Below are 72,089 nucleotides of genomic sequence, written 5' to 3' on the forward strand. Positions count from 1 at the left end.
GAGAATTCTATGTTAATTATAGTGGTGATTATGTTGTTAGATTGGAAATTGGTTGAGAAGTGGAATTAATTTGAAGATATGAGAGCTTGAGATCGATTTTGGAAGCTAGGTTCCTCGGTGAGGGGCTGTGTTGATAAGCTTGCGGTGCGAAAAATGCTTGAAGTGTTCCGAGTTTATCGGAAAATCGACCAAGGTATGGTTTAGGTTTCTCGTATTTAATATATAATGTTCTATGAAAACTTAGGTTAGATGACCATAAGTAGGTTGAAGCATGTATGTATGTTATGAGTTAGTAACCTTAATGAAAATATTGATTTGTCTTGAAATGGGTTGATGATTGGTGATTTAATGATGATACTTTAATGATTGAGTACGAGATTATGTTGATTATAAATTCTTGGGGTTGAAACTCATGAATTTGTGTATTGACGGGACATGGAGTAAATGAGAATTGGTTAGGTATGAGTATGAATTGGTTGAATGTTTATGAGTATTGACTTGAAGTGTATTAGTTTGAGAATCTTGATTGAGTTGAGGAATTGAGAATTGAATAGTTTAAAATGTTGAATCATTGATTAAAGGTTGATAAGCATTTGGCATTGATTATGGGTGTTTTGGAAGTGTTTTGTTTGATAGTGGTTTAGTTTGAAAATGAAAATTTGGTAAAAATAGAGCTTGGTATTTTTGAGGAAAAATCTGATTTTTAGCCAAATTTCGGTGGGCTATAACTTGGCTTCCGGACTCGCAAATTGTTTCAAACTTCTTTTATATAAAAATTGGGTCCGTGAAGTTTATGCCATTCAAAGAACGGATGAAAAATATTTTAAACGAAAAAGTTATGCACGTCGGAAGTTTAGAGTGCAAAGTTGACAATTCTGTAGCATTCAGCATTTTGCTGTTTTGCATAACTTGCGTACGCGACGCGACCAACTTATTCGGGTTGGGTATCTCGCGTACGTGAGCAGGGTGCTTGCGTACGCGAGCATAGAAAATTGTACGCCCACGAATACGCGCGACCTTTTAGTAATGCACTTCCACGCGTACGCGTGACCCCGGTTTTCAACAAAGTGGATTTTTATGTTTTAAAACTTAATTTTGAACCTCTAAATCTCTACTTTTACTGTCTTAGACCCTACACCTTAGTTGTAAGTATGGTGAAAAGGTTAAGCTATGGAGAAGTAGTTAACTTGGGTTTGAAAAAAGATTTAAGAAATATAACTTGTGGTTAGAAGAGCGCACTTGAGTTAATAAGATGATGAAAATAATGTGTGAGGCCGTTAAGAGAATCAGGCAATATTGAGAATAAGGAAATATGATTGATTATTAAATGATTACGATTTATTGACGAGATGCGATAATATTGCGAGTATGCCGAAGATGCATATATGAGTTAATGAAGGAATAAATGATGTAACCTAATTTATGATTGAATATGATTGAGATATTCATTGACCTAATCCCCGGGTTTCCCAATGGGCATGCATATATATTATTAAGCTTGGGGTGTTGTCTCCCCTATATCAACTTGGGTTCCGTCCCATGATTTATTTTTGAGCTTGGGGATTCGTGTACAGAGGGACTGTCCAATAGTTAGCTACCACTAGGACATGTCGGATTGGGTGTATAACCGACAGATGAGCTCATTAGCCACAGGACAGGCATACATCATGTGTATATTGTTTGAATTGCTTGCTTGTGCATTAATTGGGATTCATTAATTGGGATTGCCTAAATGATTTGATATGTTAATTGTTGTACTTGCTATCTATATTACTTGTATTCTATCCTTGTTTACCACTGTCTGTTTGTTTGTCTATGTAAATTCACCAGAGTTGGAAGAACGGAGGAAAGGCAGAGAAGTTAGGGATTTAGTTAGGCTTAAGACTTGGTTAAGTTAGGAATCCCTAGAAAACCACCTTGACTTATGGTTTTTACTTAGTTCTTTAAGTTTTATAATCTGAGTGTCAGCATTTTAGGATTGCCTCTGGTATTCCCAGGACCTTATATCTTATGTGTGTGGCACCTCTACCACGCTGAGAACTCCCGATTCTCATTCCATACAATATTGTTGTTTTTTAGATGCAGGTTGAGAGGCTCCTCGGTAGGCGTCTAGAGTTCTGCAGCGAAGTGGTTCCTGGGACTTTATTTTGGTGTATAATTGTATATAAACTTATGTATTTAACTCTCCGACAACTTACTTTATTTTGTACCTCTTAGAGGATTAAGGAGAACTAGGGTTTATGTACCTATTTCAGATTTCGGGTTATGTATATATGTATGTAAATATTCTCCGACCAGCCTTAGCTTCGCAGGCTGAGTTAGGGGCTTGTTATTTTGTATTTTTGACCCTCTATGCCTACTTTCTATTTAGTTATGCTTATGAAACTTAGATTTCTTCGCACGCAAGTAATCTTGATTCCTGAGCGTTGCGCTTTTTATTTTGCAATTTTGCTTTATCCGTTTTTCAAGGCTCCTTGTACACTGTATCCTTTTCAATATTATTATGTATATATTTTATTTTAGAGGTTGTAATACCACACCACCTCTGTTTTATGACTTAAAGTGTAAAGCTCTGTATGGTAGGGTGTTACAAAGAAGCAAGCACAAGTACTACAATAGTAGAAGCAACCATTGATTCTCCTCCAAGAAAAATTAGACCTCTACAAGATGTATACGAAACATGCAATTTTGCCAAGATCGAGCCGACAAGCTTTGAAGAAGCAGAAAAGCACGAAGAATGAAGAAATGCAATGGAAGAAGAAATCAAGATGATTGAGAAGAACAACACATGGGAGCTAGTAGATCGTCCTTCAAATAAAGGTGTCATTGGAGTTAAATGGGTATACAAGACTAAGCTCAATTCTGATGGATCCATTCAGAAGCATAAGGCAAGGCTCGTAGCTAAAGAATATGCACAAGTTCTTGGGATAGATTACACAGAGACATTTGCACCTGTAGTTCACCTGGATACAATAAGGGCACTCATTGCACTAGTCGCATAAAAGCAATGGAAGATATATCAACTGGACGTGAAATCTTCCTTTCTAAATGGAAAACTGGTGGAAGAAGTATACATTGATCAACCACAAGGGTTTGTTGTAGAAAGACATGAAGACAAGGTGCTAAGGCTAAAGAAAGTGCTCTATGGACTCAAGCAAGCTTCGTGAGCATGGTACAGTCGAATTGACAAATATTTTATTAATCATAAATTCAGGAGGAGTAAAAGTGAGCCTACACTATATATCAAGACATAAGGTAATTCAAACACTCTCATAGTTTTCTTGTACGTGGACGATCTTATCTACACAGAAAACAATGAGATCATGATCAGAGAATTCAAAGAAGAAATGAAGAAGACATTTGAGATGACTGACTTAGGATTGATGCATTATTTTTTGGCATTGAGGTAAGCCAAGATGAAGACGAAATTTTCATCTCGCAAAAGAAACACACTCAAAATTTGCTACAAAGGTTCAAGATAAATAATTGCAAAGCAGTATCTACTCCTCTAGTCCATAATGAGAAATTACAAAAAGAAGATGGACCTGGAAAGGCAGATGCTTCATAATATAGAAGTCTCATTGGAAGCCTCCTTTATCTGACCACCACAAGACCCGATATTATATATGCAACAAGTCTATTGTCAAGATTCGTGCAAAAGCCAAGTCAGGAGCACGATGGAGCTACAAGAAGGATCTTAAGATATCTACAAGGCACAAAGGATTATGACATTCACTATAAATCTATTGAAAATCCAAAACTACTTAGATACACTGATAGCAATTGGGTAGGATCCATTGACGACATAAAAAGCACTTCTGGATACGCATTTACACTAGGATTTAGAGTATTCTCTTGGGCATCAAAGAAACAAGAAACTATAGCTCAATCATCTGCTGAAGCCGAGTATGTTGCTGCTGCAAATGCTACTAGTCAAGCAATATGGTTAAGGAAAATATTTGAAGACATAGGTGAACAACAAGAAGAACCAACAACTATGTTGTATGATAGCAAGTCAGCAATAATAATGACAAACAATCCAATCCATCATAGTAGGACCTAGCATATAGCTATCAAGTATCATTTTATACAAGAATCTATATTGGAGAAAAAGATAAAGATCGAGTATTGTAATATAGATGAACAACTGGCAAACATATTCACTAAGACACTACCAAGATCAAAGTTCGAACTATTTCGAGAGATGCTTGGAGTTACACAAATGTACATCAAGGAGGAGTATTAATAATGCTACACATTTGTAGAACTCTCTAGATTTATCATGATCTTGTTTTTGTAAAATTAAATATCTAGATATTATAATGGAGAAGTTTAGAAAATAAATAAATATATCAAATACTATAAATATCTAAGATAAGTATATAGAATTATCTAAATTAATATCTAGAAATATTTAAGGTTTAAAATTATCTAGAATAACTTAAGGAGCCTATAAATAGGCCATTGTAGTGCTCATTGTAACTAACTAACAAACACATCAATACTCACTAGTATTTGTACTCTCTCTTTAACCCATCAATAATATAACTATCAAATTCCTCAAACCATTCTTCTAAACTACTACTTCATCAAAACTATCATTGCTATTCTTACTATAATATTTAAGTCCATAATACACTAAACCAATTTCAAACTACTTTCATAAAACTAACAGGTACAAATCGAAAATTTTTGAGACTAAATTGAAATAAAATAAAATTTACAAATATTTTTAAAATTTTTAACAAATTTTAAAGATAAAAAAATACTTTATCGTATTTTTATTTGAAATTCACAAAATAAGTGAAGCCCAAGCACTACTTCTTTATTCTGTGTTCTTTCTATATATAACTTAATGGCATATCAATTAACACATTAGATGAATCTGGCTTTGATTGAGCATAGCAGTTCATTTCATCTGATTAAAAGTCTCTTGGTAAACCCAATGCAAAAGATCCTCGAAGTGTAATTATCAATGGTCTTCACATCCACATGAGCTTCAATCAAAGTTTATCATTTCTTATTAAGCGACTTCAAGTATTTGTAAAGGCAAAATTTCAATCAAACTACAACCATACAAGATAATAAATAGGATAAAAAAGGAAAAAGTATAGCCTAATGCCTAATCATCCTGAACGACCTTTCAAGTTGCATAAACCCTAAACTAAAAATAACGACCTTTCAACCATACAATATAACTCTTTCATGAAAGAAATTTATTTTTTATTAAAAATAATATGCTTAATATGTTAATGATCAACATTAATTACTAATTTGAAAAAAAATGGTTGCCAAATACAGCCACATTCACGTCGTCCGTTTCAAGGAGGTTTCAACCCTAATCTCGCAATTGCATCCCGACCCGTCTTCACGTGTTGTCGCCGTCGTGGTTCTTGCGCCATCGCTGTGCCACTGCAGAGACCAATCAAACGCGCATCGCCACTCCCCGATTCCATTTATAATCCAACCCGTTTTGTCAAAAAGAAACTCAACCTTACTCAGCGCAATCGCATCCCAACCCCACGCTAGTTATCGTTGTCGTCTTGCATGCCCCGTCGTCGTGCCACCGAACATCCCCCCTAAATTCGCAACACCCTAAACAACCCCCTCTCGTGGAGCCATAGTGTTCCACCTCCATATATAGGAACAAGGTGTAGTTGTTGTCGCTGAATGCGGTTCGAGAGTGTTGCGTCAATGGAACCATCAACTTGTGAAGTATAACTAGTGAGTGGTGTTGATATTTTTCATGATAGTCTGATGGTATAACTTTGATATATGATGTGTTTTTTTTCTCTTTTTGTTATGCAAGTTGCATATTTTTTTGGAACTTTGTTTATATTTTTTTTGATGTACTAACATGGATACTCTTGTTTGTTATTTGATATTTCGTAATAATCTATTTGATTTTTGTATGTAAATTAGTTGATTTTTGCTTGTCTATACATTGGTGTTCTCAATGAATCATCCAATTTTGGAAGAGTGTTTTTGGGTGTTGAATAGTGGATACTTATATCTTTATGTGATACGTTTTTTGTTTAATTCGCTTAGCTCTATTAGGGTGTTTTTAATTTCAAGTGGAATAAGCTATTAACGTTATTGAGTTGGAGAATAATGGTATGGAGTTGAGTAATGAGGTGTGAATTGTATCTAATTGTTGTCATAATACTAACGAGTTATTGGAGACCAATTTTTAAGTATGTGCGACATTGAATGTTATTTTTTCTGAATGAATTTGTAGTTGCCGGATCACACTGGAATTCAACTAGAGAAAATCCCTTACATAAGATTGCGATTTGATTCCTTGCAGCTGGCACAAGAGATCCTTCAAAGGTTGGTCTAGACCACATTCGAGGTCCTTCAAAGGTGGCAACGAAGGGTTAGCCGAGATCGAAGAGGCTTGGAGCTAAACTGGACAGATCGATCAATAAATCTATACAAAGAAAGAAGAAAAATACACTCCCAGTATGTGTTTAGCATTAGTGAATTTCGGTTCCTTTTGTTGAGATGACTTTGGATACAATTTGATTTATTTACTTCTTGCGTGGTGATTTTTTCAGGAAAATGATGTAACAGCCATTTGGAATATAGCGGTTAATTCTGCTGTTTGGGAGAATGAATCGTAGGAACATGGCAGGTTCATGTCATTGTTAAACTCGGTTGGAAACAGTTAAAAGAGTTTTGTTTAGGGATTTATAAGAAGTCCTTTGGTTTTTGAATTTTTATTTTTCCTTTTTTTAACACAATTCTTGTGGTATATGATTTAATAAACATTTTTTAATTGAGAATATATCATTATTTTTTAAATTTAATTTTAGTATTATAAGTTTTCTATGATCAAACTTGGATCTAAATCAGCACAAGTTATATGATATATATTGTGGAAGATTTACCAAAAAAAATTGCACAAAAGTCTCATTAGAAACTCCCACAAGTATGGTAAATGAACTTCGATTTAAGGAAACAGAAGACACATTCACATAAGATACCTCCATTTATGGACACATCCATAGAGAGGCACATTTAAAGAAGACACAACTAAAAAAGACACCTTCATTAAAAGACACATCCACAGAAGACACAACTAAAAAAGACACCTCCATTAGAAGTTACATCCACATAAAACATATAATTTAGAAGATACCTTCGTTAAAAGACACATCCATATATAGAAACATCCATAGAAGACAGATCTAAAAATAGAAGCTTCCAACAAAGACACCTCTATTGGAAGACTCATCCATAAAAGCCACATCCAATCATTAACCTGTTAAAATAAACCATGTGTTTATCTTTTGCAAAAAGACAGTACAATGTCCAAACAGGGGATTCAAAGCCACAATAGACACAACATCCAGGAGTTAACTTCAAAAATTCCACAAAGGTCATAATAGAAATGCTCACTAATAAGGCATATGAATCCAAAAGACACAGTCCATTTATATAACACAAGGAAAATATCAAGATGCAACAAAATATAACTCAACAAGAATGTCTTAAAACTAGTTAAACAATAATGTTCTATCCAACTTTCTTCTTCACATCTTTATCTCATTGGTAGGTCTTTTTCTTGGGTAATACGCCAGCCCACCGAAGCATGCTCTTTGTGCTTGGTGTTGTGAACGCCTTATGTTTATTCCTTGGATTGTTGCGGCGCACATCAGGTTGAGGACATCTGTCGAGGGCATTCAATGCTTGGTCAATCGCTGAATTATAAAGATCCAGAATGATATCAAGCATTATGTCCCATCGATTCTACCTCATCTAGCTTTGTTTCGGCCAGATCTTTCATCATATCAGCGATGTAACAAGGTGAGAACATTGTCTCCAATAATTTCTGTCAATATAGGAAGCGATCGTAAGAAGGAAATAGAGTCACAAATTAAAAGAGAAGCACATAACAGTAGACGATGTAGTACTGGTTTTCCCATTTTTTGCAAGATAATTTTCAGCAACACACCAAAAGTGGGGGGCTTCTGACGCTAGTTGGGAATGCAAACTAGTTTAACTGGAAAATAAAATTCGATGCAAGCATCCAATTAATACTAAATTAAACACACATTCCAACTCAATCAACAATACCCCATAGTAAAAAGAGAGGAAAAAAAAACTCAACGGTTTATCAGTACCGAGAGAAACATCAAATACTTTTAGATAATTTAGACCATTGAAGCTATAAATCACTAAATTATAAATTAAACCAACACCAATTCAGAAAAAAATAATTCTAAGATTCAACTTTTCATTTTTTTTTTTCTAAGTTAACTAAATCAGAGGTGCAAGAATAACATCACATAAAGTAATTCAACAGCAACCTCTATTAATCAATTGGACATCAAAGAACACTGAACTAAACCAAATAAATTCAGTTAGTGATAACCATACATATAATTTGAACTATAGAGGCATGAAAATTAACTTTGATCAGAAGACACACCCATTTTTAGAAAATTTAAACCATTTCACCTATTAATTGCTAAATTATAAATCAAAAATCAATTTAGAAAAAAAAAAGTTTCAAGATTCAACTTTTGGTTTTTCTAAATCAAAGGCACAAGAATAACAAGAGATAAAGTAATTCAATAGCAACCTCTATTAATCAAATGAACATCAAGAAACACTGAACAAAACCAAATAAATTTAGTTAGTGACAACCATATATATAATCTGAACTATGGAGTGGTGCATGCAAATTAATTTTGTTCAGAAGACATACCAGTTTTTAGAGAATTTAAATAATTGCACATATTAATCGCTAAATTATAAACCAAAAATCAATTCATAAATTTTTTTTTCTAAGATTCAACTTTTGATTTTTCTAAATCAACTATCAAAGGTACAAGAATAATAAGACATAAAGTAATTCAATAGCAATCTCTATTAATCAAATGAACATCAAGGAACATTGAATGAAACCAAATAAATTTAGTTAGTGACAACCATACATATAATATGAACAATGGAATGGTGCATGCAAATTAATTTTGATCATAAGACACATTCGAAATAACAGTAAGTTAATGAGATTACAACTATTATTTCTTACTCAGCACTTCGAAACATCACTCCGTATTTACGGGGATAACAACTATCTATTTTCCAAATCTAATTTTAAGTTGATCACATTCAAACCCAATTTAAATCCAGAAAGAAAAATACAAACGAACTTATAATCCTATTTTTATCCCATAGTTTCGAATTCTCTTAACAACTATAATTACCAACGCATACCATATCTCTCCAGCAAAGCATAATAAATCAATGTCATATAAAAATTTAGTTCAGTTCATATAACAATCTCGCTAACATTACATAAAAGTAGTATCCACAAATTAAAAAATGCATCTTGTATGAATGCCTAACCCTATAATATGAACCAAAAATAGATCAGTAACATCCTCTATTTACTAAAACCGTGAATTACTACTAACCTGTTATCATAGTGACGCCGACGGAAGAGGAAGAGCCTGCGCGATACCCATCGGTACTCCTCGAAGCTGATTGCACAGTTGAGCAAGTTGATAGCCTTGGCATTGAGCTCCACCTTCTTTCTGTCTTCTTCGGTCCAGCTTGCTTCAGGTTTAAGAGAGACTACTCCTTCAGCACTTGTGGTGGTTGGAAATTGAGGACCCTCCAAGATAATCTTCCAGAGCCTGTAGTCTACTGCTTGTAGAAAGATCTTCATTCTCTCCTTCTAATAGGTATAGTTTTTTCCATTGAAGAGAGGAGGTCTGTTGCTTGACTGTCTTCTGTCAAGTTGTAAGACACCAGGTTTAAGCCACTACTTTCTGCCATCTAGATCTTTTCTCCAAGCTGCAAAGCTTGATCTCTTTGAGACCAAGCTCTGATACCAATTGATGGTTTTCAGTGGCTAAGAGAAGGGGGGTTGAATCTTAGTCACTTTTTTGCTTATTAAAACTTGCTGGTCCTTGAAACAACTTCTGGAGACTTTTTAATTTTTGTCTCGTACCCAGCCACGAGACTTTTTCTTTTTATCTCGTCACCCGGTACGAGATATTTTTCAGTTTTATCTCCTATGCAGCAGAAACAGAAATGGAGTAGAAGAAAGAGAGAGAGAATCACACCAAGATATATCCTGGTTTAGCTGCCAAGTGCAATGCAGCCTACATCCAGTCTCCATCACAACAATGATGGAATTTCACTATAATCATCCTTGATTACAAGCACCAATTCTCCCTAGGAACTACCCTTCCTATCCAGAATAAGTCCAGAATCTAAACCCCAATCCTGAACTTGACTTGGTCACTACCAAGCTTTCAACTGCTAAGTGCTAACCCAACTTGCAAGGGGATTCCCACAGAATCATGAAACACAACACAAATGTACAAAGAACCTCTAAGGACATCTATGGCTTTTTCTTTTAATTTTGCACTCTCTGCCTTTTTCCGCTCTATGGCTTTTTCTTACAAACCTTACTGTTTGCCTTTTTTCATGAGACTCAAGACAGACAAAATTAAATAGAAAATTACAAAATAAAGAACATTGAAGGAGAAGAACTTCTGTTAGCTTAGGTAGCTATGAGAACTTTGTGCCTTGCATTCTTACTCCTTGCTTCAAGCCCTGGCTGTTCTCCCTTATATAGAGGGGGAAGCCTCCATGGTTGAAACCAAATGAACCAAGCTAAACTTCTTCTTCTTCATGCAAAACCGGTTCGGCCAGAGAGAGAAGAGAGATAATCGAATGCTAAAACCAACATGCAATTACCTCTGAGTCTTCTCTTTACACCAAGCTTCCTCAATCCGAGCCATCCAACTTGACTTGCACTCCAAGAAGGACTCCTAGCCCTTGATGCTTCTTGATGTATGACAGCTCCTCCTGCTCCACTTTTGCTTCCTCCTTCACGTAGCCACCCTAGCTACCTTCTGTGATGAGTGAACACAAAAGCAGAGACGAGCCATCCCTCTGAGATCTTCTTCCTCTGACCGAAATCTTCTTCATCCATTTTTTGTATGGAGAGGCTGAGCCTACTTCACCAAATCTTACCTCCTTTGGTGAAAATCTCAGCCACAACATACTTTTTGTTTTCTTTTTCTTGCCATCATTGCAATGGTCTTGTTGCTTGCTTCTTCTTCTCTTCGGTAGCTTGCCATAGCTTCCATGCTTTCTCTGTGAAGTAACCGAATGAAGAAGAGAGATAAGAGAGAAGAGAGATTAGAAAGAAAAGCAATCAAATGAATTTGAACAAATTAATTAAAGATGAGTTGCTTTTGCTTCCCTTTTGTGGAGTAGCGTGCCTTCATTAAGGCCATCAATCTAATCAATTATAATTTCTCTCTCATGTTTTCAAGGTCTGCATTAACTCCACTTAATAAAATTTGAATTCCATCACATGATAAAAAAAAGGAGATCCGTTGGAAGCATGAAGCAAAACATTTGTTTTCTCTCAAAATTGGTTTCGGACCAAACCTTGGGTTTCCAACTAAACTTTAAATTGGGCTAATAATAATGTTAATAGAATCTGGCCCATTAACAACATATTGATTCAGCCAAACAATTTAACCAAGGCTGAAAGTAAAATTCATATTTGGGCTTGCAACAACTTTTCTTTTCTTTTCGGCCCAATCAAAACCTGCACAGCAAAATTATTTTAATCAACATATATGAATTGAAATCAAATTAATAATTTTGTAATTAATTATATTAATAGTGTTTGATCATCACTAATTTTATTTGAAGTTTTCCAAACTCATCACCCCTTAATTACCTAGCGGGATGTTCATAAAATCTACGAATCATTTAGTTGATCACATTATTTCCTTTTTATATTGTTCTTCTTGTTGTGCGATCGCCAATGCTAAAACAATTTTTTTTTTCTAGAAAGATATTGGTGTTGTCATCACATTATCATTTAATATTTTAGAAAATTAAACTTGCTTATATTTTAAGTGTTTTTACCTTTTAAAAATACAACCTATATTATCTATGTGACTATATCTATCAGCAGCAGTTTCAACTGTGGCAACAAAGAAAAATAAACATCAATAACAAATTTTACTTGTTTTGTATAAATATTAATAATCCGTATTGAATCAGCTAGAAACCCATGCATTTTCCCCGATTGTGCTTTCGTTTAATGAAGGGACATTTTGGGAATGGACCATGGAAGTAATTATTTGAACAATCGAAGTGCTTCAACTTAGGCAACATACAAATGCCGGTCGGAACCACACCTGAGAAATTGTTATGCTTTAAAACCAATTGTTCCAAGCTCTTCATTCCTTGCATGGTTCCTGGTAGTTCTCCCTCCAATCTGTTGAAGCTCACATCAAACACTGTCACTTTGTCTAAGTACCCTATTTCTTGGGGCAATGGACCCGTTAGCCCCGTATTCGATATTATAATCTCATTAAGGGTATCCTTCATTTTGGCCACACTTGATGGAATACTACCCTTTATATCATTGTTTGATAATATCATAACAGAAACGGGTGAGTTCCCAAAGTTTTGTGGTAAGGAGAACTGGAATTTGTTATTGTTGATGAAAAGAGCGTCGAGTTTGAGGTCGAAAAGGCTCGAAGGAACGTCGCCGGCAAAGTTGTTGAACCTAATATCCAAGTATCTCAGTGAAGGAATGGCAAGAACAACTTGTGGGAAGGGTCCTGAGAATTGGTTAAAACTGATATCAAGCTCATAAAGATAGGCAAGTTTGGTAAAATTCTTAGGGAGAGGACCGGTGAATCTATTGGAGTTTATATGGAAGAAGTCTAGGTCGGTTAAGAGGCCAAGATCTTCAGGTAATGAACCAGATATGTTTGCATTCTTAAGGTCAATTCCAGCCACTGTAAAAATGGTGGAGTCATCTGGTGCTGGTGCACAGTAGATGCCAGTGTAGTTGCACACATTGGGGCCAGACCATGTGGAAGTGATTTTGTTTGGGTCAGAGGTCATGCAATGTGTCCATGCTTCAAGTGCTGCATGAGCTTGCATCAGTCTTGGATTATTTAATTTCTGTGACTCTAATGGTTTAAGCTTAAGGGATATGAGAAGAATGACAACAACGAAAACCCAATGTATTAATACATCAAGGTAATAAGAAGCCATTAATGGTTTTAATTGGGTCATGGAAACTTCGTATCTATGCATGTGTGTATATATATAGTTATATACACATTACAGTGGGACTTGAGAAATTTCACAAGTTTAGGACGGCACCAAATTTGTCACATGTCATTAATCACATTAAATAATGTGTCACAAGAATTACTCTTATACTACTTCCACAATTACAATCGTACTATCGCAGTGACATTATACGAAGCAATAATGATATATATATATATATGAACAATGCTAGGAACCAAAAGGATATTAGCCAAAAATCAGTCAAATACTTTTGAGTGAATACAAAATTACTACGAATTAATACATATGGATGTTTCTTCTGCTAAGTATCATAATGTTTCTTTTTCATACTAAATGGATGTTCTTTTATATATTTTTCGAATTTTTTTATATTGCAAATAAGAATGTCTCTATTTCTTTAAGAATTTTATATTTTTTTTTAAATTTTATAGATATTTAATTATTTTTACTAAAATATAACTGGATATTTCTTTTGTTAAGTATTAGGATGTTTTTTTCCATATTAAATTAATGTTTTTTTTTATATTTCTGTAATTGTATAATTTTCAGTCTCTTTAATAATCAAAACGACACCTAATAACCACTTTAGTAATTGAAGAGCTTGCAAATCCCTTGTCATTGGCTTCCCAGCGACATTTCTCAAAATGGATTGATAAACCAGAATTTATATTTACGCTTGTATATAAGATCACAAGCGATTATGTTGATTCAATGGATGAAATGTTGCAGCCTTTGATTGATGAAGTAAAAGTAGTTGGCTATAGTTGCATAGAAGAATGGATTTCAGCAATGGTTACTTCCTTTGATTGTTGATATTAACAGTTCTTCCGTCGCCTCCTCCCTCCACGTCTGCCACCGCCTCCATGGCTTCTCCGGCTGTCCCCCCACCCTTGAAATCGTCGCCGCCTTAAGGATCGTGTGACGGTGAGAGAGAGGGGTCTGTGTGTGATTGTTGGAGGTGGGTAGGTTAATGTGAGAGAGAAGAGGAAGATTTTTATAGGTTTTAATTAGGTTTACTTAATCAATTTTAAATTTTTTAAATTTTGAATTTAAAAAATTTAAAATTAATTATTAATATAAATTAACGTGGTTTTGTTTAGTTTTCCGCTGATAACCTCTTGGTTCCATATACTTTTCCTATATATATTTATGTACATAATATGATATGTAACATTTTTACTTTACATATTAAAAATAATTTATAAAAAATAAAAAAATAAAAAATTATGGTATGTGTTCATACCCTGACCCAACGCTAAGGCCCAGGATCCAAGTAAAAAGGCCCGACCCAAAGGGTTGAGCCTCACCTTTTCCAAATCAACAGCTAAGACGTCGGTACTCACCACGACTTGCTCTAAGGAAGTCGGGAAAAAGGGTTAGCTAGCAGATGAGCACTCATTTAAATGAGTAACTGCCCCTAAAATCTCTCTAACCACTTCCACGAGTCATATCTTAACCTCCCTAAGATAAAGGGACGGTTAACACCCTAAAAAAGCGGCACTACTCCAGCGGTGGTTATTGGTTCACCACTATAAATACACTGACACTTCTCAGGTATCTCTAAGTCCCAATACTCTCTAGACCTGCTCACACCCTTGCTGACTTAGGCATCGGAGTGTCTTTGCAGGTACCACCCCCCATTCTTTCATGCGAACGAGCCGGACGGAGGACCCCGAGTTGCAGATCCACCTGCAAGCCTCCTCTTTCATACGTTTGGGCCAACCAATACCGTCCAGCCCATTAATCTCTGGTTACCCATCGTAACATTGGCGCCGTTGCCGGGGACCCGAGAGATCAACCAGTGATGGCGGACAGATCCCCTGAGGAAGGTCGTGTAGAAATAGATTCCGAACAATAGAATCTGGGTACCAGAAACCACGACGCAGACCTGACCCTTCATCAGGAAACCAACGACCAACACAGGGAAGGAACCTCTGGATTTAAAAATCCGAAGACAAATTCCTCGGAGGGGCGTGAGTCAGAAAAGGATGGACCACCCCACGCAACTGAACTAATAGGGCTAGTCCATGTCCACCAAAGTCGCTTGGAACAGCTGGAACAGGAACGGGAGCGACAAAGGGAGATAGAAAAGCACCTAAGAGAGGAGATGGATCGACGAAAAGAGTTAGAGAAAAAACTCTTAAAGTTAGAATCCTCCCTCAGAGGTCGGAACTCCCGTGAAGATCGAGAAGAGTCGCCCCCGGGAGGAGAGGACCCTTTTAGTGAGGACATAATGAGGGCAAAAGTTCCAAAAAACTTTAAAAGCCCCGATATGGACCTCTATGACGGAACCACCGATCCAAAGCATCATCTAAGCAACTTTAAAAGTCGGATGTATATGGCTGATGCTTCTGATGCAACGCGCTGCAAAGCTTTCCCGACCACCTTATCGAAAGCAGCGATGAAGTGGTTCGATAGTCTCCCTCCAAGGTCGGTAACCAGCTTCGAGGACCTCTCGAAGAAGTTTCTGATGAGGTTCTCTATTCAGAAAGATAAAGTAAAGCATGCACCGAGCCTCCTGGGAATAAAACAGGAGGTCGGAGAACCTCTACGAGATTATATGGAAAGGTTCAACAAAGTATGCTTAGAGATTCAAGACCTGCTCACCGAGGCAGTCATTATGGGGCTAGTAAATGGACTTAGGGAAGGTTCATTCTCACAGTCCATATCAAAAAGGCACCCCACCTCCCTGAGTGATGTACAAGAAAGGGCTGAAAAGTACATCAACATGGAGGAAAATGCCAGGCTGAGAGAGTCGAGCTGGCGACCTGGGCACCTTCCCTCAATAAAAGAGAGAGAAAGGGAGCCCAAGAAGAAAGAAGACCTCGGTCCTGACAGGCCCAGGAAATATCACTCTTATACTCCTCTAAAGATTTCTATAGTGGACGTATATAGAGAAATTTGCAATACTGAAAGGCTGCCACCTCCCAGGCCCATTAAAAAAAAAGGGGGGGGGGGAGCCGCAGCGACTACTGTGAGTACCATAAAATATATGGTCACTCCACAAACGACTGCTACGACCTTAAAAATGTGATAGAAAAGCTGGCTAGAGAAGGTCGGCTTGACAGATACCTCATAGAAAGGTCGGACAGTCATGGGAAGAGAAAGCGAGATGATATGGATAGAAGAGACCCACCACCGCAGACTCCGGAGAGACATATCCATATGATCTCAGGGGGGTTCGCGGGAGGGGGACTCACCAAATCCTCTCGCAAAAGGCATCTCAAGAAAGTCTACCTGGTCGGAGGAGAGTCATCCGACCTCCCTACCATTTCATTCACAAAAGAAGATGGGCAAGGAATAATCCCTGGATACGATGATCCAGTGGTAATAACTATGATCCTAGCAAATGCCCATCTCCATAGAACCTTAGTAGACCAAGGAAGCTCAGCGGACATTCTTTTCAAGCCCGCTTTCGACAAACTAGGGTTGGATGAAAAAGAGTTAAGAGCCTACCCCGACACCTTGTACGGATTAGGTGACACGCCAATAAAGCCACTGGGATTTTTGCCCCTCCACACCACTTTTGGAAAAGGGAAAAAATCAAAAACTCTTAGTATAGACTTCATAGTCATCGATGTAAGGTCAGCATATAATGCTTTAATCAGCAGAGCTACCCTTAATCAACTCGGAGCGGTGGTATCCACTCCCCACCTTTGTATGAAATTTCCGACCTCAGCGGGGATAGCAACGGTAAGGGGAGACCAGAAATTGGCAAGGAAATGCTACAATGAAAGCCTAAACCTGAGAAGGAGAGGCCGAGAAGTCCATACAATAGAGCTCGGAGGTGCAAGGGCTAGAGAAGAGCTGCGACCACAGCCGGGAGGAAAAACCGAGGAGATACAGGTAGGTGAAGAGGAAGGGAAAAATACTCATATAGGAGCCAACCTAGGGGAAACCCTGAAACAAGGGTTGACTAAGCTCCTAAGAGACAACTCCGATCTCTTCGCCTGGAAGGCCTCCGACATGCCTGGGATAGACCCCGAGCTCATGTCCCACAAGCTTTCGGTCTACCCGGGGTCCCGACCTGTATAACAAAGAAGACGCAAGCTCGGCCCAGAACGAGCCCTGGTAGTAGAAGAGCAAGTACAGGCGCTCCTAGAAGCCGGCTTCATCAGAGAAGTCAAGTACCCAACATGGCTAGCCAATGTAGTGCTAGTCAAAAAACAAAATGGCAAATGGAGAATGTGTGTCGACTATACCGACTTAAATAAGGCCTGTCCCAAGGACCCTTATCCACTGCCAAGTATTGACACCCTAGTAGACTCCAGCTCGGGGTATCAATACTTGTCGTTCATGGACGCCTACTCGGGGTATAACCAAATCCCGATGTATGAGCCAGACCAGGAGAAGACGTCATTCATCACACCCAGAGCTAACTTCTGCTACGTGGTCATGCCATTTGGATTGAAAAATACATGAGCCACATACCAGAGGTTGATGAATAAGGTGTTCGCCTCTCACCTTGGAAGCTTAATGGAAGTATACGTCGACGATATGCTGGTGAAAACCGAAAAAGAAGTCGACCTCTTATCAGATCTCTCACGAGTCTTTGACACCATAAGGTTACACGGGATGAGATTAAATCCTGCAAAGTGTGCCTTCGCGGTAGAGGCAGGGAAATTTCTAGGGTTTATACTGACACAAAGAGGGATCGAAGCAAATCCCGATAAGTATAGAGCTATCCTGGAGATGAAAAGCCCGACTTGTTTACGAGAGGTCCAACAACTGAATGGCCGACTTGCAGCCCTCTCCAAATTTTTGGCAGGATCAGCACTAAAATCCCTTCCACTGTTCTCCTTATTGAGAAAGGGATGTCAGTTCGAATGGACTCCTGAATGCGAGGAAGCGTTCCAGGAGTTCAAAAGATTCTTAAGCCAACCTCCTATTCTGACCCGACCTATAGCTGGAGAAGACCTCGTCCTATACTTATCTGTAGCAGACAAGGCCGTCTCATCGGCCCTGATAAGAGAAGACGAGGCCGGTCAGCACCCAGTATATTTCATCAGTAAAGTTCTACAAGGCCCTGAGCTAAGGTGCCACAAACTAGAGAAGTTTGCCTACTCCTTAGTAGTAGCCTCACGAAGGCTACGGCCTTACTTTCAAGCTCACACAATAAGAGTCCGCACGAACCAACCCATGAAGCAAATCCTCCAAAAGACGGATGTTGCAGGAAGAATGGTTCAATGGGCAATAGAGCTCTCCGAGTTCGACTTGAAGTATGAAACTCGGACGGCGATTAAAGCCCAGTGCCTCACCGACTTCATTGCAGAATACGCAGGAGACCAAGAGGAAAAACCAACTACATGGGAACTCTATGTAGACGGATCCTCAAACAGAACAGGAAGCGGTGCAGGCATAATATTGGTGGATGAAAGAGGAACCCAGATAGAGGTTTTCCTCAAATTCGAATTCCCAGCTTCAAATAATCAGGCAGAGTATGAAGCCTTGATTGCTGGATTGAAGCTGGCGGAAGAAGTCGGTGCTACAAAGGTGATGATATACAGCGACTCACAAGTGGTGACCTCCCAGATAAGTGGAGAGTATCAGGCAAAGGACCCAAATATGAAGAGGTACTTGGAAAAAACTCTGGAACACCTTGGGCGCTTTGCAGAAACCGAGGTCAAACACATAACTCGGGATCTAAATAGCAGAGCAGACGCCCTATCCAAGTTAGCAAGTACCAAGCCAGGAGGGAATAACAGAAGCCTGATCCAGGAAACTCTCCAGGAACCCTCCGTAGTAAAAGAAAAAGACAAACAAGAGGTCCTTGAGGTAGTCGGATTAAGCCTCGGATGGATGAACCCCTTGGTCGAATACATGAAATTCCACATCCTTCCGAAGGAGGAAAAAGAGGCTAAGAAAATCCGGAGGGAAGCCCAACACTACACCTTGGTGAAAAATATTCTCTACAGGAGGGGGATATCAACACCATTGTTAAAGTGCGTACTAACCTCAAAAACCACCGAGGTGTTAGAGGAAGTCCATAGTGGGATCTGCGAAAATCATCTCGGAGCAAGGTCATTAGCCAGGAAAGTGATCCGAGCTGGATTCTACTGGCCGACCTTGTAGAAAGATGCGACCGAATTTGTGAAAAAGTGTCAACCATTCCAGATGCATGCAAATTTCCACGTGGCTCCCCCGGAGGAGCTCATCAGCATCACTTCTCCATGGCCCTTTGCGAAATGGGGAATGGATTTGTTAGGTCCTTTCCCCCAGGCACCAGGACAAGTCAAATACCTGATTGTGGGAATAGATTACTTCACAAAATGGATAGAAGCAGAAGCATTGGCCACCATCACCGCACAGAGAAGTCGGAGGTTCCTCTACAAAAATATCATCACAAGATATGGGATACCCTATTCCATTACTACAGATAATGGAACCCAGTTCACCGACTCTACCTTTAGAAGCCTAGTAGCCAGTATGAAAATCAAACACCAGTTCACCTCGGTGAAACACCCGCAAGCCAATGGGCAAGCCGAGGCAGCCAACAAAGTCATACTGGCAGGGCTGAAGAAAAGATTACAAGATGCAAAAGGAGCCTGGGCCGAAGAGCTCCCACAAGTGCTATGGGCTTACAGGACAACCCCCCAGTCCGCCACTGGAGAAACGCCCTTCCGACTAGTCTATGGCGTAGAAGCCATGATACCAATAGAAGTCAACGAACAAAGCCCAAGAGTAATTCTCCATGACGAGATCGGAAACATACAGGGGCACAAAGAGGAGCTCGACTTGCTCCCCGAAGTCCGAGAAGAAGCCCAGATAAGAGAAGCGGCGTTGAAGCAAAGGATGACTACAAGGTACAACAAAAAAGTCATTCGAAGAACATTCGCCCCGAATGACTTGGTCTTGATCAGAAACGACATTGGAGTCAACAAGTCAGGAGAAAGAAAACTCGCTGCAAATTGGAAGGGACCATACAAAGTCAATGAGGTCTTAGGAAAAGGTTATTATAAAGTAACCGACCTGAACGGAACCGAGTTACCAAGGTTGTGGCATGCTTGTAATATGAAAAGGTACTACAGTTAAAAGCGAACTCTACTCCCTGATGTACTCTTTTCCTAACTTCATGATTTTTTCCCAAAAATCAAAGGGTTTTTTCTGGAGAAGGGTTTTTAACGAGGCATCATAGTAGAGGCTAAGGGAAATAGATTGTCAAAAACCCTTAGTAGCCATAAGGTACCTCCCCAATCAATAAAGATCTTTTTTACAAATATCTCTTATAAGTTCCTTTTTTGTTTTCTCTTTCTTTCGACAAAACGCGCCGACTTAAGCTCGACAAAACGTGAAAATCTCATGAACCGACCTAGATGGTCGTCAGTATAAAACGACGAGGTACAAGTCGGTGTAAAGAGGTTACAGAGATTGATCATGATAAACTCGGAAACATTCCGACTCATAAGTCGAGATGGGAAACCGAGTAAAACAAAAATGAATCACAAAAGTAGCCTAAGTGATAAAAACTCAATAAAACAAAATTGAGTACGAAGAATAAACAAAAGAGATCGAAAAAACCCAGGAAAAGATTAGAAAGCTGTCCTAAAAATCCTTAAAACAAAAAGGTTCAGAAAGACAGACAAGCCAAAGAAAAGGTTTTTCAGAAAAGATCAAGGGGAGTTTGAAAAATCACTATCAAAAAAGCATGCACGCATAAGGTAACTTAAACCCTTATCCAAAAAAGGGTATTTATTAACATTAAACCCTTATCCAAGAAGGGGTATTTATTTTTTAACTTAAACCCTTATTAAAAAAGGGTATTTTAAATGTTTTGTTTACGGCCTTATAAGGCCAGAAGCAAATTGTTCAAACACCACCAAACACAAATAAAAAGTTTTAAAAAGGGGGGGACCCACAGGCCGGGCCCTAAATAGCCAACAAAATTACTTTTTCGGAAGAGGAGTAGACGAATCACCACCATCAGAGTCAGGAAGAGCGCCACCAGGACCAAGGAGAGAGGCATCCATTGGAGACGAAGAGGAAGTCGGCGGAACTGCTGAAGAACTCGGAGCGTCCTTTGAGTGAGGAGGGGACTCAATGATCCTCTGCCCCCGAGTCTTCAATTTTGACTCAGAAACGATCATGGGAGCAGGGGGATCAACTATGGCACCATCAAGGACAACTTTGTCAGGATCCAAAGGAGAAAGATCTAAGTCAGGAGCAATGACTCCAACTTGCTCCTTAAAGATCCTCCAAGCCTCCTCGGCAGCCTCAGCAATAGAGTCCTCCAACTCGGTATATGCCTTCCGAGAATTCAGCAAATCATTCTTCACAGACACAAGATCTCCAAATAAACTTTGGTAGCTGTCCTGCGCTGTTTTCTTCAAGCCCACCTCCATGTTGCATTGGGCTTGCAACTTCCTCTCCCTCTCCCGAAAGCCATCTCTCTCCTCCCTCAGCTTGGCGACCTCCTCCTTCAACCCCCTCTCATGCTCTTGATATATAAGAAGCCTTCCTTCCAGCTCCTCAACCTTCGAGGTTGAACCCAAAGAGCTGAGAGGAGCCTTCTCAAAAATATCTAAGAGTTTACCACAAACACCCGCCGCCTGAGACTCTCCTCAACCAAAGTGGTAAGGTGATTCCGAACAGATACATCATCCATCCTCATGGGAGCATGGGGGTAGATGTACTTTCAGACGAATGCAAGGGCATCCGCCTTAGCCTCACCCTCAAAAGAAGAGCCAGACTCTAAAGTCTTGCGTTTCCTCCTCTCGGGCTCAGGAGAAGGTCGGGCGGAGGGGGGTGGCTGAGAGGAAGCTGAAGAAGAAATCACAATAGGCTGAGAAGGAGTCCCAACATTCCGAGGAGGATGAGGAGGAGGAGGAGGAGAGATAAGCGCCTTGGAGCCACCAGTCCTGGCTCGAGACCTTGCTTTGGCCTCCTGGACTCTCTGGTAAGATTTCTGAGCATTCTTCTTCGCCATCTCTACAAAAACAAGAAGTAACCAAAAGTCAAACAAGTCGGTACAAGAAATCACAAGTCGGAAGTAAATTAAAAAAACAAAAGCTACCTAGTTGCGCCTGGATAAAAGTCGGAGACCCCTGGAGGAATTTTTTAGTGTCCAGATATGGGGCCCTCCCCCACACTTCTCGGAGGAACCCCACAACGGCCGCCTCCACGTCGTCTAGGTCACCCAGACCATATTTCTCACAGGGGGAGGCCTCCAACCAGTACAGGGGAAAGCGAGGAGAAGAAGTATCATCCAGAAAAAAGGGGTGGTGACCCTCTACAGCTTGCACTTTGAAAAAATAATTTTTAAAGTCATGGAAGGATTCGTCAAAAAGGGTGAAAACTCTCTGACCCTGTATGGCTCTGAAAGACACCCACTGTTGCTTATTATTTAACCCACTAAAGGGTTTGGTCATATGAAAAAGATAGAAAAAAATCTTCAAAGAGGTCGGGAACTCCAAAGCCTGGCTGATAAGTTGATAAATTTTCAAAAAACCCCAAGAGTTGGGGTGAAGCTGAGTAGGGGCAACTTGGCAATGATGCAAAACAGACATCTCAAAATTTGAAAAAGGAAGAAAAACACCCAAACAGGTGATCATACACTCATACATAAAGAAAAAATGAGGGGCCGCTTCATTGGCCCTCCCGAAGCAAACCCGGTCTTCTGGACTCGGGACTACCAACTCATACTTCGGCTCGTCCTCCTCAAAAGTACAAATTCTGTGGCAAGTACGAAGGTGGGTGATAAATTCAGTATCCACCGAAGGTTCCTCCCCTAGGACCGTGACATCAACCCACTGAGAAAGAACATCTACGGAAGCCATTTTCTTTTCTTAAAAAGGTGACAAAAACCTACAAGGGAAAAAGAAAAGGAAAATCAAAAAACACGGTCTCTAAAGGGAGGGAATACGGAACTAAACGGAAGTCTACAAACCAACCTATCTATCTACAAAATAAAGGCATGCAAATAGAAAAGCATGTTACAAAAGGAGAAAAAACTAACCTTTATCTGAAAATGAGGGTTGGAGGAAGTAAAAGCCTTCGAACACAAGAGTACAGCACGAACAGATGAAGAGGAAATTTGAAAAATCGCAGAAACGAAACAAGGAAAGAGAATGAAGGTATTTATAAGTACGTTAGGGGCACAATGGTAAAAACGGGGCAGTCATTAATAAAGACGCACCGTTACCAAGACCATCAATCCCTACGCACATCCTAACAGACGCGACGCTTGATTAGACGTAACTGTCAGAACCAAAAGGTCACGAAAAGTCACGTCGGTTTTAGACCGTCACGTCGGTCCTCCGACAAGTCGGCTACAATTCCGAGTAAAATACTCGAACCCAAATCTTGAAAAGAAATTGGGCTCGAGTAGGGGCACTGTTCATACCCTGGCCCAACGCTAAGGCCCAGGATCCAAGTAAAAAGGCCCGACCCAAAGGGTTGAGCCTCACCTTTTCCAAATCAGCCGCTAAGACGTCGGTACTCACCACGACTTGCTCTAAGGAAGTCGGAAAAAAGGGTTAGCTGGCAGATGAGCACTCATTTAAATGAGTAACTGCCCCTAGAATCTCTCTAACCACTTCCACGAGCCATATCTTAACCTCCCTAAGATAAAGGGACGGTTAACACCCTAAAAAAGTGGCACTACTCCAGCGGTGGTTATTGGTTCACCACTATAAATACACTGACACTTCTCAGGTATCTTTAAGTCCCAATACTCTCTAGACCTGCTCACACCCTTGCTGACTTAGGCATCGGAGTGTCTTTGCAGGTACCACCCCCCATTCTTTCACGCGAACGAGCCGGACGGAGGACCCCGAGTTGCAGATCCACTTACAAGCCTCCTCTTTCATACGTTTGGGCCAACCAATACCGTCCAGCCCATTAATCTCCGGTTACCCATCGTAACAGTATATTTAATTCGTATTTTTATTTTCTGTTTTTAATTTTTAATTTTTAAAACTTTATAAAAAAACAATAAATAAAAATAAAAAATTTAATTATTTTCATTATTTTTATTTTTTCTTTCATAAAATTATCACACACTAAAATAAAACATAAATCAAAACAACACATCCTCTTATGTATATAAAGCGAGAATTTGCTGACGGTATATAATTATTTAATTATATTTATTTTTTATTATTTATATTATCAATATAATTAAATATATGTATATTTTAGAATAATATATCAAAATGTATATCATAAATATATGTATATTTAGAAATGTACCAACAAACGTTAGCGCATATGTCACCATATTTATCTGGGTGACAAGAGTACGTATTAGTGTATTACCAAACCAAACGAAAACTACCGTACCAATTTGGGAAGGCAAAGCTGAATTACTCGAATTTTGACGCATCATGCTGATTCCTTTTTTCATCATTGACATTATGGGTTTTATTTTCCAATATCCTTTCTTGTAATAATTAATTTATTCCATTAACATTCCACTAAATAAAAAATAAAAAAATTAAAGGTAATCAAAATTTATTATTTTAACTATTAATTAATTATCAATATTTAAAAATATAAAATAAAATAATTAAATAATAATCAAAACAAATAAATTTTAATGGCCATAATATTTCTCGTATAGAATTGCAGTAGTAGTTACCATAAAATATCAGTTAATAGTATACATAGTTTCTAAAAGACTATGTATGTGTAATTTAACTTTTAATAAGAAAGATCAATTTAAGATTAGTTTGTGATGTCTAATCTTTCAAAAATCAAATTGAGACATACATGATATTTAAGAAATCATCTGATTTTGTAAAATATACTCATATACAATATAAAAGTTTGAGAAGAAAAAATTATTTTTAAGATTTTAGAAAAAAAAAAAAAGAATTATTGTAGTTTTAGTCACTTAATTCAATTGTTAAACTTTTTTAGTTTTATAATAACTTTCAAATAATTTTTTTTAACTAAAATTAATAATTAAAAGATAAGATAAACATTAAATATAAAAGTTTAAATTCAAATTTAACCAACAAAAAAAAGCACACATACAATTAACATTTAGCAACCACTTTAGAGTACAAATTCGATCTTTTATCCACTGTAACATTACAAAGGCTAAATATGATGAAATTTGAAGATACGAGCTTTCAACTTTTCACATGGCATTTAGCTAGAATTAGAAGAAAAACTAATAATTTAAGATAAAGAGTTATGTGCATTTGTTTTCATGTATTATAGGAATAATTTAGAAATGATCTCAACATCTAATTTCATTCATTTATTTTTTCTTTAAATATTTATTAATTTAGGAGTGAGTACATGAATATTTTCATTTCTTGTTAATTTTTGGAACAATATATGAATAATTTTTTATCTAACCAAAATAAGTTTTGTAAAATGAAAGGTGTAAGTAAATTAAAGAAAGAATGACAGGACAGGGAGAAATGGATCTTCTCAATTTTTTTTAATAATTGAGAAAGTAAAATGTGATATCTTACTATTAATTGTTATAAGTAGGACTACGAAAAAACATAAGAGAGAGCATATTAAAGAGTTATAGATCACACTTTATTCCCTCAAATTTTTTTTAAACAATTTGAGAGGATCCTTTCCCCAGGATAAGGTGGTATTGAAGGAGCAGTGGAGCACATCTATCAGAATTGCATACGTGGGCCAATAAGAAGTCGACACCTATACTCTAATAGTTGTCCTTTGTCTTACGTGGAGTACTGTGCACCTCCTCCACCTTATCTCTTCCACTTCTCATCTGTCTTGTCATCGCTTTCCTAACTGGCTCACTATCTTTTTCTCCGTACGATCACAATAATAGTAACAGTGTTGTTGATGTTGCTGCTTCTACCGTTATATATGGTGAAGAAATCAGGGAAAGAGATCTATGGAAGTAGTAGTTAATAAGACACAAAATTAGAATACAAGTGAGATTGACGGAAGAAAGAGAGCACATGCTGCCAGACAGTCATTGCTATGTATCTACATGTTCTTGCAGTGCGTGCTCTCTTTTTTTCTGTCAATCTCCAGTTTATCCTTCATTTTTTGTCTTTGTTTTCTCATTCTTAGTTTCCCTTTTAATCGATTGGAAAAGGGATGGAATAATCTATATAGTTCTTCTTTTTCAGGATCTAACGATGCCATGCCTGCCTAATAGCCCTGTTTCCTCTTAATTAGTTCTGTAATCTGTTATCTGTACTGCGACTTCTCAGTATCTATCTATATTTCCTATATTTTCTTTCTTGGTTTTCTTTTGTTTCTTTGCACGAATCTCTCTGAAAGAGTAGAGAACCAAGATTTGATCTATATTTCCTATATTTTCTTTGCAAAAATCGTTTATAATAATGTGGCCTACTATTCTTTGATCTTCATCCTAACTGGATCTAAGATTTTTGCATTGCTTTCTTCTTGAGTTTGCCTGTGTATCTATATATGTATAAAGTAAAGTAAACATGTTAGATCATAATTTTTTTGCTTTTATGAATGTAGATAATCTTAAGAATTAGCCTTGCTTGAAAAGGAAATGATTTCATTTTGCATCGCTATACTGACACTACATCTCACTACCTTTTACAGTGAGTATATTAACTTTCACTTTAAGGATGACAGCAGTGATTATGATCTATCTGCACATCAGGTAAATGGGACTCATTTTAGGGTTTCATTACTAGCTTAATTCTATGAATTTAATTTGTATCTGCATATGATTTTTTATCTTCACAAACAAAAAGACCTTGCTAGCTATATAGTATGTTATAACCGGAAAGCATAGCTGCATGCATATATGATATATGTGACCTTCATGATTTCTTTTCCAATAACATGATGATATATATTCAAAGTGAATATTTATTTAATAGTAAAAGACTAACCGAATGTATTATTTTTTTTTTAACAGTGATCAATATTTAAAAATTTGGATTAAAAGAATATTATTCAATTACTAGATTAAAAAAATTGAATTAATAACTAAAATTAATGTCCAAAAATAATAAATTTTGATGACTCTTAAGTATTTTCCTTTGTTTATACCAAATGACGAATCACATATACAAGCACAAAAAAGGATTTTTTATTTTATTGTTGTTAAAAAATCTTGCTCATTGGAGTACTATTGTTTTATTTAGATATTTTAAGAGATTTATTTTTTAACTAAATATATATATGTATAGTCTTTTTTTTTTCAAAAATAGATAATTTCATTACTAATATAAAATGAAATTACAAGTATTTTTTTTGTTTGGGTATAAAGAGAAAAAGATGAGGTTCTCCCAATACTCTAAAATAAAGAAAACACAACATCACTACAAAGGAAAGTAAAGTTCTCTTGCATTATTTAAGGATTGAGGAATTTCTGGATTTTATTGTAGAACTTTATTGCGGATAATACTACTGTGTCCATTAAGAAGGTTCATCTTCGACATCACCTAATTTCTCATTACATTCTTCTTGATCAAAGGAAAAAAAAAACACGCACTACTGCTTTCCATACACATGCAATGGGTACTGCTTTCCATACACATGCAATGGGTCAAATCCATTGCATTGTGTGTTTAAGGGACCAACCTAAATATTGTTAGTATGTCATTTAAATATAATATTTGATTTTTGTTATCATATGAAAATAGTAGAATATTGATCAAAGACTTTACTTCATTGTGATATTTGAAAATACTGATCAAATATGACACTATATAATTTAGAGTACATACTTTAAAAAATATTAACTACTCCAATAAAAATGTAAAAAATAATTTTTTATGATGATTTTGGTTTAAGAAGTGTAGTTTATTTATTTTGTCATAATTTAAATAAAAATAATATATTTACAGCATATGAAAATTAGGTTTTAAAATTTATTATTCAATAATCAAAATAAAATATCTTTACATAATAATAATTATAAAATTTTTATTAGAATATTCACCTTAAAAAATTTCAAAGTGAGATTTACATTGTAGATAGACTATGACATTTTTTTCTTTAAATTATATATATATTTCAATCACATAATTTATAAAAATTTTATTCCATTAAATTATCATATCCAAGCAATACCAAAATCATTTGTGTAGCTTTGAGAACAAATGTGTTCACTGAAATTCAAAAATATCATAAATAATATATAAAAAATTATATATAATTATTTTTATTATATGATTAAATTTGACTTAATACGAATTTACTTACTTATCTTTAATATTGTAGGTATTTCTATAAGTATTTTAGTCATCTCATTTATTATATATATATATATATATATATATATATATATTGTGTTAGGACTTATTTCATTTTTTTATATTATGTTATTTTATTTTTTTGGATTTAGATATTAAATTTTAATTAATTTATTATTTTAAAATTTGAACAAGATGTATTTATACGTTGTTTTAATGCATGGTATATATTATTTATATTTTTATAAAAAAAAATTTTATTAAAATTTTTTATATGAATATAGAAATGGCAGATGGAGAATGAGAATTCCCGCGAAAAAAGGGAAAATAGAAAATGGGCTCAGTTATCTCCTACACTCCTACAGAGATCAAAGCTAAGACGGGGAATTTTGGGGTTTGGAAACGTACCTCCCCTTTCCGCCCTCCCCGTTAACATCTCTATGTAATACTTTATTCTCTAGGTATTGAAAAGTTTTTGGCCGTTGATATCCCTAAATAATACTTTATCCTCTATTTATAGAAAATTTTTTGGATTCCTCACTACTGTATCAAATTAATTATTGGAAACAAATACTTAACATGGTAAGGTGAATTTTTTCATTGATGAACTGATCTGATTCATCCGGCGACTTCTCTGTAAAAAGATCTTTTCAATAAAAATTTAACTACTATGTCAAGTTATTAAGTGTATATGATTTTTGCTACTGATATGATGATATTGAGAAATTCATGTTAAGATCCGCTTTATCATCAGTCAATAGTAAAAATTGATCCGTGGCATGCATGTTCAAGTGATAAATTATTTTCCAACTATTAAGGGAATATAAGTGAATAAAAATTGTAGTTTATAAAGAGTTCCATTATTATTTTGTCCTTATTTGTTAGGAAGTTAAAATAAAGAATAGAATGGTGTTGTAGGAGTCAATTTAATGTGAGAAAAATAACCCTAAATAAAGAATCTTCATTCTTCAAGTAAGTAGATAGATGGATATGTCGTTAGGTTATTGTACGTGTTTAATTTATTGATCATTTCATGAAATAAGCTATGACTGGCACATGTATATAGCCCTGAGTAGTCCTCAGCGGAGCCAATTTCATTTTCACTTTGAGAAGGGACACGACGACCCACACACACATGCATTGAAGGGTATCCGCGCCCGCCTTTGTTGACCGAATCAAACAGTAGTAGTAGTATGTAGTATTCAATGAATTCTAGCTAGCAAGCAGGTTCAACGTAGGCAGTCACTGCTACTGTATATTAGCGTCTATACTGGAATTTCTTCAATAACTCTGTCCTGGAATAAATGGAAAACTACAACAATCAAGCAGGAATTTGTGTGCGTCCATTTAAGGTATCTGATGCGGATGACTTGCTTACATGGGGAAGCGATGATACAGTCACGCGCTTCTTGAGATGGAACTCCATCAAATCCAAACAAGAGGCAATCGATTACATAGAGAAGGTTGCTATGCCTCATCCATGGCGCCGATCTATATGCCTCCATGACCGCTCCATTTGATACGTTTCGGTGAGGCCCGGGTCGGGTGATTACCGGTGCAAAGCGCATGTGAGCTACGCGGTGGCGCCGCAGCACTGGGGGAAAGGGATAGCCACGGCCGCTCTGAGGATGGCCGTACGGGAAGCTTTGAAGGAGTTTCCGGAGGTGGTGAGATTGGAGGCCTTGGTGGAGGTTGAAAATGAGGCCTCTCAAAGGGTTCTCCACAAAGTTGGCTTTCACAAAGAAGCCTTGCTACGTAAATATGCCTTCTGTAAAGGGCACATCAGGGATTTCCTTATGTATAGCTTCTTTCCTACTTGAACAGTTAACTTGCCTCCTCCTTCGTCAACTCCGCGATTCGCAGCTACAATTCTAGTGATGTCATGATCATATGCTCCTTCTTCATCAACCACTACTTGTTACTGTTTAATTGATATTCTAGACTTAAATGTTATCAAACCGTGTGATTTATAATAGAATTTATAATATTACTTAAGCTTTAGTGCTATATACCTTTACCTTTATTTACTAATGGATGGATACTTTCCCGTGGAAAATTAATGAAGAAAGGAAGTAAGAGCGCCGATATACTGCTTTCATTCCTTCTTAATGCATTGAATTTAAAGGAGTAGACAAAATTTCTGCATTTTTTGATGAGATTATAATGCGAAAGAGAAAATCTTTATTCCTTGTTAGGAAATGCAGGGCAACAAATAAAACAAATATAAAATAGAAAAAGTCTAGGAAACAGCAACTTTAGGTCAGCACGTAATCAGCAAAAGAAAAGTGAGTAATCCTTAATCATTAGATGAAATCTCACACAATTAAAATTATTATTGATAGTTATTTAATGGTTACAAATCACAAAAATTACTGGCCCTACCACTGTGATATATTATGAGCACTCAATTGCGAGCTATTGCGAGCTAGCTATAAGGCTCATTCTCAACGCAACTTATTCTCCCACTCTAGAAGCTAAGGTGAAGAGATATATACCGAAAGAGATCCAACAATTTCGAAAATATGGTCACATGGTGAGTGGCTATGGAGCATTTAGTCAAGCTATGCTATTTAACTTTCTATTTGTGGGCTTGTCAGGCTGCCATTGCTGACTGCAGAATCTGTATGTGTGTGCTCTTTATTTTATCCAAACCCACCACTCACTCTGATGCGCACACACGTGAGCGTCATTATATTAACGCACCAACCCCCCTCTTGTTTCATGATGCCACACTCAACTAGTGGGGGGCACATAAGCAAGAAAATCTATAGTGAAATAAAAGAGAAGAGCACCTTTTCCTTCTTATTTGGCCTTTTGTTGGTGACGAAATTATAAAGAATAATGCTAGAAGAAAGCAAGTTTTATGATTTGTAGTAATCAATTAGTTATTATATTGATATTTTAATAGTATAAAATTCCATCTAATGGTGTGTGATTATTCACGTTCCTTTTGCTGGATAAGTGCTGGCCAAATTTAAATAAAAGTGCTGACCTCCTAAACATTCTCAATTGAAAATGAGAAAACAGTATTGTGGGTTTAGCCCTTTGTATAATTGTATATGTTAGGAATTGAAGTTGTTAGAAATAAGAGAATAGTCTGAAGATGTTTTTGTGTGTTATTTGGTGTGATCAAAAGATACAATGTATAAGAATATATATAGGTGCTAGAAGAATTAGAGTAATAAAAGCGTAATAACTTACAATAAATACACTGATATGCTAAATAAATATAAACGATGCTAACTGATCTTAATTGATTCTAATTATACTTTAACATTCTTCTTCAAACTCAAGTGCGAGCTAAGAATACCATCTTGAGTTTGGATACTAGAGTCCGAAAACGAGTAGGATGATGTTTTCGTGAAGATATCAGCAGTCTGATCTAAAGTTCCAACAGTTATGAGACGAACAACATCAATAAGGAGACGTTGCCAGACAAAGTGACAATCAATCTCAATGTGTTTGGTGCGTTCATGAAAAACATCATTATGGGCAATTAGAATAGCACTGTAGTTGTCATAAAAAATGTCAGTTAGGGAGGATTGAGGAGCACCCAAGTTTTCGAGAAGCCAACGAATCGAGACAACCCCAGCAATGGTGTCAGCGAGAGCATAGTATTCAACTTCGATACTTGATCGAGCAATGAACATTTGCTTCTTGACTCGCCATGAAATGAGAGAGTCAACAAGAAACAAACAATAATCAATAGTAGAATGACAATCAGTGGGATCACTAGCCCAATCAGCATCTGAGTACGCTTGAAAGGTTAAAGATGAATGGGCAAAAAAATAAAGGCCATGAAATAGAGTGCCTTTAATGTAGTAAAGAATGCGAAGAACTGCCGCATAGTGAGTAGCACGAGGAGCCGACAAGAACTGGCTAAGAACATGAACTAGATAGGCGATGTCCGGTCGTGTGACAGTCAAGTAAACGAGACCTCCAACTAACTGTTGATAAAGAGTAAGATTATCCAAAACAGTGTCATCTATAAGAGTAAACCAAACATTAGGCTCAAGAGAAGTAGACTCAGTATGACTATCTGTAATGTCGGCTCGAGCAAGAAGATCCGAAGCATACTTAGCTTGAGAGAGATAGATACCATCATCTATGGATATGACTTCAAGGCCAAGAAAATAACTGAGAGAACCAAGATCTTTCATCTCAAAAGTATGGTGAAGGGATGCTTTAAGATCAGAGATACCATCAACATCATCTCCAAAAATGATCATGTCATTAACATATAAAAGTAGAAAAATAACCTCACGTTCACTTTTACGAATAAAGATCAGAGAGCATTCTCATGAGAGCTGCAAGTGAAACTGAGATTGCATATAGTGGTGTTGAGCTTTTCAAACCATTCACAAGGAGCTTGCTTAAGACCGTAAAGTGCCTTATGAAGGAGATAGACTTTGCTAGAGGGACAAGGATATCCCGGGGGGGATTTCCTATAAACCTTCTTCCCCATTAAGAGATGCAATCTTTATATCCATCTGACTGAGAGACCATTTTTTTACTGCAATAATGGCAAGGAGAGCGCGAACAGATGTGAGACGAGCCACAAAAACAAGTATCTTCATAATCAATACTATACTCTTACGTACATCCTTGAGTAACTAATCGTGCCTTATAACGGTTAATAGAACCATAAGAGTGAGTCTTGATCTTGTATACCCATCTACTACCCATAACTTCCTTATCAGAAGGAGGATCAACCAAGTCCCAAGTGTGTGCTTTTTCAAGTGCATGAATTTCTTCCTGTATTGATTGTTGCCAATTTGAATTTGAGGAGGCTTCTCGGAATGACGTAGGTTCATAGTGATAAAGAATAGTAGAAAAACAAGGATAATCAAGAAGATGAGGATGTAGCTTTCTTATCCTAGAAGAACGAGTGGAGGGAGAAGGCATGACAGCAGGAGCAGAAACATCGTCCGGTCTAGAATCATCGAGAAATGGAGAATGCGGAAGAGTAGAAAGCTCAAGAGGTTGACTTGAGATAGAACCTGTAGTATCATCACTTGAAAAAAGATCAACATTGAGGTTAGTGAAAAACGGTGACTAAGTAAAAGGAATGGACTCAAAAGAAGAGAAACTAGAGAACATGTGATGCTCCCAGAATACAACATGACGATATATACGAATACGTCAAGAAATAGGATCCCAACAACAATAACCCTTGTGTTCAGTGCCATAACCAAGGAAACAACACATGCGAGCCCAAAGTTCAAGTTTATTATGTTTATGAGGCTGAAGAAGGACAAAACAGACACAACCAAAAACATAAAGAGAGCTATAATCTAGAGAAGTATGATAAAGATGCTCAAAGAGAGTAGTGTTACCAAAGACAGAAGAAAAGAGTCTATTGATAACATGAACAGTAGTGAGAACAACTTTACTCCAAGTACGCTCAGGACATGAAGAAGAAATAAGCATTGTACGAACAGAGTCAAGAATATGCGTTTAGCTCTTCTATTTTGCTGAGAGGTACCAGGACAAGAAAACTCAGATAAAATATCATGTTCAACAAGGAAATTTAAAAGTTTGGAGTCACGATATTCAACATTATCGCGTCGGAAGATTTTAATGACCTTGAAAAAATGAGTTTTAATCATAGTGACAAAGTTAATATAAAGTTGAGGCAGCTCATGATGATTAGTCATCAAATAAACTCAAGTAAAACATGAATAATCATCAATAAATACTACAAAGTATTGAGCCCCTTCCATAGAAGCAGTGAGAGTGAGACCCCAAACATCAAAGTGAATAAAATCAAAAGGAGAACAAGCAAGAGATGAATTATTATAAAAAGATAAAGCTGATTGTTTTGCACTTTGATAAGAAATGCAATCAAAAGACTCATTATGAATTTGACCTAAAATACCCATAGACATAAGAGGACGCAATTTTCTTTAGGAGCTTTGGGCAAGATGGCGATGCCACAAGAGAATAGTAGAAGGAGATGAAACAACACAAAGATTTCACGTAGAAGGAACATGAAAGTTCTCGAGCTCAAACAATCTTTCGATCTTACATCCAATCCCGATGACCTGTCTTGTTCGATAATCCTGCATACAACAACCAGAAATAGAGAAATTGACATCAAAATCGAGATCAATAAGTTGGCCGACAGAAATAAGATTAACGTTTAATTTGGGTATAAAATAAGTATCAGGGAGATTAATATTTTGACAGTGAAATAAAACCCTTATGTGTCGCATGCAAGAGAAAACCATCAGCAGTGTTGATAGAAGATGCATTTGAAGTGGTAGACAAAGATGACAAAAAATGATGCAAAGGAGACATGTGATTAAAGCAACCAGAATCAAAATACCATTTGGAATTACTTGCAGGAGTGGAAAGAGCAACAAAGGTATTACTAGAAAAGGAGAGAAGTTGCATAAGAAGAAACTCAATGTTGAATGGAGAGATAGACGGTGGGTTGAGAGAAGGAGAGTTGGTGGTCAAGTAGGACAGGTAGTAATCAAGTGTTCGAAGAGCTTACAATAATGGGAGAACAGTTTTGGACAATTGAAGCCAATGTGACCTTTCTGTTTGTATTTACGACATTCAATAAAAGGACAGTCTGAGAAGGAGTGCCCAGAGCGGTTACAATTTTGACAAAATTTACCCTTTCTGTCGGTGGCAGGAAAGACAGTTTCACTCTCAAAGCAAGTCAACCACAGGCGTGTTTCTTCAGACTTAAGATGAGGAAGCGCATCTTCAAGGCTAGGCAAGAGATTATAATGAAGAAGAGAAGCTCTAATCAACTCGTAATCATCAGTAAGTGCCATAAGAAACTGTATGAGACGTGTTCAGTTGCAATATTCTTCATATGCCTGAGCGTCAGTAGAAATCTTTAAGAACAGACTCTCAAGAGGTCAATTGATCCTAAATCATTTTCATTTGAGCAAGAAAACCAAAAATCGCATGTCCACATTCTTGTTTAAGGGTATAAAGCTCCTTTAGCAGTTGGTACTGATTGGAGAGGTTAGAAATAGTGTAACTTTTGCCAAATGATCCCATACATCTTTAACAGTTTGCCCAAACTCTAAATGAATGCCTAGATTAGAGGTGTTGGAAACCAAGTGATAATCTGATGATTTTTACTATTCCAAACTTCCAATTACTCTACAAAGTCTTTCTCAACATCCTCCTTAGATTCGGAGGTCCCATCTTTTGATTTTTCAATCACAATTGGCTTAACAGGACAAACAACATCACCAGTCACATAGCGCGATAACTTGCTCCCTTTAAGAAATTCTCTCATAGCTTCAACCCAATGAGCATAGTTGGAGTTATTAAGAATAATAGAATAGGCTGAAAAATATCTGATTTTTCCATAATAGCAGAAACAAAAACAAAAAAATAAGAGAAGAAATTGTAAAATCGGGATAAAAATCGAGAAAACAGATGGCAGAATTGAAAAAGGCTCACCAAAAAATCTTAGAAAGGGTCTCACTATGTGCCACGTCACCAGACACGTGAGAAGCCATATCAGCAATGAAGGACACGTGGCAGTGTCTGCATGGAAGAGGAAAAACACGGTAATGCTAACTCAGCAGGGTTGACACGCAAGTCAACAAATGGCTGGTTCGGGTCAACACGCGGATCCAAGCGCAAGTTGGATGCGGATCTGTGGGATGCGCGGGTTGCGACACGTGGAGGCTTCTACGCCGTTGATCTTGCATCGAATCCGACGACGTTGAATGCATCTGAAGAGGAGAAGAAAAAAGGCAACGGCAGCGACTTGCGACGGCGCGTTTGAAGGTTTCTGATGTTGGGGTTAGGTTCGTTGGACTCGTGACGACGAGACAAAGACGGTAGGAAGGGCGATGACGAACCAAAGCGTCGGGAATGGATAAAAAATCAAGGACAAAGAATATTGCCGAAAAAAATGACTATGAACTAATTTTCATAGAAAAAGAAAAGAAAATTTATACTCTTGATACCATGTTAAAAAGAAGAAAGTAGTTTGAAGAAGGTATTTTTGTGTGTTATTTGGTGTGATCAAAAGATACAATGTACAAGGGCATATATAGGTACTAGAATAATCAAAATAATAAAAGCGTAATAACCTACAATAAATACATAGATATGCTAAATAAATATAAATGATGCTAATTGATCTTAATTAAGTTCCCCATAGGGTTTTTCTATGCTCTACTAGGATTTTTTGGAAGTAATCCTAATTTCACAATTTGACGTGCTCAACTATCAAGTGTGTTACATAGACCACAATCATGGCAACGAATGCTGCTTTCTCAGATTCAGGTCAACGCACAAATTATGATGATGAAGATCCAATCGTAGTCGTAGAGAAGAAAGATATTCAAGTAGGGGTAGAAAGATGTTCTAGAAGCTTGGTGGGGAGACTTTGGGCAGACAAGCAATTTTCAGTAGGAACAATAGAACCAGCAATACAAGCTGTTTGGCGACAACCAGAAGGATTCAAGGTAATTGATCATGGTGGGAATGTGTTCCAATTCTTCTTTCAAGACGAAAAAGATGTCATAAGGGTCGAACGGGATGCATCATGGCTCTTTAAGAATTATATTTTAAACTTAAAATGGTGAAAGGAGGATGAACAGATTGGAGATCTAGATTTCACCCAAATTTCGATGTGGATTTAATTTTGGGGGCTGCCGGACCACTACAAAATGAAGGACATAGGATGGAAGCTCGGATGCTCTTTTGGGGATGTTCTAGATGTGTATATCTTCCAAGTTTGAGGCAAAGAACACATCATAGTTAAGGCACAAATCAGTTTAGATATTACTAGACCGATTAAAAGATCCCTGCGTATAGTCGGCCCGAATAAAAAGGTGTTAGAAGTTGGTTTGAAGTATGAATGGATGGAGAACTTTTGCAACTATTATGGTTATGTGGGACATAAGGCAAGGATGTTTAATTTTCAACTTGATGATTCTTTAAAAGGAGAGGTTAAAGAAGAAAGATGGGGCAAATGGCTGAAATCAGATTAATAAAGTCGAAGAGAGAATCTCACAGAAGACAATTTTGACTCTAAGGTACCGATAAATGAGAAGAGTAGACAAAACAAGGTTACAAAGCCTATTCCAGTGAACCTGATCAGGAGTTTGGCTAGTTTGTCAATCCAATCACTGCAAAATCGAAAGGAAAATGAAGGAGAAGAGGTAATGAGTAAGAACCGAACACTACAAAGTGAACACTTACCAGAACTCCAACTAATCCAAGTGCTGCAGCCAATGATAGAAAAACAGCATTTGGAAAACTACCAGGAAAAAAGTGGGGACTCGGGAATGGGGAGAGAAGGGGAAGGATTTGTGTTCAGAAGTAAAGAGGATAGGAGTGCAATTATGTATAGGGAGAAGGGACAGAACTTGAAACAACTAGCTCGAAAAAAATTCTTGAAGGTGACCGGAAGCAAAAGAGGTCCTCAGGGAGAAAGTATGACTGCTAGAAAAAAAGAAGATATGCTTAGAAGAAGATGAAGGTAGCACTGCTGAAGAAGGAGAGAATGCCACCCCACATTTGGCACCCAAGGATCCATGAAGATGATGATGTGGAACTATCGGGGTATGGAAAATCCCCTGACAGTTCACAACATACAAGGGATCTGTAGATCCCATTCCCCTGAGGTAATATTTTTATGCGAAACAAAAAATATTACCTTGAATGTAACTAGCCACTGCAACAAAGTTGGATATCAGTAGGTTTACTCACTACAAGAAAAACACCCATTCAGCCACACTTTTTTAAGCTACATTTGAAAAGCGTAGCCTATTCATAGAATAGCCTACGCTTTTTTCAGTGTTGCCTATTTTTTAGAGAAAAGGAAACACAATTCTGACATCATTTAAAAAGTGTAGCCTTAGGTATTATAGAAATCACTTATAAAGCGTAGCCGTATGTTAATATCTATGGGTACACTTTTATATTAAAGAGAGCGCTTTTTAAAAGTAGCCTATTTGTTAAGTTTTGGGTGCGCTTCAAAAGTGTTGCCTAATGTATCTAAGTCAAATACCCAATATATAACACTTAGTAAATTTTTGAATTTTCACCAAATGATACAACGCATACAAACACTTAGCCAAATAAAAAAACATAACCCTTAGCCACTGAAAACATAACACTCGATCATCACTACCCTTAGCTTTTCCCTTCTTCGCGCCACTCATCACCCCCAAATCAGAGAATGGGATCGCCATCACCAGTCACCACTCACGGCGTCACCACTCACCATCTCCACCAATCACTCATATTCGTCACTCACCACTCACCACGCCGTCACTCACGCACTCTCATCCTCCCTCAACTCACACACACGAAAGAGAAGAAATCAGAAAAGGGGAGCACAGAAAGAAGAAGAGAAGAAGCGAGGAGAAGGGAAGGAAGGAAAGAAACGACGACGCCGCCTAGGGCTCCACCGCTGTCGAGCGCCAGTGAAAGAGAGCTCAAGGAAGAGAGAAAACGCGATGGAGGAGAGAAGAAGGGGGTTCTCGGTCGCCGCTGAAACTCCACCGCCATTGCTAGGGCTTGTTGCCTTCGCTGTTCTGCCACCGTCGGGCTGCTGTTCCGCCGCCAAGGAGCTCGAAGGGAGTACCCCGTGTCACCAGGTAACCATTCTCTGTTCTGTATCATCTCTTTCTCACTCATTCTCTAACTTGCTCTCACTTTTCAGTTCGAAAGTGTGTATGATTTGGATAGTGATGATGAACTGCAATGGCTAAATGAGATGGAGATGGTATGTATTAATTTTCAATTGGTTCTATAAATTTTTGGGGGTTTTGGGGTCTAATTTTAGGTTTTCTAATCTTCTAATTAGTTGTTGTTGTTCTTATATTGTTCCATGTTTTTACTATCATAATTTTGGCGTCAAGCAAAGGATAGATTAAATAGACTTTTTATCTTATTTTCACAAATAATAAAGGGGTCTACTCTGCTCTCTAATTGATCTCACTGTAGTTGATTGGTGTCATTTCAGGCCACAAGCAGAACTAGATCGCTAATTTGGAAGCTTCACAAATTAGGGAGAGAGCAGTTGACAGGATTAATAATGTTATTGGAACGTATGAATTAATTGTTTGTACTGTATATTTCTTCAGGGGTTTATTGTTTGTTCATTTCTCTTAGTATATAGCTTCAATCTATTGTGCTCTATTGATTATAATCCTTTTTCCCTTTTAATTTGTGCAGTTTCCATTTCTTCCAGATACAACGATTTGATGCTCAGAATATTTTCCAAACACCCAGATTTGTTCCCTGAAGAGGTGAGTATCATTCACGGGAAGAAATCAGACTTTTAAAGAAAGTATTGATGTTTTAGAGGAAGTGGTATTCTCTTTCTCCTTCATCACTGAATCAAAATTCTTATTTCTTAATTAATTGGTGAATTCCTTATTGCGTGTGATGATGGTATTAGGGGTAGTGCTAATTTTGCTACCTCCTTCTTCAAATGTCAATGCAGTTTGAGCATTTTGATGATTTCACTATAGCTTCTTCATGGGAAAGGTTTGTTTATTTTTTGAGCCCTCTTCGTTCAAATTTGCATGAAATCTCAATTACAAGACACTTTATAGCATTACTGTAAGAGAAATGGTTCTTTGTGTTGAAATGATGCTACTCTACTATCATGATAACATTATTCTTTTATGTTACTTAATAAATTTATTTTGTAGGTTCATTTCTAAAATTGAGGCAATTTGTCGTCTTTGGATGGCTGATGGTCCTAAAAATTTATTTTGTTTATTTGTTTTGCCTTCTGGGTGATGCAGGCAAATCTTTTGATTGAAATTTTACTTTTTATGATCTGCAGTTATGTTTTGGTGTAAAAGAATTTTTGGCATGGTTTAACACTATCTAATTTTTCATTGAAAGATTAATGTCTTGTATATCACTAGCTCATTGCTCCTCAAAGTGCAAGTGGTGTAGTTCTTGATGCACCAGAGGCTAGCAGGCTGTTGAGTGTTGTTGCGATTGCTATGTCAAATAGTTTGAGAGACTATGGTGGGTTTCTTTCTTCTCTAATTGCTCAAGATCTCTTCACTTGTCCATCTTAAATGAAGTGATCTGACTGTTTAACTTGCTTCTAACTTTATACCCATGTCAAATGGGAAGCAGCCCAGTATTTCTTTCTACACTCCATGTGATGGAATCTATCTTTCTAGCTAGAACCGAGTTCTTATGGATTTTGTGTCGGAGTTGTAGATTTTCTGTTCTTGGTATTAGATTTCTTTGTTTTCTCTTTTCAAATAGGATATTGTGCAAAGCTTATTTTTGGTTTTATAATGTAACTGTTTAGGATGCTGGTTTCAATCATAATCATTCCAGTGAAGTTTCTTCTCCAGTTGCTGGGTACCTTCCAGGTTATATGGACTATCAAGTAGGAATGTGACCACAGATCCCTGTTGAGAGAAAATGGGCCCTCGGATTTTAGGTGCAGTGTTTTACTTGGCTATTTAGTAGTATTTACACAACTGGATTTAGTGATATCCAGAAGGGCTGATAGATCTTGTCTAACGTAAAATTATAGTTTATGGATTACTATTTATTTATTTAATTTATGCAAGATCCGCAATAAAGGAATATATCATTTGATCACTTACCTTCTTTCCATTTTGCTATTTTGGCTCTAGGTTCTAGCTGATAGGTCGCCTGGACTGCTTGACTTCCACTTAGACCTTGTAAGCCTGGAAGCTACGACTAAGGTGCTGATTTATGCTTGGTTGGAAAAAGAAAATTATTCAACTGCTAATTGCTAGTTTGGTTGGTTTATTGGTTTTGTTTCACTTTGTTCCCCTGTAAAACTGAGCACATATCTCCTCCTCTGACTTCTTGCAATGATATGTGTGTCACTTCCGTTTGTTTGTGGCTGAAAATTGTTTGTACAATTCTGGTTGTTGTATTTCTAATTTTGTGCACTTCCGTTTGCTATGGCTGAAAGTTATATTGCTATTTTTGGTTCTTTTATTTTCACCATGAACTAGAAACATGGGATGAGTTGGTATATATGAATTTTTCCCTATTTTTTTATTCATCTGCCGATAAAAAGCAAATAATACTAGCTATGATTATAGACTTATAGTATTAGTATTTTCAAATTAAAGTTATTAGCTTTAATTTAAAAAAATGTTACAACAGCAGATATAGTATGTATAACATGATAATAATATATTAAAATTTTAGTTTTTAGGTGCTAGTCCTAATCATGTTCTATATGTTGCTGCTGCATGTAGTAGTAGTAGTTGGAGGAGTAATAATTGAAGATTGGCTTGTGTAGGAGAGTTTAACTTTTCAAATGTGAAGAGAATAGGGAAACTTTGTGGCAACAGTTCTGATTCTGGCATTGTGGTGGGAGGTAGGGGATTTTTGTCTAGCTGCTAGGGTGATGATTTTTTAAATTATAGCTCTTTATCTTATGGTTTATAGCTTATACTTTTTTTATCTTTGAATTCTAATTTTGGATTTGTGAAACACTACTTTTTTTATAATCGCGAATGTCATTATAAATATTTTTCTAATTACTTTTCTATATAATTATGCAGGATAATATTGAGGATGATGATAATGAAGATTAAGTTGATTATTATTGTGGTTTATTGGCTAAGATAGAGTAGTGTTGGGAATGGATACATGTATAGTTGACTAATAACTTTTATTAGAAGATACTTATGTAGGATATAATATTTTAATTTTTTATAGAGTATTAGTAGTAAATTCTAAGTGATATCATAGTTATTTTGATATGGCTATGTTTATTTTAATATGAGATGTATGAATATTTAAAATTAACATTATTCTAGTACTTTTGGATCATTATTATAAATATATTTTGGTTACAGATAATTTTTATTATTTAAAAAAATTATTTAGTATAATTATGTATTTATTTTTATTTTATAATATTTAACTCATTTAATTAAAAATGCAAAATTATTATATATATATATATATATATTAAATAAAAATAATAATAAGGGACCTAAGGCTACACTTATATACAGTAGCTATAGTATACCAAAAAAAAAAAAAAAAAAACAAGGGACCTAAGGCTACACTTATAAAAAGTAGCCATGGAATATAATGTGGCTACGCTTGACAGGTGATGCAATAGTGTTGAAAAGCGTAGCCTATTCTAGTAAAAATGGAAGCTGAAAAGCGTAGCCTTTGGTCCTGCACAGCATCACTTGAAAAGCGTAGCCTATTCCCAAACGTCAAAAGCGTAGCCCTTGGTGCAGAAAAGCGTAGCCTTTGAGAATAGGCAACGGCCGAATAGGAATCACCCCAAAAAGCGTAGCCGTAGCCCAAAAAGCGTAGCCGTAGCCTAAGGCATCATTTTTTTTCACTTTTGGCTACACTTTTCAAGTGTACCTGAATGGGTGTTTTTCTTGTAGTGACTGTGTCAATCCAAGAGGAGTTTCTAGAGGCTTGGCACTGGCTTGGAAGGAGGATAGAGGAATTTCAGTACGATCCAGTGATGACTTTTTCATCCATTTTGATTGGTTAGACATTGCCAATAAAAAACGATAGGAAGTAATGGCAGTTCATTTACACTGTGACAAGAGCATTTGCTCAGATCAGTATCAAAGAATCCTAGATATTAAGAGCTTAGCAAGCCCCTACTTTCTTGTGATAGGAGATTTTAATGTCATATCCGCCTATCATGAAAAGGAAAGGGGACGCAAGAAATCAGCTGCATCAATTGAGGCTTTTAATAATTTTATTAATGATAGGGAGTTATTGGATTTGGGATATGAAGGAAGGAAGTTCACATGGAGTAATTGACAATACGGAAAGAATCTTATTATGGAAAGGATAGATAGATGCCTCTCTTCTCTCCAATTTCGATCAGATTACTCGAGAGCAGCAATTCTTCACCTAGAATACTCGGGTTCTGACCACTATCCATTATTATTGATGGTAGATAAAGAGGTACATAAAACTAAGAGAAGGTTTCAATTCCAAGAAAGGTGGTGTGATAGTGAGGAGGTTCGGCATATCGTGGAAGAAGCATGGCACTCACAATTTGAAGGCTCTCCAATGTTCAAATTCTTTTCAAAATTGAAGAAATGTGGACATGGACTAGTTGAATGGCAAAAATCCAGTTCTAACAACTCTCAAAAGGAAATTTCAGAATTGAGAAGCCAAATAGAACAAGAGAAACTCAAAGGCACAGGAACAGACAGAACAAAGATTCTTCAATTAAAGGAGGAGTTATCTGAGGCCTATTTAAAAGAGGAGAGATATTGGAGAGAAAAATCCAAAATTCAATGGTTGAAATAGGGTGACCAAAAAACCAACTTTTTCCATGCCAAGACTCAAACCCAGAACTGAAAAAATACAATTTACAGGCTGCATGATGTTGATGGAAATTTCAGATTAGACACCGCGGGTATAACTCAGATTGCTATTGAGTACTTCTGAAATTTGTTCACATCTTCAAACCCCAGACCAGCCACGGGCAAACTAGAGGACTTGGAGGCTAAGGTGGATGAAGAAAAAATCGAAGACTTACTAGACGGGTCACAGAGGAAGAAATAAAAGATTTTACTAACACTTCTGGGAGATAATTAAAGATGATCTTAATGCTGCCATAAAGAGCTTTTTCACAGGGGGAAGGATGCTGTGAGCAATGAATTATACTCATATATGGCTAATCCCAAAGGTGCCAAACACAGAATCCATGACCCAGGTTCGTCCGATTAGCCTTAGCAGTATTTTCTACAAGATTATTTTCAAGATTCTTGTTCATAGAATACAGGGTATGTTAGATAAAATTATTAGTTATAATCAGAGTGCCTTTTATTAAAGGGCACCTGATTAATGATAACATCCTAATTGCCCATGAATTTATGAATTTTTTGAAAACACAAAAATTATGGAGACTATGAGATGGCAGTAAAGTTCAATATGAGTAAGACTTACGACAGAGTTGAATGGTCTTTTGTTTGGGAGATTATGAAGAATTTTAGTTTTTGTAATAAATGGGTGGACTGGATTAAGGAGTGTGTTACCATGGTGTTCTACTCTGTTACTGTGGATGGACAACCATATGGTTTTTTCAAACCATATAGGGGATTGCGACAAGTTGATCCCCTCTCCCCCTACCTTTTTTTACCTTGTGTAGAGGGACTTTCCCATCTGCTCCACAGAAGAGAATAGAGGAGAGAAATCTCAGGTTTAAGATTTAATGGTAGATGCCCTATAGTCAGCCACTTATTCTTTGCAGATGATTCCATTCTCTTTTGCAAGGCAAATGAGGTAGAATGTCACAAGTTGATACTGGAGTGCTATGGTGATGTTAGTGGACAGGTAATTAATTTCTCTAAGTTATCTATTTTCTATAGCAAGAACACTCCTAGTTCGACCAGAGAATTTTTGTCTCATTTACTTCAGATCCCACACGTAGGTAGAAAAAATAAGTATTTAGGACTGCCAGCAGTGATTAATGGATCAAAAACTCATACCTTTAATTTTATAAAGGAGAAAGTTGATAAGAAACTGCAGGCTTGGAAGCGATCATTATTATCGATCAGCGGGAGAGAGGTATTAATTAAAGTAGTGGTTACGGCAGTTCCGATCTACACTTTGAGTTGTTTTAAGCTCCCGGACACACTGCTAGACGAGATTCAGAGAAAGATGATAAATTTTTTGTGGGGGCAAAGGGGCTCAGAGAGAAGATTACAATGGATCAGGTGGATTATAATTTGCAGAGAAAAGAAGTATAGAGGCTTAGGTTTTAAATACTTATAAGCCTTTAATTTAGCCATGTTGGCTAAACAAGACTGGAGAATCTTCATGAAATCTAATTCTCTAATCAGCAAAATTTACAGAAGCAAATATTTTAAATTTTCTTCTTTTCTACGAGATGACACAGGTCGGGACCCTTCTTGCGCCTAGAGAAGCCTGCTAAAAGGAAGAAAAATTATCAAACAAGGTATCCGTTGGCAAGTGGGGCGAGGCTGTCAGATTAGAATTATGGAGGATTAGTGGCTTAAAAATGTGAAGTCAATATCCGAACAACAGCAAACATTTACAGACCCAAATTTGATTTGGATTAATCAGCTCATTCATAATAGACAGTAGAAGGAGAATATAATCATAAATCATTTCAATCCAGAAATTGCATCAGAAATCTTACAAACTGCTATTATGGAAGTCGAAGAAGATCGAATTACCTGGGAAAGTGAGAGGGACGGCAAGTTCACGGTGGCTTCTGACTATAAAATAGCTTTTCAAATGGTGCATTCTCCAATTAACCAATTACCCGATCTGTGCAGGGAAAAGAGTCTCTGGAATTCATTGTGGGAACTCCAATATCCGCCGAAGATTAAGGTATTCCTGTGGAAAGCCCTTCATGACGGCATCCCAGTTTGTCGTCGACTTCATGAAAGGCTACCAGAAATCTGTCCTAGATGCAACAATTTAAGGGAAAACATAAATTACTACTTAATTGATTGTCCAAGGTCACAAGAAGTTTGGCAAAAGTCAGACCTGGGAGCTTACCTGGGGCAAAACAGCTCAGAGGAATTTTGGGTGCGATGGAGCCAGTTCATGGAAGGAGCACGACGAAGACATCATTGGAGGAAAAATTTAGCACTGGCAGCAATTATTCTATGAAAAATTTGGACTGCAAGAAATCTTCTTGTCTTTGAGAACAAAAGCACTTCACGAGATTTGATTATCACTTCAGCGCATGAATTCATGGAGGAGGTCCAAAAGAGAAATAAGACTTAATATATGTGTATGTTTAGTCATGTTTGGTTAAAGATATGCTAATTGTTTGAAAAACTCTTTCCTACACTATTGTATGGTTGTCCAATGTGAACCCACAACTTTTGTTTATTTTCCTTTAATAAATAAATATCACTTTGCCTTTGAAAAAAAATTGATCTTAATTAATCCTAATTATACTCTAAATCTATAGTGAAATAAAAGAGAAGAGCACATTTTCCTTCTTCTTATCTGGCCTTTTGTTGGTGACGAAATTGGAAATGAGGGACCAACATTGTGGGTTTTGCCGTTTGTATAATTAATTGTATTTTTTAGGCAACAAATAGTTAATTGAAGTAATAATATAACAAATGCATTAATACATTATATCACCTTTTTTCTTCATTTGTTCACATTCAAAGTGAAATTGAGAAAATGTAGGTTGGGAAAATCTTCAAATTCTTCTGTATACTCTATTTCTAAAAACTTGATCCATCTGAAAGATAAAAGGGTTTTATATACATGAGAGAGTATTATTAGTGATCGGTGAGAGGGCGTTTTGCTTCTATTACAAAAAATAATGTTGAGAGGTGATTGAATTCTGTACGTGAATAATGGTTTGCGATTCCTCATGCAAACATCAGAATATTATTTAAGGACATCAATTCTAGCGTTGAATGATTTTGTGCATGATTGATTGAGCTAGAAAAAGTGGATTTGAGGGCAAAGACAATTGGTCCTCCGAAAAGTTGTCCAAGGTGTTCTTGGACTCACTGCTAAGTAACATCTAATTGAACAAACTACTCTCGTTTGTGGATTTGCATTGTTTTAGCTTATCAAACCTCTATTTGGTTTTCGGCCGATTCTTTAGTGCTTTTTTTATTTTGGTGTGGAAATTGTTCAATTTATCTTTTTAAGATAAGTATCAAATATTTTTATAGAAAAGGACAAATAGGTTTCTGACCTTTTTTTCCGCGGATGTTTTCATCCCTGACCATTTAAAAATATTTTTAAATCTCTGATATTCATAAAACTTGGATGGATGAGTTCCTCTGTCCAAATGTCTCCGTCAGACCCAACGAAAAAGTCTGACATGGCTCCCATTCTGATGACTTGGCATCACGTGTGCACACGTGGACTAATAAGTAGAAGGGTAGTTTCGAAAACTGGACAAATAAGTCCTTCTCCCTCCAAACTACGTCGTTTTGCATTTGGTCCTAATCATTAAATTGATTGTGTTTCTTCGTGTAGGTTGGTGGTGAAGAGTTCTACCTGCATCAACAATGGCTGACAATCTGGATTTAAATGCGGTTCCAAATGATATATTGGATTCGGTGTTAGCGAGCACAAAGAGATGTCGTCGGAGGTTGATGAAGGGTGGTGAAGCTGTGACGAACAAGGTGGTTGATAAGTCCAATAAATCATCGGATCCAAAGGAGAAAAAGAGTGGTGAAGTTGAAAAGAGCTCTAATTCTTCGAATGTAGTTAGAACTTCACTGAGGTTGGCCAAGAGTAGATCCAACTAGACTCTATCTTATGTAATTAGCTACACAGTTGTTTTCTTTGTTCTTAATCTTTTTAGGGTTTTAGGGAGAAACAGGGCTATCTTTTTCAATTTTTTTTATTTTTAATTTTTCTTTTGCCCTTTTTATTCTGGAAGCTTCTCTGATCTGTAGGAAAGTAAAGAATTTTCGACGATTCTAGCACAAAAATTTACATCATATTTATTAAGATTCTTGACTTGTACATTTTGTTTAGAACAGTATAAAACAATCTGAAACAATGTCATGTTTTATAATAGTCTCAAGTCTATGCTACCAAACTGTAATTTATACTCAACGAATCAAATCAATACGGTGTAATTTTGGCGATGAACCCTCTCATGAAGCAGCCCTAAGGATCCATGTCTTATGATGAAAACTTGCTATACAAATTACCTCCAATTTTTTGCTAACAAAGGTCTTTGAAACTTAGATACAGTTGGGACAATTGTTTGAGTTTGGCCAATCTGCATGATTGCTCAATAAAGAGTGAGTGGGTTGATGAACTTTCCCATGGGACCATACCATATTCATAAGAAAAATCATTCATTCATTCATCAATAAACGCAAAACGAAGTAGTTTTGAGAGAGAGGGACTTATTTATCTAGTTTTCTAAACTATCCTTCCACTCATCAGTCCACGTGTGCATCTGTGACGTCAGGTCATCAGAACAGGAGCTACGTCAGACTTTCCGTTGTATCTGACGGAGGCATTTGGACAGAGGGACTCATCTGTCCAAGCTTTATGAAGGTCAAGGATTCAAAAATATTTTCAAATGGTCAGGGACGAAAATGTCCGTGAGGCAAAAGGTTAAGGACCTATTTGTCATTTTCTCATATTTTTAAATTATTTGTTTTTATGTTTTTTAAAATTAAATATTAATTTCTAATTTTCTTTTCAGCAAATTAAACACTAAATTTTAGGCACGGTAGCAATTACCATGAGTTTATTAGATTGGCCTCTCTTTTCTATTATATTGTTTATTATATCCCACTTTTGGAGATAAGTTTTAAAGTAGTCCCTGAAGTTGTACTCGAATCTCAAAGTAATCCCTAAAGTTAATAATTACCCAAATTTATCCTCAAAGTTGCACTCCGGGATTCATAGTAGTCCCTGAAGCATTTTTTGTTCATCGGAACCTTGAAACGACGTCGTTTTGAAAAAATAAAAGAAAAAAAAGAAGCGTAGAAAAACGTCATCATTTTATATTTAAAAAAAAAAACAACAATCCCCTTCTTCTTCTTCAACTATGTTCTTCTTCTTTTTCTTCAAGAAATCACAAAAATAAAAACCAGCAACACAAAATATCACCAAAAACCTCAGCATTAATAAAAAAAGATCAATCAAATTAAATAGTAAGCATCAATCAACCTAAACAGCAACAAGCACAAAAAATAGCAACAATACAAAAAAGCCAGCAATAATTACAGAATAGAAAACAACTAAAATTAACCATTGTTGTTATATTGAAACAGGATCAGCAGCAACAATCACCCAGAACATTAAAGAATAATGATTGAATAACTAAAAAAATTAAAAAAAATTCATCATGGCTGAGAGAGAGAACCGTGCCAGAGGAGAGAAGAGGGAGGTAGAGGGAGACAGAGTGAAGATGGAGGCTGGCGAGCGGCGCGGCAACAAGACGAAGGCAGCAATGATGACAGAGAAGGTTGAGGCTTTGTGCCTTTGCCTCTACTGTGTTTGAGTGTGAGAGACTAGGTTGGATGGGAATGAGCGGCGCGGCACTGAAACGGAGGCCGACGAAAGACGACAACAGTGAAAGTTGACGAGAGCTCTTGTGAGTGAGAGAGTATGGTTGAAGAGGGGGAGAACGTCAGGTTGGGAAGGAGAAGGGGAAAGGGAAGGACCTCAGGTTGAAAAAGCAAAAGAGAAAGAGAAAGGAGAAGGGCGTCAGGTTGGAGAAGCAGAAGGGGAAGGAAAAGGGTTGGGGGAAGAGAAGGGTTAGAGGAGGGAAAAGGGACGGGTTAGGGATGGAGAAGGGGAAGGGGAAGGTTGGGGAAGGGAAAGGAGACGTGTTGGGGATAGAGAAGGGGAAGGAAACATGTTGGAAATTTGTGGGGTGGGGGGGAGGGGGGGAAGGGGGTTGCGGGAACGTTTTCTATGCTTCTTTTTTCGTTTTTTTTTTTAAAACGACGTCGTTTCAAAGTTCTTATGAACAAAAAATGTTTCAGGGATTACTATGAGTCCCGAAGTGTAACTTCGAGGATAAATTTGGATAATTATTAATTTTGAGTTGAAACCTATTTTGGCCCCTGAAATTTTTGACCGGCCTTAATTTCGACCCCCAAATTTATAGTTACCCAATTAACACCCTCAAATATTAGATTGTGTCCCAGGTTTGCCCCTGTGGCTATCTCCGTTAACAGAGATCTGATGTGGCACGTTGAGTTGACAAAGTGTGTATCCACGTGGCACCCAACTTGCTAGAATGGATGAGTGATGAGTGAACGACGTGGCAAAAGTTGAATGAACTCAATTTCTCTAGCAAAGTCTCGAATATACTGGGAAAAGAGGGTTTGCAAATTGAGTTTATTCAACTTTTGCCACATCATTCACTCATCACACATCCATTCTAGCAAGTTGGGTGCCACGTGGATACACGCTCTGTCAACTTAACGTGCCACATCAGATCTCCGTTAACGGAGATAGTTACGGGAGCAAGCGTGGGGCACAATCCAATATTTGGAGGTGTTAATTGGGTAACTATAAATTTGGAGGTCGAAATTAAGGCCGGTCAAAAATTTCAAGGGTCAAAATAAATTTCAACTCTATTAACTTTAGAAATTATTTTGAGGTTCGAATACAATTTTACAGACAACTTTAAAACTTAACTCCACTTTTTGTTATCAAAAGTGGTCATACTTAATTAGTTCGTTCTATCTAGCCTTCATGTACTTTGATTAGAAATATAGTGCTGCTTTCTGCTTGTAGCTTCAGCTCTTAAGTATATGTATGTTTAATTTGAACTGACTATTCTAAATATATTTTTATTCACTTATTCTTTAATTGTCATGTTATTCTGGTTATTGTACTAAACCGGAAATTTGGCATAAGGGGGAGCGGTTTGGAGTTTTATGGTTGACCTATTAATGTATCTAATTAAAGCTTATCCAAGATGAACTACGGTGATACTTATGATGTGATAACTAAGGATTTAACTTCATGGATTCTTTGTTTCACTATCTTTCAGAAGGTACTAGTTAAGTAGTTAGAATTTCGTTCTTGTGGATTTTAAATTCCACCACAGATAATTTATATATTTATATTTGTGTACCCAATATCCATATTAAAAATAGTATTGTCTACCATATTTAATTTTTACACTACATGATACAAAAATAAAAAGTGAAGTTCACACTTTTTTCTTTCATCTTTTAGACAAGTTAGGTACCAACTTTTTATAGGGCTGCACATGGATCGGATAATATCCGCATATTCGCAGTAATTATCCACATCCAATCTAAATTTTGCGAATATTATCCGATCCTCAGAGTCATCGGATCGGATCAGATCCAATCCGCACTATGATAGGATCAAATTGCGGATTTGGCAGTGATATTCGCAAATTCGATCCGCAAATCTGTATATCCGCACATCTCATATAAATAGCATAGTTTAAGAAAGTAAACCCTAATGTGATATGAATTTTAGTGTGTTATTTTATGAATTTTATGATATCTTGTTTTTAATTTTTATGTTGTACTTCAACTTAGAATAATTAAACTTAAATCTTGTGTTATTATTTTGTTTTTGTTATTCAAGAGAACTTTTATTGATAATATTTTAGAAGTAAATAGGTTTAAACAGGTAAAAAATAAATTTTCTGGATATTTTTTTGTAAAAACAGCGAAACAAAATCTTAAAATTGTTTTTTTGAATTATGCGGATATATCCGATATCCGATTCGATCCGATCCGCAAGTATACGGATTGGATCGGATTGGATCCAGCCTGAAAAATTGTATATCGTATCCGATCCGATCCGGTGAGTGCAGTGCGAATCGGATAGAATTTTAAGTTATATCCGATCTGTATGTAGCTCTAATATTTATTTAGATACTACAGAACTTTCCATTAAAAATACACATTATATTTTTAATTAATTCTCCATTTTTTTAATGTACCAGAAAAAAAAAAAAAGTGAAGTAGAAAGCGATGCGAGTGTCGGCAAGAAAGACTAGATGAAGTGTTAAAGTCCCTTTTCTTTGTTTTTTGCATGCAGGATTGGGTTCAAGTTTGGTTGTATATGACAAGAGACAAGTAACTAATAGGAGAAACATGTCCTGAATAAAGGAAAGCACTGATGAGCTTGAAATCCACTCGTACAAAAAATGGAGATAGATAGATAGATCGAGGAGGGTAGAAAAAGATATCCAATTGCTTGAAAGTGAGAAGCAGAAATGTGATGTTGCTGTCAAATCACATAAATGTTGTTTACAGTAGGCACTAATAGCTAGCTGTAATGTGAATTAGCTTCTGAGGACACTGGTTTTTTGTGGCCAGTACTGGAATTGCCGGACACCTACTAGCAGGGATGGATAGTGGGGGCAAGCGTATCCATTACGATTTGAAAATTTGTTGAGTAGTATATAATAATAATATTGATTTGTTTCTATTAAATTATTAAATTTGACTCCACAATAATTTTTTATTTAACTTTTGATACTTAATAGTCAGTTTAAGAATTTTATATTAGATGTTTATTAGAATGATCAATTCTCAATTTAAATAAGATTGATGTTCTTTTTTAGAAATGAACTCAAAAGATATTATTTATCTTTTCTTAAAATTAATTTTAGTTTTTTTTTGTAGCAACTACATTAATTAAACAAAATTTTCCAACTATAGATATCAGTGAGAGTTGACTTTTGATTGTACGAGAAGTGAATTTCTAATAACTGTTTGGTGATATATAAAAGAGGCATTTCGATTGTATTGTTAAAAAAAATTATTCAGTTTTTTTTTAAAATATGAAACCTAAAAAATAGAATTATAAATTATATATTATTATTTAAATTATTATTTTAATATTTTAATTTGTAAATTATATATTTTGAAGAATAATAATATTTTATAATAATAAAATATAATTATAACAATAATTATGTTATATGTATATAAAAAATAACTATCTGTATAGAATACATATTGAAATACAAAATATATATTGAAAATGAATTAAACAATAAATATATTTATACACAAATATATAATGGTTAATGAATAATTTTATAGCTGATTTTTATGCAATATAATATTTTTATTATAAAAATTATTAGAGTTTATTTATCTTGTATCCTAAAGGCACATATTATAAGATTACAAATTGAAAATATTTTGTTGAAAAAACAAAAAATTTAAATTTTTAATGTATTTATTTTACAGTTATCAAATGAAAAAATTTAAAATATTCTATTAATAATAAGTTTGTCATGTGTCTTTAAAACACATATTAGCTAAACTTAAATTATTATTATTATGTTATATATATTTTATTTCCACTGTCAAAACTTTTTAGATCCGTCACTGCCTACCAGATATACGTGCCTGCCTCTCCCATCTTTGGGAAATGAATGACAATTGCTTCCTTCAATTTCTTCTTCAGCTTGACTCAACACTGTTTTTGTTCTTTTGTTTTTATGCTTATGTAGTAAGGAGGAATTGTTTTAAGTAGAAAAAGTATCTTTTAAATCTTGAAAGATCAAGAAGTAAATAAAATTAATAAAAAATATAGGAGTCGATTCACAAATAAAATATAGTATTAGTTAGGACAAATTTAAAAAAAGTACACTAACTTATTTATTAAAGTGATCAAAGTCCATCAACATTTTAGATAGAAGGTCATTAATAGATAAAATTAAATTGGGTTGAGATCACTAGATAGCCTAGTTTGGACCACCTAGAAGCAGACAATGTTTCACGCGCGGAGGAGAGGAACTGGTTGAACGGCGTCGAAGCAGAGATCGAGATTTGGCCGAGTTGAAGTTCACTATAAGGGAGGCAATGGACGACATAGGACAACTAACGACGCAGGTACGTTCTGTCGATCACCTTGAGTTATTTATGGTTCCATAATGTCGTGGGAGGTTGGTATAGGTATGCTCCCGAAATTGGTTTCAATTGGGGGATCGTGCCTTTACTACAAGAAATACCGTTAAAATCGACAATCAATATTGAAAATCGACAGCAAAATCGACGGTGTAACATGTCGCTTTTAACCTTGTCAATTTTTCAAAAATCAAATAAAATCGCCGGCTTGTCAAACCGTCGATAAATTTTAAATAAAATCGACAATCTTTTCATCGATAATATGAGTTTAAGATTTTTACATATTTAGTAAAAGCGACAAACTTGTCGCCAATAATATTAAATAAAATTGACACATCAACTGTCAATTTTGGATTTATTAAAATTGACAAGAAAGCCGTCGATAATATGATTAAAATATTGACAAGTTTTTTGTCTATTTTTTATTTTCTTTTGTCAATTTTGAATTTAAAAAGCGATAATATTGCCGTCGATTTTAATGGATATAATTTTTTTCATTTTGAAAAATAATAGACAATTAAATATTAGATAATGAAACAAATAAACTTTTAAATACAAAAATAAAATTTATAATAAATATTAGATAATAAATTTACATACTTATCAAAATAATAATAAATAATCCTCTAACTTAAAGATTTAAGACAAGATAAATAATTAAACTTCACTAATAATACAAAATATTCAAAACAAAGTAAATAATCCTACTCGTACTCGTCTAAATAGTTCTCATCTGAAGTCATCAAGATCGTCAAAATTATCCTCCATATGAGCACCTTGTGGTTGTCCTGGCGGCTGCAAGATAGGTGGGAGTTTTCTACCTGGGGCTACGCTTTTCTGGGAGTTTGGAAAAGTAAAAGGAGGAGGTAGAGGGACACGTGATCCAGACTACTAGGACCCATGGCCCTCACATACTCAGTCAAACTACTGAGTTGATGACTAAACTGATCTATCTGTGAATTATTGGTATTGAGATCCTCGGCAAGAATTCAACAATCTGTTGCCACTCTCTTTTTCTCCCTTTGATAACGGTCTTCAAACTCTCTATATGTAGCGGCATATTGTTCAATTTTCCTATTGAGTATTGTGATTTGTTTCTAAGATCCAAAACATCAATGCTGGTGGTCGTGGTTGGTCGTCCGATCCATCAACTCGGAGTCGCACCATGGAAGAGTTCCTTACCTCACTCATGCCATATATCCTACCTCTTTGTTTTCCAATCACTGTTTTCAATCCATATGCTTTCCTCAGAGACAGGTGGTGGATCAGTTACACCAGCCTCTATAGCAGCATGTTAACTCTTGCTCAGCCTGAAACATGTGTTCTTGAAATGTCTCCTAAAATGAGAAAAAATGATTGATAAATTACTTTAAGTATCAACAATGCAAAAGTTTAGAGGATATGTGACAAAAATAAATCTAAAATTACAATGAAAAAAGGTATCAAGTAATTTTTTTTTGCACATTTCAATTTACAAAAAAAAAGCAATTACAATAAAAAAAAAAGGTAAGTTACTTTTGTCGTTCGGGAGTGTTCTTCGACCTATTGAATTCTATCCTCTTTGCGAGTATCGGTATGCTCAAAAAATTCATCCATACGCGATGGTCTTTCAAGCGATTGATTCTACATAATATAAGTAATAATTAAAAGAAAGAAGTTGATATTATTGTCAAAGGTTTAGAAAAAAAAATTACAATATACAATTTTTTTCTATCATTGGAAACTAACAATGCCATAATCAGCTAAGATACATATAAATATCATTGAAATGAATATTAAAAAATCATTCAAAATCATTTAAGAAGGTACCATTATTACACACGGCAGGTTGACTGCTTTTAAACTGGTCATTTGATTCTAGATTCTAATCCAAAACATTAAGGTAGCGTTTGTTTTTGGAGACAGTATACAAAGACATGGACAATAAATGTTTAAAACGTGTTTGGTAGCAGAGACATGGATAGTGGACATATTGTCTCTGGAACAGTTTTTTTAATTTTAGTGTCCACTCTTTTATGGAGGACAATGATGGACACGGGAATTAACAAAGTGGACACAGATTTTTTAATGAAAATTCTTTCCCATTTTATCCCTACATATTATTATTATTCCATTGTTACCCTTTTTTAAATCATATCATAAGCCCTAATTTTGTGTTGTGCAGCAGCCTTCTCCTCCATGATTATCTTCCCCTTGCTCTCTGTTTCGTCTCTCCTTCTTCCTTCTCTTTTTCAAATTCTTTTTTTGTTTCACTTCCCAGGTATAGCTCTCTGTCTCTTCTCTTTCTCTTTCTCTTTGATCTCTGTCCCTTTCTTCTTCTTCTTATTTCTCTTCTTTCTCTCTGTCTCTTCTCTTTCTCTTTGCTCTCTGTCCCATTCTTCTTCTTCTTATTTCTCTTCTTTCTCCGGTGTTCTATTGTTTAGTACTTTATCTTATTCTTCTTTCTTTTTCTTTGTTTCTTTTTCTTCTTTTTTACTGCTTCTCCTCTTTATTTTTTTGCTCAACTAATTTAACTACAACATTTCAAAAGCAAAATATTTATTAGAGCTTGTCACAACTTTTGGAATTCACGTGTTCTTCTTTTTCTCAATCACGCAGGTATATAACTCTGCCTTTTCTCTTTGCTTCTTAATTTCGTTTGTATTGTTTTACTTTAAATTATTGGGTTCTTCTGGCTTCTGTTATTTTTATTTGTTTATATTGTTTGTGATTTGAAAATGTAAAAATTGAATATGGACATGAGAAATGGTATTTTTGGTGTCAAAATTTTTAATTTATGCAGTCCTGCTGTGAATGAATGATTGAACATATTTTGTTTAGAATGGAATAAGGAATGAAAAAAAATTATATTGAACTCTTCTTATTGATTTGAATGCAAAAATAAAATAATTAGTTGGTGATGTTGTTATTTTTATTCTTATTGATTATTTATAGTATTTATGTTATTTTATAATAAATTATGATTTAAATTTTTTATTTGTTGTTAGGGAAGAATGGAACCATTGGACTACTCTGAACAATTTAGGCAATTTCTTTTTTTTTTATTATTTTATGATTGAGATTGAACTTGAGACAGCCACAATATTAATTTTGATGTTTGCATTTTTTTGTTTGAGAAATAAGAGAAGGAGACATTTGTTGATTAGGAATAGAGAAATTAATACTAATCCCTTAAGACGGAATGTGTTAAGCCGCATAATAGGAGGAGGCGATAGAAATTGTATTTGGGAATTAAGGATGAGCGTAGATGCATTAGGAAGATTATGTGAGTTACTTAAAGTTCAGGGTGGATTAAGCGATGAATGTCATGTAAATATACCAGAGCAAGTGATTATATTTTTAATAATTTTAGCTCATCATAAAAAGAATCGCACACTCCAAGTTAGATTTTATAGGTCAGGAGAAACAATAAGTAAGTATTTTAATAAAGTTTTGACATCGGTAATATGTGTCCAAAGCCTGTTGTTTGCAAAGCCTGTTCCTGTTCCAGATGACTGCATAGATCCCCGATGGAAATGGTTCAAGGTACGTCTAATGAAGAAACGCGGTTGTGGTTTTGTATTATATATGGTCTGGTATAGAGATAGTTTTGAACCTTCAATTTCTTTGCTTTAGAACTGTCTAGGAGCATTAGATGGAACATATATAGATGTGACTGTCCCTGAAGAAGATAAATCAAGATACAGAACAAGAAAGGGTAAAATATCAACCAACGTCCTAGGCGTATGCAATCGAGATATGAATTTTGTGTACGTACTTAGTGGATGGGAAGGATCCGCATCGAATTCAAGAGTCCTTAGAGATGCAATTTCACGTCGTAATAACCTCAAGATACCAATTGGTATGTAATAGTTAAATTTTAGGTAACAAAAACACTTCAAAATTTTTAATTCATAAAATTTTCTTAATCCTCATAACGTGTCTCTTTTAATTTATAGGGAATTATTATTTAGTGGATGCTGGTTATACTAATTGCAAGGGGTTTCTAGCACCATATAGGCAAACTCGATACCATGTACAAGAATGGGCCTATGGTAGAAATGCGCCTAGAAACTTTCGAGAATATTTTAACAAGAAGCACTCTTCAGCTAGGAACATTATTGAACATTGTTTTGGTTTATTGAAGAAGAGATGGGCAATTTTGAGGAGTCCTTGTTTCTACCAAATCAAAACACAAAATAAAATAATTATTGCTTGTTGTTTATTACAAAATTTTATTCGGCTTAATATGGACTCCGATCCTGAGGAGGACGTATCACTTGAGAATGAGCAAGTGCTTATTGGAGAGGAGCATGGTGATAACCAAGATGGCGATGATGAAATGATTGATAGTGTAGAGGACAGCAATGAATGGAATGTTTGGCGAGACAACTTAGCACATGAAATGTACAATGAGTGGATGTATAGCCGAATTAATTAATTGTCATATGATTGGCTTATTTGATTGAAAATGTATATTATTGATTCATTTTGATTCATTCTCTCTAATCTTAATATTCTCTGAAATCTTTATATTCCTGTATTTGTTACTTGTACAATCGTCTTCTCTTCCTTTTCCATATTTTTCTTCAACATAGTGTCAAAGTGGTAACATCAACTAAGACCTAATCATATAACTATTTTTCTGAGTTCCTAAAAGATGGATCATCTTTCTTTTGTAGCCTCCTGTTTTCACATTTCTGTGATTTTTGTTTATATCTACGTCTTGCATTTTCCTGCTTGCAATCATATTTAACTGTTTTCCAGCCCAATTTCCCTTTTAGATTGATTGAAAGATTGGTTAGCTTTGTTTCATGATATTTATTATATCTGGTGGGTTTTCTTATCTTTTTTAATTCCCCGTCTAATGAATTAAAAAAAAAACAGTTTCCAACTAACTTGCCATTCCTCTTATTTCTTATCAAAATTTTTAGCTTGGTTGGAAGTTGGAACTCATGCTTAGCTCACTTAATCTCTTGTTGTCACTTTCTTTCAAAACAAGCATTAATTACCTAGATTTTGAAAAAATAATTGATGGAAAGGCAACCTGAACTATACATACCAATGTTCAAGCTGCTAGTTGCCATGTCTTAGGACACCTTCACCAAAGAATGTTCTTCTAGCCAAGTTAACTGCCTTTGGCTTGTTTTTGATAGTTTGAATTATTATGTGTATTTTATTTAAATATATTGTATTGATACATCATAAAGATAATGTCATGATATGTTTATGATGTTCAATTGAATTCTGATTTAGTTAATCTAGATTGTAGAGACAAATGGACAGACATGTTTGGACTGATGAGGAGACAGAGGTATTTGTTGGTTTTATGGAGGAGCTTGTCATTAAAGGAAGAATAGCTGATGCAGGTCAATTTAGGCCTGGATCTTTTGAGAAACTTGCTGCAAAAATGAATGAGAGGTTTCCAAGTGGTGGTTTTCAAATAACTCATTGCAAAAACAAGGTTAAGAGGTTGAAAGAGAAATATCAATTTGCTGCTGACATGGCAGGCTGTAGCGGTTTTGGATGGGATGATGTGAAGCAATGCGTGGTTGTGGACAACAAAGAGATCCTCGCTGCTTATATGAAGGTTGGTTTACAAGTTTGATTTTGTTGAATTAATTTTATTCTACTTGATAGTCTGTCCTTCTTTGTTGATCTTTTATTTTTTATTTTTTCTAGAAACAAGGAGTAAGGTTGTATACTCCAGGAAAGCCTTTTCCCCTTTATACGCGCTTGGAAAAAATATTTTGTAAGGAAAGAGCAAATGGAGATGCTGCTGTATGCGGCAATGACGCTGAAGAAGAAGTGCAAATGAATGGGTATGAAGAAATGGACGAAGAAGATACGGATTTCTTTAACTCAAATCATGATTGTAGTGAATCTCTACTCCAACAATCAAATTATGTGGCTTCATCTTCTGGGAAGAAACAAGGAAAGAAGCCTTCCTCATTTAAAGCGGCAAAGGATACCAAGATGATGAAGGAGTTAACTGACACGCTGAAATATGTGTTCGATCAACAGGAAAAGCGTTTGGATGCTTTTGCCCAAGCTATGGTAAACACTCGTGAGGAAAAAAAGACTGGTGATATACTCAGCGAACTTGGATTCACTGATGATGAAGTTATTTCTATTGCACTCAAGTTCTCCACAAATCCTCAACTGGAAAAAATGTTTTGGTCATTGGGAAATAGCCAGAAAACCGGATTTATTAGAGCTATATTGCATACTTAGAATTAGAGTTAATCTCTTTGAGTTATCATTTCATTTTGTGCAGACTTAGGTTCAAACAAGCATAATTTTACATGCAAGATTTTTTTGATGTTAGTGCATAGTTAGTTTTACGTATTGGTTTTAATTATGTTACTGCAGAAACTTGTTCAAAATGGGTGCTTAATTGTTTAAGCTTTTGGTTAGAAATTGTTTAATTGTTTAAGATTTTGGTTAGAAATTAATATCTTGTGTATGGTTTAAAATAAATATAAATTCATTTATTGTAAATTTTTTTTTTTTAAATAATGTTTTTTTCATAAGGTTACGTCCAGTCTTCGATGTTAGTTTTTCCGGTGTTCATTGTTAATAAGGTTGAAGAATAGATAATTTGCAATTAGTAGACCTCATTTCATTGTGTTGCACTAGTCTGGAAAGGTTTGTTATGCAAAAGAATCCAAAATAGTTAAACGGAGCGGTTCAAGAACACCTGGGAAACTCATATATTGTATTTCACAAAAATCAACCATGTAGAGATGGAATGAACAATCATAACTCAAATGGTCCACTTCTGAAAAATAAAGCTCGAAAACTATTATTAAGTGTAACAATAAGTGACACAAGTTATTGAAACTTCAGGCTCAACGATATTCTACATGTAAATGCATATGTCCCATATCCTAAACATGTATGCATATTCTCTCTTCTCTCATGGAAATTTGAAATAGAATAAAATGATGACTGTGAATAATATTTTAAAAAAAATAAAATATTAAGCAGTTGCAGTTTGATCATTTTGTACTTCATCAACCATCAGCCATTCCCACCTCTGAAAACCAAACTCAGTCCTTCCTGTAACAGAGAACACACAGTTAGTCAAATTTCCATGCTTCAATTACATTTTATGCTACATCAAAACTACAATGCAAAAGCATCTCAATTGATTAAAACAATGGCTTTCCTCTGTTACCAAAAAGAAAAGTCTACCCAAGCTAGAAACAAAAGTGGGGTGTTCACGGTGAGAAGTCCTAGCCTCCTACGTCAGTTTGTGGTCAAAACTCCCCATTCATACTCCAATCCAGAGGATCTAAATGTGCTTGGCTGTGGCAGATAGCAATAGCTCTTCAAAACAGAGCTTGCCTCTAAAGTGAGTAAGAGCCTATCCAGCTTTTGCTTAATCTAAGTGCACAGCAATATTTATTTACAAATGAATTCACCCTTATTGGTTCACTTTACAAATGAATTCACTCTTATGGTCTATACCTTCATGCTGCTGCTTTTCTTTTCTTTTCCCTTAGCTCATTTTCTTCTAGGAATTTTCTTTCTTCACCTTAAGCTATCGGCACCTTCACCTTGGTAGAATTCTGGCAGGAAGATCAACCAGTGTTAAATTAACAACTACCAAAATTACCAAAGTAAATGGATGACACGAATCTTTCAAACTGAGATGTATAGGAACAGAATGGACAATAATATAAGGCCACTTGAAACGGAGTTCCCTCCGGCCCTTCACGATATATAACACGGAACCCTTCATTATCCTATTTTATCTGTTTAAAGAAGTAACATTACAACAATGCAAATTACTGATTTCAAGTTCTATATCTAAAAGGATGGACAATAAAAATATAGCATAGTTGTAGTGTGGATAGCATACTTTCTAATCAGTGTATGATGGTGTACTTGTACTAGACCCTTTACTATATTCAGAAACACTCCTCAACTATATTACTAATAAACATTCAATCATTACAAAGCAAATATGGCTAAGGAATGCTGTTATTAGTACCTTGTTGTTTTGAAGAATGCAAGAGTTGAGTCTGAACAAGGTTTTTGAGCATGTGATAATTTGTCATATGAGGTGAGGCAAGAGTGTTGTCCAGCCTCTCCCTATACAGCTCCACAATCTCTCTTTTCTTCTCCATCTTCTTTGCATCTCCAAAGAAAAAAAAACACAAGAAAGTCCCTTTTACTAAAAAACACACAATCTTCATGATAAGCTCAATTCATATAGTCAAGTACTAATAATAGTATCCAGGTAGTAAATTTTGATCAAAATTTAATATTGCACTTACATGAAACTTTGCTCAGTTTGGCTTTGAATGACAGTAAAAGATTGGAATTTGCAAAAGCTAAATCAATGAAAGAATTATTGAGTTGGTAATATGATAATTAGAAGAATATATAGAGGATATTATCCTTAAAGTGGGGGACCCCAAGCTAACAAGAACTGCACAAAATAGTAGAATATAAAACTAATAATGAAATCCATGAGCCAGCACTTTGCCATGAAAGTGCGCCATGAAAGTGCAGTGCTTTTTCAGTGTTACCACATAGACAGAGAGCTTTGATGATTGTTGTCAACGTTACGGTATAAGGCTGAAAATCACTCTTGAAAATCTTTGCAAAAGCAGAGACAGCAAGAGTGATCCAAATCCATTCCGCAGGAACAATTGATTAAGATATTCAAAGTAAATAAGTTGGGAGCAATTACCCTGGATTGCAATTGCTGAAAAAGGGAAATGGCGGTGGAGCAATGGTTGGTCTTGGCAAGAGATCCCAAAATCTTGGGGAATTGAAGGATGGATGGAGGGCGACACATAAAGAGCATGCGAGTGAAGGAATCAACAGCTTCATCAAGCGATTGGGGCTGAGAGTGAGAGTGTAGGGATGAAGTTGAAGGGAAGCAAAGACCGAGAGCGGAATGAGGAACAGAATTTGGGATTTGAAGAAGAGCGTACCTTAACATGATTCGTGAGAATGGGAACAATGACAACATTCTTGCAATCAAGAGAGGTAGGGTAAAAAGGAATGCGATGTATTGAAGAGTAGTCCACCAGAGAGAGTGAGAAGAGTTTAGCGAAAGGTTAGGGAGGGCAAGGATTAGAGATGTAGGGAAGGAGGGGAGGGATGTCTATTTTAGTCATTTTACCTAATATTATAGTCTTGTCCATGTATTTTTATGTGTATCCAAACATGATACTGGGCATTACATTAGTGTCTTGTCCATCATATCCAAACACAATACATGAACAATAATTTTTAATGTCTCCGCCCTATTGTCTCTGTCTCAGTGTCATGTTCTGTTCTGTCTCTGAAAACAAACGCAGCCTAAAAGATAATGAAAATTTTATGTTTTGCTGCAAGGAACACATCTAATTGAATATAACAAATATATAGAGAACAATTCACTACTAGAAAACTAGTTATTACAGACGAATATTTCCGACGGATTTTATCCCACGGAATACAAACAGAATTTCAGAGGGATTTTTTGTTGGAAAACCAAAAAAATGAATTAGCATAAATTACAGACAGAAAAGAGAATCCGTCTATAATTCTGTCGAAAAAATTAAATTTTTTTCGTGAGAAATAGTTACAGACGGAAAATCCGTCTGTAATTAAATAGACGAAAATACTGCGCTTTATTAAATTATTACAGACGGAAAATCCGTCTGTAATTTAAAATTTTCCGCCGGAAAAAAAAACTAAACCTAATCTACCCCGTCTCTTTCTCGAGCTCCAGCTCCATTCACAAATAACTTTTGACTCAATTCACAAAGCACTCCATGAAGATGAACAATTAACCCTAGCTAACCCTAACCCTCCCTGTCTTCATTGTGCCTCACTGTACCCTAACTCTCTCTTCATTGTGCTTCACGAAGAACCCCAAACCGCGACGAAGAGCCCCTAACAGCACTCTGCAAGAACGTCGCCGGTTGCCGGCGCTCGCAATGCCTCCGTCGAAGAACCCCTAACCGCGATGAAGAACCCCTAACCCTCCTTTGAGTTTCTTCGCTCTTCTCTCGCCACTCTCACCCTCAAGCTCACTGAGTCTCACCTCTCTCGCGGCTGGTTTCGCCGTCGACCTCTCTCTAGCTCTCCGGTATATCGCCTCTCGCGGGCGTTTCAGACTCAAGGTCGTCGCGTTCTGTTTCCGCTGCTGCTCTGTCACCGTCGCTGCTCTGTCACCGTCGCTGCTCTATCGCGCTCTGTTGCAAGCGAATCGATGGAATTCGACCCGATCCCAATCAGTTCCTGCTCCAAAGAGAACCAGAGCATCTACCAGCAGTTGTTTAAATTACGCCGATTCAGGTATGCATTGTTTAAATTACGCCGATAAACCTTAGGGTTCAATTTTTCTACGCCAGTTTTAGCTAGGTTTATCATACTTTGCTTTTGTGGCTCAATTGTTTAATGGTTCCAACTATTATATAAAGCAAAACAAAAAGTATACAAAATTAATGGAAGCAGAAAAGCTTGATTGAAGACACTGTGATAGTCAAGTTCAAATAAAGAGAATGTGACTAATAATGAATAAATTAAAGTTGCATGATATTTCGTTAAATGTTAAAACATTTTTTAAATATATATATATATATATATATATATATATATATATATATATATATATATATATATATATAAGGCAATTTTGAACTATATAGTTTGCACATTTGTTTGAACTTCTGCAGCAAAGCATTGTCGTATGGAGTTACTCATGCAGCAAAGGTTAGTGGCTTGCCCATGGTTTATTTATCTGCAATCATCTTGTTTTCTTTTTTTTCCTGATCTATTTTTCTATTTCAGGCTCTAAAACCTGCTACTCTTGTTCCTCTTCAGCTTTTAAAGTCAAGTGGAACCAAATGCATAATGGTAAGTGTACTTAAAAAGGCTTTTGAACTTCTGCTATAAAGTAAGAGGTTATACTGACATTTGCAAATTATCTAAGGTTGGTGACCCAAAGCAACTTCCTGCAACTGTCCTCTCAAATATTGCGAGTAAATATCTTTACGAGTGCAGCATGTTTGAACGTTTACAAAGGGCAGGGCATCCTGTTATCATGCTTACTGAGCAGGTACATAGTTTGCTACTGGATCTGATCTGAAGTCTTTTTGTTTTTAAGGTTTAGGGTTTATCCGTTTAGTTTGCCTTGTTTGACTAAATAATCAATTCAGCACAATTCTTATTTACTGTTGAGAAGGATTGAGTAAAGATATAAAAAGGATTGAGTAGAATATGTGTGGTGCATTGCTATATTATGAAATTGATGCTGATTATTTCTACACTGACTGTAAAAGTGGAATCCATCCCATATGGAATATGCATTTTGTCTATTTGGTGAATCTTGGAGTGTACTGAATGTGGATTTTCAGCTGTTTCTTTTGATTAGTTGCAAAAGCTTTGAAGAAAGTAAAGGTTGTTTTTCTGAAATAAAATGCTTGAATTTGAAGGAGAAATTTCAATCTTCAAACTTGGTTTTTATCTCTTTATCACTTATTCTTTTTATTAGGGAGTCATGTTGATGGATATGAAGAGGGATTTGAGAACCCTTTAATATTGATGAGTTAGTCTGTATGCATGCGAAGGGATTAGAGAATTCAATTCATGGTATACTTGTCTTTCATGTTTTATGCATCCAACCATTCTTTTTATTAGGGAGTCGTGTTGATGTATATGAAGAGGGATTTGAGAACCCTTTAATATTGATGAGTTAGTCTGTATGCATGCGAAGGGATTAGAGAATTCAATTTGCATGATAACTGCTATTACAATAATACTTCAGGTCATGTTTAATTTGATCTCTCTTTGCTGTCCTAATATTGCTTTTGCAAAGTTATAGTTAATGATAGTATTTTGTTGTTGAGCAACAAACTAGTTCCTTAACATGTTTGCTTTAAGCCACAACGTCCCAAATATTTCTTGATGGATGCCTCATGAGGTCTGAAAATTATAGCTTCTTTGATGAGTATGCAGGGCTAGGGGACAAGGCTGTTTGTGGCAACAAAACTAGGACGAATTCGAGCGGCCGCAAAGCAGGCGCTTTTGGAAGTACTTCAAGCTGCACCAAACAGCATAGGATACTATGCAAGAGGGAAGGTTGATGTTTCTGGAAGGGTAAATGAATCTGCTTATGTTTTGGCTAATTGTTGGAAGAGTTTGAACAGTAGTTCTTGCAAAGTATGTCTTGAGAATTCTGTAAATGCATCTATTCACAACCCTTAACAATATATATAGCATTGAAAAGTTTGAACAAAATCCAAGACCTATTAATATGTGTGGATCATATCTGAAAGGGTAAACTACAGTAAATGCTATAGTTTGGTTTCAGTGAATGTTAAGTGTAATTTAACCTATTGAGAACATTGTGGAATACTCATTTTCTTAAGTGGTGTTGCAGGGGTTACATGGCTCCAAAGTACCTAGCTCATGGTCAGTTAACAGAAAAGGCAGATGTATATAGTTTTGGAGTGTTAGTCTTAGAAATAGTTACTGGGAGACAGAATAACAGAAGCAAATCAACAGAATACTCAGACAACATAGTTATACTCAACCAGGGTTTGGAAAGAATCCAATTTTGACAGAGAACTGCTTTGATTATTGCCCAACTCATCGGTATTCTTTCACTTCAACATCTCTATGTCCATCTTTTCCAAAATTGCTAATCTATGTGTTTCATTGTTCTGTTTCCTTCTTGTTTTGACTGTGAGTTTCCTTTGCAACCGTAACTGTAACAGTAATTTTAACTATGTGATGGTTCTTGTGATCCATAACAATAACATATCATTTTTGTTGTCAAAAGGTTATTTTTTCTATTTCTGGAAGCTCCCCATGTCGCCAAAATCCCGAGGTATGTCTCTCTTGTTAAATTTTGAAACGCCAATCATTAATTTACAAATTTCAGTTTTGAGATCATGAGTTGGCGCTTCTCTCTACTTCCTTAGCTTGCTGAATTTTTAGAAACTTAAGATGGATCCCCCTGAAGGGAAGTATAGTTGATAATCAGTGAATTTAACTCCGCTTTAACTCAGCCTCGGTGCATGTGTGTGTACTTTTTTTGTTACAGATGTTTGTATTGTTGGTGTTGCAAGGACTCCAATGGGGGATCTACTTGGCAACCTATCATCTCTATCAGCAACACAACTAGGCTCAATTGTTATCAACTAGGCTCAATTGTTGCAGCTACCATGCTTGCAGTACATTGTAGAAGCAAGGTTTTCTTTTCATTCATGAATTGCCAAAATTATACACTTCTGCTGTGTTCAAATGATTTTTTGTGGTATTTCAGTAGATACTTAACACTTTGGTCTCTTACAGGTTGAAGTTTCTGGTGGAAGAGGGAAACCCTCTAGAATAGTTGATAAAGATGAAGGATTGGGGAAGGTAAGCAGATCACAGTATGTAATTACATGTGTTAACTTATCTCTATAGGACATAGTGGTAGATATTAGGATTACATTGTAATGCCATGTGTATGCACATCTATAGTATAATGTACTAACCAGAGTTGCTGATAAAGGAGAGTTTATTAGAATTTAGAGTTTCTTTTACTTTACTATTTTTTCCCCTTTTTTCTTTTGTGGTATCTCCTGCCTCTATTGGTATAACTAGAGAAATTTGTCACCAAATTTATGTCAGTTCGATAATAAAAAAAACTTACATATTTATTGGAATGCTTTTGTGTATTTGTTTTTTATTATTTTGTTATTTTGTACAAAATTGGTAATTGCTGGAACTTTATACAGTTGACATGCTAAATATTCACTGATATAGAGTAATAAACGTAGGTCCCTCTGGTGGGGTTATTTCCCAACTGTCTTATGCAACAAAAAGTTCTTCATCCATTCCGAAAGCATGTGAAGTAACTTTCTTTTCCCTTGTTCATTTTCCTTGTTTTGTCTGTTTAGCTTCTCCAAAATTCAGGTCTTATTCTTATTACTGTAGTAGGTTGGTGGAACTATTTTGTCTGCAAAACTTGCAAAAGAGAGAGGATGGGCCATTAACGTAGGAGGAGGATTTCATCACTGCTCTGCAGAAAAAGGAGGTGGATTTTGTGCTTATGCAGATATTTCTCTTTGCATCCACTTTGCTTTGGTTCGGTTGAATATATCAAGGTAGCATAACTGCGTTTAGGCTTTATCATTGCAAGCTAGGACATGCTCTTAACACGTGCAAATTAGAATTATCTTCTAACTGTCTGCAAAATCTTTAGGGTGATGATCATTGATCTTGATGCACATCAAGGAAATGGCCATGAAACAGACTTTGCCTATGATAGTATGGCCACCAAAATTCTCCTTATGTTGTCTGACTTCTTACCTTTTAGGATTTTCACTGAAAAGACTGTGTAATGGCAGGCCTAACTTTAGAGGGAAGTATCAAGTACCACATCTAGCTAGGACCACTGCAATGGTCTTCTTCACAGCTCATGGACTTTGCTACATTATCTTTTGGGACAACATTAATCAAATCTAAGAGGTAAATTCAATAAGCAACTTGTTCAATGCAAAGTCCTTTTTCAATCATAAACTATATAGGCTAACATTGCAAGAGCTTTCATTGTAGATGCAACATAGTATTTATTTCAATTTCCTTTCATGTTGCTACAATAGGATTCAACTTTTCATATATATTGCTCTCACGGGGACACAGAAATTGTTGAGTTCTGATCAGTGCATATAGGTAGCTAATTTCAAATCTGCACTGTGATGTCATACAAATCATATAAATCATTGAGAAACTGTGTTGATCTTTTTCTCCACATCTGTTGCAGTGCTCAAATATATTCTTGACAGTGCTAAAATAAAAGCTCAATCATTCATTACTTTTTTTCTTTATTATTCTTCTTGTAAACTTTTGCATACTAGCTTTACAGGAGTTTGCTGAGAGGAAGGACAATGGGAAGATGGCTGAAGGATTAAGAGGAGAGGAAAAAGCAGGAAATTAGGACTCATAATGCTCAGTTGCATGCTGCAGTATCCGTGGTAGGCATAGCTGCTGCCGTTGCGGCCATTGCAGCTTCAATAGAGTGTACATTGTAGAATCAATAGAGTGTACATAGCTGCCATAAGAAAGTGTACATAACTGCCATAAAGTTTTACACTTACCATATGAGTGGTCTCTAGCTCAGCTTGCATTGTTCAAGAAATTTTAGAAAATTCTAAGGATACTACTTTACTAATGTTTGTGAGACATGGATGTAATTTTCACTCCATGTGGATGTATAACTGTATATTATTGAATAAGTAGAGTTATATGCAAAGAAATATTATATAGATAATCTATTTTTCATACATCTCAAAGAAGAAAAAAATAATATATAATTTATATGAGTTGAGTTGAGTTTTTTTATATTTATTTTGTATGAAAACAAGTTTATTTTGCAATTAGAAAAATAAAAAAAAATTCTATTTTACCTTACTGACGAATTTACAGACGGATTTTCTGTCTGTAATCAAAACGTGGGATGATTTTCCAAAGTTTAAATTACAGACGGAAAATCTGTCGAAAAATCCGTCTGTATTTATAGACGGAAAGTTCGTCGCGTTTGGGAAATGGATAGAAAATTTACAGAGGAAAAATCCGTCGGTAACTGATAAAAATCCGTCAGTAAATAATTTCCGACGGGGCTTTTACAGAGGGACAAAATCCGTCGGTAACCAAAAATCCTTCTGTAATAAAGACCAAATCCATCTGTAAATCTGTCTGTATTAATCTATTTTCTAGTTGTGATTACAGTGCACTACTTTGATTCTAAAATATAAAGGGTATTATTTGCTAATACAGTTTGGGTTAATTGGGTAGATTTTTCTAATAAAAAGTTAGGCAATGTTTGAGTATGTGCTCTGAATAATTGGTAGTATTCACTGAAGTGAAGATTAAATTGAAGTATACAAAAGATATATAAAATTAATCAAATTGAATAAGTCCAAAGCAAGTTCCCTCTTCCAAAACAAGCTCAACCTATAGAGACCCCAAATCACAGAATAAGTTCTAATCTAACATAAACTTAATCAAATTGAAATTACTAACGTAATATTTGATTTCCATCATGAAATACAGGAGGAAGAGACGTTTGAGGACAAAAAAGATAAAAAAAATAATAAATAAATAAATAAAAATTGGACTTTGGAGAAAGACACAAAGGCAATAACTTCAAAATTTTTTGGTTAGTAGAGACAAAATTTAAGATAATTTCTGATTTTGTCCAAAAAATAAAAACAGAATTATAAAACTTTGGCAATTGAAACACATAATTAGAAGGTTGAAATTCAAACCAAATGGTGCGGTGCTGTATTGTTCAAACAGTAGAATACATTTCATGTCAAAATCATAACTAATTAATACATTTAACATTTCCTTATACAAATATTCATTATCAACAGTGCTCTTATAAAATAATTATTCTTTTACACTAACTAATGACTTTTCTTGAGCTCACATATACAACTCCTATAATCAGACAAGAAACCATCTCATTAAAGTATCAGTATAGAGAACCATGACTGAGTTGCAAGTTGTATAATCTATTCATACCTCTAATACACGCAATGCACCAAAAACAGTGTTTGCCTACAATAAATCAAAACAGAAAAAAAATATATATATATATATTAGATTACACAACTAACTCTTCATATCTTTATTTTGCAACAAACTTCTCATTTTCAATACTACCTCTTCTCTTTGCTCTGTACCCTATTTTTCTATTAATTAATATCACTTTATTGTTATTGGACCTCCAATCCTGTGACCCTTTTCGGCATAATATGGACTCAATTTTTAGTTTCCATGTAAATGGCATCAACATCGGTACACAAAGAAATTATGTCAACTTAGTATACATAATTAGAGGGTGTGGTATCAACACAACACCAGAAGAAGAATGAAGGTGAAGAAAAAGCAGTGAGGGAATCTAAGAGAACAAATGATAAAAGTATTCGAGATTAGAGTATAAAAATGAAATGATAGAGGCAGTTCAGATTTCATTCTTTAATATTTTGACATATAGTAATAGTGTTACAGTAACATGGTCATTGAATATCTTTTATCTATCAAGGCATTCACCATTTTTTACATTATAGGATAATACTTTATGAGAATCACTTAACTAAAATAAAATTTTCATGAAATAAGTCACTATAATCAATTCTACAGACAAAAAACCAGAAGAATTTGATTATAATGATCCTTCAAGATGGCAACAACACTCAAACACCACCACAATTACAAAACCTTTGCAATCTAAAGAGAAAAAGAGGCGCTCCCATATATATATTAAAGCAGTGTACAGAGGAAAACATATATAAATATCATATCATATCATATGCTATGTAAGTCAATTGAATCAAGCTTCCCTTTTCTTTCTTTCTTTAATATAAAGGCCAAGTTTATATTAACAAATTTAAAAATAGCGATATAATCCCCTTAATATATAACAGAGTAACAACTCTACTTAAAATAAATATAAACAAGTTTGAATATGCAATTGTATTAGCTTTATAGATTAATTAACACTGCTATATATATGGAGTTTACTTTTATGAACTAATTATGCACAAGTAACTGATAGAGGTCATAGCTATATTTGAATCTTAGAAGAATAGTAAAATAAAAAGATAAATCAATTCGAAAAATGTCAATTTTGTAAAAAAGAAGGATTAAGAAAATGTATTGTTACTTTACTACTTTATGGCACTTGATATAACTAAATGAAGTGGGTTTACAATTAGATCATACTTTGGATTTCTAGATTTAGGGGATGATACTTTACACTCAAACTCAACAACATAACAGTAATGATACTTGAAATAAGGGATTCCCAAATGAAACAGAAATACTAATGATAGTTGAAGTTGGCTTTGAAAAGAGTTCAGTAACAGTAACAGAAAAATATACATGAATTTTGTGAGCTCGATTGAGAGAGAGAAGACGCGTAAGAGGGAGCAGAGAAGGACCAAAGTAGGAGGAGCGACGGCAGCAACGGAGAGAAGGAGCGATGGCAGCACGGCAGCAGCGGAACGACGGCGGGGCGAGCAAGAGGAGCAACAGTGGCACAAACATGAGGAGCGACAGTGGCACAGTAGCAACAGAGCGCGACGACAGCGCGAGCAAGAGGAGCAACGGCGGAGCAACCGTGATGGAGTGACAGATGGCAGCAGAGAATGACGATTGAAAACGGTGTGAATTTCTGAGAATTGTGTTTCTTAACTTTGGAGCGGGAAGTGAACACGGATATATGTTTTTAGTGATAAAAATTGATGTCATATTTGTCAATTTTAATTTATAAAAAGAAACACCTTAAGCGTCTATTTTATACATTAAATCTACATCGTTTATTTGATTTTAGAAAGCGATATAGACCATTCAAATTTATCGACGGTAAATTGTTGTCGATATTTTAAATAATAAAATAGACGCCATATTCGTCGATTTAAAATAAAAGTATTTTTCAATCCTGGTTCATCGACAATGTGACGATAATAGAGAAAGGTTAATGCAACATAAAAAAACCAACGACCTGGCTGTCGATTTTAATATTTTATTTTAATTATCTTTTTTTAACAATATCGACAACAAACTGTCAAAAAATATCGATGACAGAGAT

The 72,089-nt window shown here is 35.9% G+C and overlaps 4 protein-coding genes, 3 long non-coding RNA genes and 1 pseudogene across 11 annotated transcripts; 5 read left to right on the forward strand and 3 right to left on the reverse strand.

The window, feature by feature from the left end:
- Window positions 1-5,254: 5,254 nt before the first annotated feature.
- LOC112746918 (uncharacterized) lies at window positions 5,255-6,804 on the forward strand. 2 transcript variants are annotated; one of them, XR_003174667.3, is made up of 3 exons: window positions 5,255-5,724; window positions 6,239-6,462; window positions 6,558-6,804. It is a non-coding gene; the product is annotated as an uncharacterized lncRNA (long non-coding RNA). The 2 variants fall into 2 exon arrangements; XR_011872954.1 differs by having other exon boundaries at window positions 6,308-6,462.
- Window positions 6,805-12,051: 5,247 nt separating this feature from the next.
- LOC112748057 (leucine-rich repeat extensin-like protein 6) lies at window positions 12,052-13,059 on the reverse strand. The gene has a single exon (XM_025796259.1). The coding sequence runs from the start codon at window positions 13,057-13,059 to the stop codon at window positions 12,052-12,054; it is 1,008 nt and encodes a 335-aa protein (XP_025652044.1).
- Window positions 13,060-25,794: 12,735 nt separating this feature from the next.
- On the forward strand, window positions 25,795-28,818 carry LOC112749861 (uncharacterized). Its single transcript, XR_011873262.1, has 3 exons — window positions 25,795-26,031; window positions 26,611-26,671; window positions 28,499-28,818. It is a non-coding gene; the product is annotated as an uncharacterized lncRNA (long non-coding RNA).
- Window positions 28,819-29,384: 566 nt separating this feature from the next.
- LOC140179623 (uncharacterized) lies at window positions 29,385-30,221 on the forward strand (annotated as a pseudogene).
- A 1,256-nt stretch (window positions 30,222-31,477) lies between these two features.
- On the reverse strand, window positions 31,478-32,443 carry LOC112748058 (uncharacterized mitochondrial protein AtMg00810-like). The gene has a single exon (XM_025796260.1). It carries the CDS (start codon window positions 32,441-32,443, stop codon window positions 31,478-31,480), a length of 966 nt encoding a protein of 321 aa, XP_025652045.1.
- A 5,982-nt stretch (window positions 32,444-38,425) lies between these two features.
- Window positions 38,426-42,001, forward strand: LOC112746919 (uncharacterized). Of its 4 annotated transcripts, none has more exons than XM_072218379.1 (10): window positions 38,426-38,806; window positions 38,872-38,934; window positions 39,175-39,259; window positions 39,387-39,460; window positions 39,658-39,701; window positions 40,091-40,196; window positions 40,492-40,626; window positions 40,826-40,897; window positions 41,383-41,547; window positions 41,735-42,001. In XM_072218379.1, the coding sequence occupies exons 1-6, from the start codon at window positions 38,666-38,668 to the stop codon at window positions 40,119-40,121; spliced, it is 438 nt and encodes a 145-aa protein (XP_072074480.1). In that variant the 5' UTR covers window positions 38,426-38,665; the 3' UTR covers window positions 40,122-40,196; window positions 40,492-40,626; window positions 40,826-40,897; window positions 41,383-41,547; window positions 41,735-42,001. The 4 variants fall into 4 exon arrangements, with proteins under 4 accessions (XP_072074480.1, XP_072074481.1, XP_072074479.1 ...); XM_072218380.1 differs by having other exon boundaries at window positions 41,426-41,547; window positions 41,735-42,000; XM_072218378.1 differs by having other exon boundaries at window positions 41,470-41,547; window positions 41,735-41,996.
- An 18,355-nt stretch (window positions 42,002-60,356) lies between these two features.
- On the reverse strand, window positions 60,357-62,497 carry LOC112749862 (uncharacterized). The gene is made up of 4 exons (XM_025798280.2): window positions 62,443-62,497; window positions 62,196-62,351; window positions 61,491-61,629; window positions 60,357-60,553 (listed from the first exon to the last, which is right to left on the reverse strand). Exons 2-4 carry the CDS (start codon window positions 62,310-62,312, stop codon window positions 60,474-60,476), a joined length of 336 nt encoding a protein of 111 aa, XP_025654065.1. The 5' UTR covers window positions 62,313-62,351; window positions 62,443-62,497; the 3' UTR covers window positions 60,357-60,473.
- A 3,708-nt stretch (window positions 62,498-66,205) lies between these two features.
- LOC112749863 (uncharacterized) lies at window positions 66,206-67,016 on the forward strand. Its single transcript, XR_003175240.3, has 3 exons — window positions 66,206-66,332; window positions 66,549-66,696; window positions 66,800-67,016. It is a non-coding gene; the product is annotated as an uncharacterized lncRNA (long non-coding RNA).
- The last annotated feature ends 5,073 nt before the right edge of the window (window positions 67,017-72,089 follow it).

Source organism: Arachis hypogaea, chromosome 15 (assembly GCF_003086295.3).
Source record: "Arachis hypogaea cultivar Tifrunner chromosome 15, arahy.Tifrunner.gnm2.J5K5, whole genome shotgun sequence".
Lineage (NCBI taxonomy): Eukaryota > Viridiplantae > Streptophyta > Magnoliopsida > Fabales > Fabaceae > Arachis > Arachis hypogaea.

What these genes read in the sequence shown, in the direction of transcription:
- LOC112748057 (XM_025796259.1), bottom strand. Translation starts at nt 13,059, where the DNA reads ATGGCTTCTTATTACCTTGATGTATTAATACATTGGGTTTTCGTTGTT.
- LOC112748058 (XM_025796260.1), bottom strand. Translation starts at nt 32,443, where the DNA reads ATGATCATTTTTGGAGATGATGTTGATGGTATCTCTGATCTTAAAGCA.
- LOC112746919 (XM_072218379.1), top strand. Translation starts at nt 38,666, where the DNA reads ATGGAGGAGAGAAGAAGGGGGTTCTCGGTCGCCGCTGAAACTCCACCG. An exon ending in GGAGTACCCCGTGTCACCAG is followed by an intron (nt 38,807 to 38,871) that starts GTAACCATTCTC and finishes CTCACTTTTCAG; the next exon opens with TTCGAAAGTGTGTATGATTT. An exon ending in ATTAATAATGTTATTGGAAC is followed by an intron (nt 39,260 to 39,386) that starts GTATGAATTAAT and finishes TAATTTGTGCAG; the next exon opens with TTTCCATTTCTTCCAGATAC.
- LOC112749862 (XM_025798280.2), bottom strand. Translation starts at nt 62,312, where the DNA reads ATGCTCTTTATGTGTCGCCCTCCATCCATCCTTCAATTCCCCAAGATT. An exon ending in TTCAGCAATTGCAATCCAGG is followed by an intron (nt 61,630 to 62,195) that starts GTAATTGCTCCC and finishes GGAGATGCAAAG; the next exon opens with AAGATGGAGAAGAAAAGAGA. An exon ending in GCATTCTTCAAAACAACAAG is followed by an intron (nt 60,554 to 61,490) that starts GTACTAATAACA and finishes TCTCTGTTACAG; the next exon opens with GAAGGACTGAGTTTGGTTTT.